Genomic DNA, 72,089 nt, shown 5'->3' on the forward strand with positions numbered 1-72,089 from the left:
GTATACTTTGTTATGCTAACAGACCATATCTGGAAGTACAAACATGCTTGCTGCTTTCCCACAGTGCAGATGTGTACACAAGCGCAGGCATATTACCTCTATTGTAGGAGAGTTAATTAGAACGCTTTAGTTCAGAAGCAGTCTCAGCAGTTTGAAGTTGAAAGGAAAACAACACGGCACCAGATTGTATAGAGATCAATGTGTTTTAGTCATGGGTAAACTCATGACTAAAACGCACAACAAAAGCAATAAGGATCACTACTGCAGACTGCATTCTCAAGATAATATACTATAGTCTGAGACAATGTGACAGTGTCAGATATGACAAGCCATCCAATAAGTGACTGACGTATGTAAACGTGCCATACTCCCGTCAGGGAGGCAGGTAGCCTAGCGGTTAATATCATTGGGCCAGTAACTGAGGTGTCGCTGGTTTGAATCCCTGAAAAATCTGGCACATAACCCTAATTGCTCCTGTAAGTCTCTCTGGATAAGTGTCTGCTAAATGTAACAATACAATTTTGATAGGCTCCTGTTGAAGAATACAAGGTATAAATGTGTAATCCTACTTTGACCTGAATATATGAATGACTGACACGGGGCCTCTCTACTGTATACTGTATGTCACCTCCTCTCATGCTTGTTGTCAGCTCAATGAACACCTTGTCTGGCCTCAGCCTGCCATTTCCTGACGTGCTGTTCATTCTAATCATCTAGCCTACACCTCTTCCTCTCTTAAAGGAGGAGAGGAGGTGACACATGAGGATCAGTCAGGGAGGCAAGGAAGTGAATCCAGATCTACACCAGATGGATCCTGACAGGGGCATCACTGTGCCATCTGCAGAGTCTACAGTATATCTCCATGATGTGACCTGTTTGTGCCGGAGGCAAGGCAGCACAAGCAACAACAGAAAAGGTACTGAAAGGGGAATTTTTCCTTTCAGGAGAATCCTTTACAATACCAAATACGGAAAGGCTACAATTGAAGCTGACCCCTTTAGATGGGTTATAAGTGAGGCTGACACAGGGTTAAATGGGTTTCGGTCACTGGAAATGGCCAGTACAATTGCTGTTTTTGTCCCAGATGTGGAATTCTACCATTTTAATCTATGAAAGAAATATTAGGCCACCAATGTAAAATGATCAGATATTTTCTTTGTAATACACTGTTTTGTGATGTTATGAAGAGGGACAAATTGTTCATTTCTGAGTCCATTCACTGAATTCAAATAAAACTGTGTGATAGAATGGCATTATGGGTTCTTGCTAGCTTTCCAATTGGCAGTACCTTACAATGTCGCAAGGGAATGTTAGAGCATCAGCCATCTGCCATTGAAGTAAGTGTGCCTTCGAGGTTGTGCCTGAAGCCTGCAGAGTACTGACACTTTGCCTCAGTAGCAGCATACCGTGTGGAAGTCTGGTGCCAGAGTCAATGCTGTCTGTACAGTGGAGCTCAGTGCCATAAACCATCACCGTGCCCTATAATGAGGGAAATGGACAGGGGAAATGGACACCTCATTAGTCCACGTCCTGCATCATTAATTTGAGCTTTTTGCCAGACTGAGATGAATATCACGAATTAGCGTCACTAAAGCGTTGCTGTTATTCTCCATCACTGTGTAAACCGGACCCTAATTGAATCTAAAGGGGACTTCTAGGGCCCATTTAATTGCGGGGAGATGTTAAGAGAGTTATCATCAAGCAGGTCTACATTAGTTTTTTTTTTATGGTAGTCTTTCTTCAAAAGAGGGATTAAGCTGAGGCTTACTGTGCCACTGCTTTTACAGTCAAGCGATTTCAGCGCAGGGTGATGAATGACTAGACTGATTTCAATGGCGAGAGGGACCATCACACATGATCAGAATTTATGGGTCTGCATTTTAAATGAGATGTTTTTTCTTCATTTCATTGAGCACACTGCTCCTGTGATTTAAACTCTTGACACATTTCCTGGCATAGAGGATGTTCAATTGAACATGTCAATAGGCTTTTGAATGTTGGAGTGCTGAAACATAGTCAAATGAATTGTTGAAAATAAGTAGCTCTAAAATGTCAATAATGAGACATGTCACCCAAAAAACATGTTTAGATTTATACTGTGTTAAGTTTTATTTTAAACATTGACATTTTTGTCATTTAGCAGACACTCTTATCCAGAGCAATTAGGGTTAAGGACCTTGCTCAAAGGCTTGGGGATTCGAACCAGCAACCGTTTGGTTATTGGCCCAATGCTCTTAAATGCTAGGCTACCTGCCGCCCAAGAAACCAAGCAACCACAACCAAGCAACAACATTTTTACTTGGAAATGACAGAGCATAATAAAAGTGAACCAAACACCACATTCTGTTTATGGTTAAGAGAAAAATGAGTAATTTCCTTGAGTTATAATGTGCTGTAAATGTCAAAACCATTATAGCCATTTTACAGTACATTTTCTACAAATAAATAGCAGGTTCCACGTCCCAGGCATGATCGATGGTTTCTCTGTTTAATGCCACACACCAGTGTGAAAAGTATTGAGTACCTGTGTGGGTGTCAGGAAAGACAAAGCTTTCACAGCAAAGACCAAGTGAAACCTTGGCACCAATTGTTCATGAAAGCGGGCGAGTTCATATGGAGCAGACAATCATCTCCATTTCTTTCAAAAACCAATCAGGAAGGCAGGAACAACCTGCCTTTTGTGTTATAAAAGCTAATGCTTGATTAGCTTTGACACAAATAGCAAGTTTCTATCCAGGTTGGGTTTGGTTTAATATCAGTTTGTGTAGAATGGTTTCTGGCAACATTCAGGACTCTTCTTTCTGACTCCACTGTCATGGAGTGAAGTCTTAAAGTGAATTCTTCGAAGCTTTGGTTTGTGAGATCCTTTCCTCAGGGGTAGTAGAGCAAACTGCAACTACATGTTGTTATCTAACTTTTATAGGTGCCTTGTCTTAGATTGCAAGGATCAATATAAGGACATGGCTCCATTTCTGAATATTTTATCAAGAGGCGGGTTGTACAATTCTAATCTGATGCTTATCAATTTCATACAAAGATGTCTGATTATCTAATGCTATATGAGTGTATACACAGCAGAAGTCTCACACACATTACATTCCACTTACCACAGACAGAAATCTCAAGAGGCGCTCCTCTTCCTTAAAGCACCGGGTTGTTTCCATGGTGATAGAGCTGTCCCATGAAATCATGGCTGGGTGAAGAAGACAGGTCAATGGTGCCTGTGGCATTTCAACAAGCACCCAGCATCAGTCTCACACACCTGTGCTGCTTGGAGGATGAGTAGGTCACCCAATTGGACAATGACTTGAAGAGGGTTCGCTTTGCATATAGCTCTCTAATGCTAGACCAAGTCCTGCAAAGGCCAATAAATTGAGTTGAACTCCTTCATGTAACATATCAGTGGGAAAATGTGTATGTCATATTTGAAATGCAAAAGCTGTCTTTTGTGCAATGGCATGACAGTATGTTGACCTTGGGTGTCTTTCGTGTGCCACCCAAAAGTACACAGAAAGCCTCTGTGAGGTTTGGTGCAAAGTTAGACAATGCGTTATATCTTTTTTTCTCTCTAACCTAAAAATGCTACAATAAAATGGGTGATATATGATTCTCATCTCTCACTTTTTTGTGTGTCAGTATGCTGCAGGGAAGCCATATTTTTCTCCCTAGCTGTGGTCATTCCAGCTTGGTCAGGTATATTTTCACTGCACTCATCTCCCCTGCCGCAGAGAGTTTCCTTTCATTTGACCTCTCTGACTCCTCTTTTACCCCACTGTTGCCATAACAACTGTTATGCCCCGCCTGAGAAGGAGCCAGACGCAGCATCTCCAGACAGAAGTTCCCAGCGAAAGACACACATAATTTTTATGACTTCTTCTCTTATGGGGATATTCTGGCTTGAGCCCAAGCCAGATGAGGAGTCTAAATTGGAATAAGGGTGTAGCTCAATGTGTCCCCGGGTATAGAGATAATGTGGATGTGATTGATCCTGGCAGTCTTACAAGTCTGCACATATCAAGGTGATGGATTGGCAGCTCTCTGTCATGAGCTTTCCAAACACCATCACATTGGCCATGTAAACTGACCTCTGTTTAATCGAGTAGCTTGATAGTTCAATTGAGTATAACTGGTTTTGTTTTGTATGTGGTGTGAATAGTGCTGACAGTTACTGTGCAGCGGGGTCATGTCACATCCTCTTTGATGTGTCAAGGTAATTGGTTTTCTCCAAATACTTAAGTGGAAAACAAAAAAAATGAGTTTGAAGCATCATAACACCATGTTACCCGGTATTGAAAGATAAAAGTCAGTCAGAATATGTTTTTGCCAATCTCATATTCAAACACTCACTAAGCACATATGCAATATGAAGGTGATTTGACTTCATGAGTAGGGTTGAAAAGATACTGGTAATTTACCAAAGTTACCGGAATCTTCAGTAATTTTGGTAATTAACAGAAAATCTATGGAAACGTTGGTAATTTATACTTGAATAACTTTTAAAACATGTTTTCAAATATAGTTTAAAAAAAATTATATCAGTGTCCATTTTTCCCATATGTTTCTAGTCGATAGACCATATAGTTCAAGAGGAAATAACCTAATTAATGAAAAAATAGCATCTAATCAAAAATTGTATTATTATCAATTACCTCTGCAACTCTCCCAACTATTGACATAACCCAGAAATGTTCCATACGCACAAAAAGCTTATTTGTTTCAAATGTTGTGCACAAATGTATCTACATCCCTGTTAGAGAGCATTTCTCCTTTGTCAAATCATCCATCCACCTGACAGGTGTGGCATATCAAGGAGCTGATTAAACAGCATGATCATTACACAGGTACACCTTGTGCTGGGGACAATAAAAAGGTCACTCTAAAATGTGCTGTTTTGTCAACACAACACAATGCCACAGATGTCTCAAGTTTTGAGGGAGTTTGCAATTGGCATGCTGACTGCAGGATTGTCCACCAGAGTTGGTGCCATTGAATATAATGCTAATTTCTCTACCATAAGCCGCCTCCAACAGGCTTTTAGAGAATTTGGCAGTACATCCAACTGGCCTCACATCCATAGACCACGCATACCACGCCAGCCCAGGACCTCCACATCGGGCTTATTCACCTGCGGGATCGTCTTAGAGCAGCCACCCGGACAGCTGATGAAATTGTGGGTTTGCACAACTGAAGTGTTTCTGCACAAACTGTCTAAGGGAAGCTCATCTGCATGCTTGTTTGGCATCGTAAACGACTTCAGTGGGCAAATATTCACCTTTGATGGCCGCTGGCATACTGGAGAAGTGTGCTCTTTAAGGATGAATTGCGGGTTCAAGTGTACAGGGCAGGGCAGATGGCAGTTTGCTGATGTGAACAGAGTGCCCGATGGTCGGGTTACGGTATGGGCAGGCATAAGCTACAGATAAAAAACACAATTGCATTTTATTGATGGCAATTTGAATGCACAGAGATACCGTGATGAGATCCTAAGGCCTATTGTTATGCCGTTAATCCGCTGCCATCACATCGTTTCAGAAAGATAATGCGCAGCCCCATGTTGCAAGGATCTGTACACAATTTCTGGAAGCTGAAAATGTCCTAGTTTTTCCATGGCCTGCATACACACCAGACATGTCACCCATTGAGCATGTTTGGGATGCTCTGGATCGACGTGTACGACAGCGTGCATCAACCTCGCAGAGCCATTCATGAGGAGTGGGACAACATTTCACAGGCCACAATCAACAGCCTGATCGACTCTATGCGAAGGAGATGTGCCGTGCTGCATGAGGCAAATGGTAGTCACACCAGATACTGACTGGTTTTCTGATCAATGCACCTACCTTTTTTTTAAGGTATCTGTGACCAACAGATGCATATCTGTATTCCCAATTGACTGATTTCCTTATATGAACTGTAAATCAGGAAAATTATTGAAATTGTTGCATATTGCGTTTATATTTTTGTTCAGTGCATTTCACACATGATAAGGCCAAAGAGAGGGCCAGAGATAATTACAGGCACCTATGATAATCTTAAATACCCAAATGGGTAACTGGATGTGTTGTGATGGATGACATAAAATCCTTGAAATATACCAAAATTCTGGTAGTCTACTGGTAATCTTCCAGTAATATACCCTTCCTTTGCAAATTGCGTCAATATTTATCAGCAATTACATAACAAGGCAGGATTTCCATGATATTCTGATGAATGTTTCATTCAATTCAACGTTCTTACAATATGATGTATTTCAAAAGCAGCTATTTTGATTTGTAGACCAATGCCACATACTGCACGTTGGAGTTTTGTTAGATGTTTGCCACTGCAGAAAGCATCACGTGGTCATTGGTCAGGATGCTGTTTCAAAGGATTGCATCATACGCTTTGTTCATCAATACTTCATTGTAGTACATACCTCACCAAACACACCGCTGAGATGGCCCACCAAGAAACCAATGGTGGTTGTCTCTCTGGATAATGCATTACATAACAATGACTTCGATGGGAGATATGCATCATATGATACCTTTCTCCAACAGTGCACTGAAAGGGCCAATCTGGAGTTGCTGCATACATTTTTGGTATGTTAAATGAATTATATATAACCATTGATTCTTGAGGAATACCCCACCAGAATACTCCAAAGTCAATGTAAAGCAAACACTTTATAGCTTCAAGACATGGTTAAAACCATCATTTTAATCTCATGGATGGTCAGTCCTTACAGCCATAAGCTCTGTGTAGCAATTTGAGAGTGGCTCTATTTCTCAAGCCCCATCCCTCAGCTGTTAACCAAAACAAGTAGCGGGGTGCCCACTTTGTTATTGTTTGCGATCCGGATTGGCCCTTTAAACTCAAAATCAATCTTATCTATACTACCCTTGAGCTACCCATTTTCTTACATAACGTGCTATGTGCCGTTGAAAATGATATACAGCCGATAAGAGGAATGACTCCCTTTTTCTCTAACTTTGATTGCTTGCTGTAATCGTGATTTATTTCACCACAACTTTGTCCTAAGTTAACCACTTGTATTTGTGTTTGCCATTTGATCCTGTTAAAATAGAGACTGTATATAGCAGCTCCAAAATACCGTTTTAATGCACTTATACAAAGGCTGAGGAAAGGCAGTGGAGCTATCACCATGCTTTTCCTATTATAAAGCAGTGCCTGTGTACGTAACCTCCGCATTGGGATTGATTGTGTTTCTAGCTCCCCAGCGGTTCCTGCATGCTAATTGTCACGTCAAGACGGTTACAAAATCCACCATTTCACCAAGTCATGGTTCACTTCAGATTCCCTCCTCTGTACAATGTGGGCACCCATAGCAACAGATCAGAGAAGGCAGTGACAGGTCAAGAGAGCCCCCTGCAGGCAAAAGGGAGAATGAGCACACATGTTTCTGAGTGAAATCAGAATCTGACCATGGAGCTGAAGCCTTTACTCCTGATAGGCTAATACTGTAGAGATATGCATTGTCAAACTGAAATGGTTGAGATGGGAAAGCCATACCTTTGCTTATGAGAGGCTGGGTGTGTATTTGATAGTATGATTGTACATAAGTTAATTGAGCTATTTGAATGTTACAGATTGTCTCTTCAATACATGTAGAAACTCTACATGTAATTAAAATTAATAAAACAGTGTGTTTAGGGGTGATGTAATTCCTATCATGTATAATCCATGCAAATACTATCTTCAAATTTTGGATAACACAGTGTGGGTATATGGAGCAGGTTAATCAATTGGCAAATATACTGTAAGCTAGAAGAAATGTATTGGGTGCATCAACGGTCCCCCAGAGATATGTTCACTTGTAGTTCATATTGACCAGGGCAGATGTAGAATCATACAGTTTAGTATACCATACATTTTAACAAGGTTATTGATTGATATTGTCACAATACACAACAACTCCATAATATTTTGTTGAATCACATTGATTGTGAGATCAAGTTGGTATGGGAATACAATGTCTCCTTAAAAATGTCCACCTGTTGTAAGCTATTCATGTGACTTGTTTGCATTTGAAAACAAAATGCACAAAATATACAGTTGAAGTCAGAAGTTTACATACACTTAGGTTGGAGTCATTAAAACTCATATTTCATCCACTCCACACATTTCTTGTTAACAAACTATAGTTTTGGCAAGTCAGTTAGGACATCTACTTTGTGCATGACGCAAGTCATTTTTTCAACAATTGTTGACAGACAGATTATTTCACTTATAATTCACTGTATCACAATTCCAGTGGGTCAGAAGTTTACGAACAACTAAGTTGACTGTACCTTTAAACAGCTTGGGAAATTCCAGAAAATGATGTCATGGCTTTAGAAGCTTCTGACATGATTTGAGTCAATTGGAGGTGTACCTGTGGATGTATTTCAAGGCCTACCTTCAAACTCAGTGGCTCTTTGCTTGACATCAAGGAAAAATCAAAAGATATCAGCCAAGACCACAGAAAAAAAATTATAGACCTCCACAAATCTCGTTCGTCCTTGGGAGCAATTTCCAAACGCCCGAAGGTACCACGTTCATCTGTACAAACAATAGTACACAAGTATAAACACCATGGGACCCCGCAGCCGTCAGGAAGGAGACGTACTTTGGTGCAAAAAGTTAAATCAATCCCAGAACAACAGCAAAGGACCTTGTGAATATGCTGGAGGAAACAGATACAAAAGTATCTATATCCACAGTAAAACAAGTCCTATATCGACATAACCTGAAAGGCCGCTCAGCAAGGAAGAAGCCACTGCTCCAAAACCGCCTTAAATAAGCCAGGCTACAGTTTGCAACTGCACATGGTGACAAAGATCGTACTTTTTGGAGAAATGTCCTCTGGTCTGATGAAACAAAATAGAACTGCATGGCCATAATGACCATCGATATGTTTTGATGAAAAAGGGGGAGGCTTGCAAGCCGAAGAACACCATCCCAACCGTGAAGCACAGGGGTGGCAGCATCATGTTGTGGGGGTTCTTTGCTGCAGGAGGGACTGGTGCACTTCACAAAATGACATTATGAGGAGGAAAATTATGTGGATATATTAAAGCAACACCTCAAGACATCAGTCAGGAAGTTAAAGCTTGGTCGCAAATGGGTCTTACAAATGGACAATGACCCCAAGCATACTTTGCAAGCAAAGTTGTGGCAAAATGGCTTAAGGACAACAAAGTCAAGGCATTGGAGTAGCCATCACAAAGCCCTGACCTCAATTCTAAAGAACATTTGTGAGCAGAACTGAAAAAGCATGTGTGAGCAAGGAGGCCTACAAACCTGACTCAGTTACACCAGCTCTGTCAGGAGGAATGGGCCAAAATTCACTCAACTTATTGTTAAAAGTTAAACCATTTAAAGGCAGTACTACCAAATACTAATTGAGTGTATGTAAACATCTGACCCACTGGGAATGTGATGAAAGAAATAAAAGCTGAAATAAATCTCTCTCCACTCTTATTCTGGCATTTCACATTCTTAAAATAAAGTGGTGATCCTAACTGACTTAAGACAGGTCATTTTTAATAGGATTAAATGTCAGGAATTGTGAAAAGCTGAGTTTAAATGTATTTGGCTAAGGTGTATGCAAACTTCTGACTTCAACTGTATAAATGAAAATGCTAAAACTTGGCAAGAAGTCAAAGAGCCACTAACACACTTTTAAAGATATACACTACCGTTCAAAAGATTGGGGTCACTTAGAAATGTCCTTGTTTTCAAAGATTTTTTTGTCCATTAAAAGAACATGGCAGCTTCATTAAATAGTACCCGCAAAACACCAGTCTCAACGTCAACGTGAAGAGGCGACTCCGGGATGCTGGCCTTTGAGGCAGAGTTCCAATGTCCAGTGTCTTTTGCCCATATTCATCTTTTCTTTTTATTGGCCAGTCTGAGATATGGCTTTTTCTTTGCAACTCTGCCTAGAAGGCCAGCATCCCGGAGTCGCCTCTTCGCTGTTGACGTTGAGATTGGTGTTTTGGTACTATTTAATGAAGCTGCCAGTTGAGGACTTGTGAGGCGTCTGTTTCTCAAACTAGACACTCTAATGTACTTGTCCTCTTGCTCAGTTGTGCACCGGGCCTCCCAGTCCTCTTTCTATTTTGGTTAGAGACAGTTTGCGCTGTTCTGTGAAGGGAGTAGTACACAGCATTGTACAAGATCTTCAGTCTTTTGCCAATTTCTCGCATAGAATAGCCTTTATTTCTCAGAACAAGAATAGACTGATGAGTTTCAGAAAAACGTCTTTGTTTCTTACCATTTTGAGCCTGTAATCAAACCCACAAATGCTGATGCTCCAGATACTCAACTAGTCTAAAGAAGGCCCATTTTATTGATTCTTTAATATGAACAGAAGTTTTCAGCTGTGCTAACATAACACTTTTGCAATTTTCTAATGATTAATTAGCCTTTGAAAATGAGAAACTTGGATTAGCTAACACAACGTGCCATTGGAACACAGGAGTGATGGTTGCTGATAATGGGCCTCTGTATGCCTATGTATATATTCCATCAAATATCTGTTGTTTTATAGTCATTTACAACATTAACAATGTCTACACTGTATTTCTGATCAATTTTATGTTATTTTAAATGGACAAAAATGTGCTTTTCTTTTAAAAACAAGGACAAGTGACCATAGTGACCCCAAACTTTTGAATGGTAGTGTACAATCATCTATCGTGCATTAAAAACCTCATTCATTTTCGTTGCATATTTATTTTCTCATTCATTGTTTTAAAAAAAGAATCTATTTACCAGTGTGATGACATTGGTGCGACGGTAGATCATGGAGGAACTGTGCTAGGGGCCACACTGCTCGTTAGCAGTCCTCCTATCTGATTCTCATGAACTTTTCTTTCTCCTGCAAAGTGCCAGTAATGGAATTTAAATGAGTTTCCCAGCTGAATGAATTTACCAGCGATGAATGCATACTTCTGAAGGCAACGTTTGCAGATGGAGGCTGGGAACTAGAGTTGTAAAGGGAGTGTATATTATCGGTTTACTTTCAATGTTTACCAGTAAACTTAAAGAATTTTGGTATCTTTCGAGGATTTTATGTAATCTAGCACAGACACCTAGCGACTCTTTTGGGTACTTTAGAGTATCACAGGTGTCTGTAATTATCTCTGACCCTCTCACGTGTAAAATGTATGAAATATTTAAATAAGATTTATTTATTTTTATATATGGAATGACAAAGCTGTAAAACATTATCCTAAATATAAACCATCAACTTAGTGAATACCATTGGTGTTAATATGAGGCTTTCAATATGACATTTTCTTTATATATTTTTTACACCTTTATTTACTTGACTTATGTCAATATGTATTTGTTGTCAATGTTTTGGCATGAAACTTGTTGCAGTTGAGAAAAAAGTAAATAGTTGGACGAGTTGCAGAGGCAATTGAAAATAATGCCATTGTTGATTAGATGCTTTTTTTCATTAATTTGTTTATTTCCTCTTGAACCATGTGGTTTACACTACCAGTCATAAGTTTTAGAACACCTACTCATTCAAGGGTTTTTCTTTATTTTTACTATATTCTACTTTGCAAAATAGTGAAGACATCAAAACTATGGAACACATATGGAAAAATACATTTTAGATTTAAGATTCTTCTAAGTTTGCCTCGATGACAGCTTTGCACACTCTTGGTATTATCTCAACCAGCTTCATGAGGTAGTCACCTGGAATGCATTTCAATTAACAGGTGTGCCTTCTTAAAAGTTAATTTGTGGAATTAACTTCCTTCTTAATGCGTTTGAGCCAATCAGTTGTGTTGTGACAAGGTAGGGAGGGAAGATAGCCCTATTTGGTAAAAGACCAAGTCCATATTATGGCAAGAACAGCTCAAATTAGCAAACAGAAACGACAGTCCATCATTATTTTAAGAGATGAAGGTCGGTCAATACAGAACATTTCAAGAAAGTGTATTCAAGGGCAGTAGCAAAAACCATCAAGTGCTATGATGAAACTGGCTCTCATGAGGACCGCCACAGGAATGGAAGTCCCAGAGTTACCTCTGCTGCTGAGGATATGTTCATCCGAAATTGCAGCCCAAATAATTGCTTCACAGAGTTCAAGTGATAGACACATCTCAACATCAACTGTTCAGAGGCTTGATTCACTTCATGGTGAAATTTCTGCAAATAAACTACTACTAAAGGACACCAATAAGAAGAAGAGACTTGCTTGGGCCAAGAAACACAAACAATGGACATTAGACCCGTGGAAATTTGTCTCCAAATTTGAGATTTTTGGTTCCAACCGCCGTGTCTTTTTGAGACGTGGTGTGGGTGAACATTTGATCTCTGCACGTGTATTTCTCACCGTAAAGCATGGACGAGGTGGTGTTATGGTGTGGGGGTGCTTTGCTGGTGACACTGTCTGTGATTTATTTAGAATTGAAGGCACACTTAACCAGCATGGCTACCACAGCATTCTGCAGCGATACGACATCCCATCTGGTTTTGGGCTTAGAGGGACTATTATTTGTTTTTCAACAGGACAATGAACCAACACACCTCAAGGCTGTGTAAGGGCTGATACACCAAGAAGGAGAATGAATGCTGCATCTATTGACCTGGCCTCCACATTCCCCTGACCTCAACCAAATTGAGATGGTTTGGGATGAGTCGAGCCGCAGAGTGAAGGAACAGATATACAAAATGAATACTATATATGAATACATGTTTTAAAAGTTATTCAAGTATTAATTACCAAAGTCATGATAGATTGCCATAGATTTTCTGTTAATTACCTAAATTACTGGATTCTGGTAACTTTGGCAAATTACCCATATCTTTGCTACCCTACTGAGAACACATTGCAGGCATGATGCAACATGTGAACAAGAGTATGTGGAGAAGGGAAATTAAATTGGGCAGCTCAAAGAGCGATGGCATGTTTTTCATCTCACAGATATCACCAGAAACCAGTTGATCAAATGTGTCAAAGGCAGTTAGTTGCACGCTGCATAAATTCTCCATACCTACTGTTCATATGTTCATGTTTGATATAATTTGTAATGCAATGCATGATAAGTGTGGGCGAATGTATGGGTGTATGGTAAATATACACTCAGTTGACAGTTTATTAGGTACACCCTTCTAGTACCAAACCCCCCCTTTGCCTCTAGAACAGCCTGAATTATTCGGACATGGAAACATAGCTCAATTGGTATCAAGGGACCTAACGTGTGCCAGGAAGACATTCCCCACACCATTACACCACCGCCACCAGCCTGTACCGTTGACACCAGTGGGCCATGGACTCATGCTGCTTATGACAAATCCTGACTCTGCCATCAGCTTGACGCAACAATAACTGGGATTCCTGTTTGTGGCCCGCCTGTTAGCTTGCATGATTCTTGCCATTCTCCTTTGAACTTGCCATTCTCCTTCTTCCACAGCACTGCTGCTGACTGGATGTTTTTTGAGATACTGGATCTGCTGCACCTGGTACTGACAATCACATGTATCACAATGTACATTCTATATTTGACTCACAGTGTCCAGTGGGCCCCCATAGTGGTCTACAGCCGACAGACATACTGAATTCTGTATCATGATGGAGTTACGAGTCTATGGATTGGGGGTACTGGGATTGTGTTCTTGCTTTCATTGGGAAAATACACAGAAGGAGATCATACTTTCTGTAATAGGTGGGGTTGGTACCGGGTAGCTCTCACTCGGGAAGCCAACGTCCATTAGACCAAGAGGGAACCCCCGTGGGCAGAGCAATTGGTCTCTGGCAGAGCTATCAAGCGTGGCATTTCCATGCATGGTTGACAAGGATAGTGTGCAAATGTCAAAGCTATTTGAAGCTTTGCCAGAGAATGGATATAATAAGGAAGGACATGAGGATCAGAGAGAGCAAAGCAAAGAAGACCAGTCGACATCTAGCATTCGTGAAGCACTCCTGTCCCGTTTCCTAAGGCCAAGAATCGTATAGATGTATGGTAATTGTTATGACTATTAATGCGTGGGGATGAAGTCATTAATATACCTATTATAAACTTACACATATTGTAATTTCCTTTGTTTAGAATTAAACAGTCAAATATTGCTTTATGGGCCATGGCCATTATCATTCAAATAATATATTTGAATGTATATCTATAGGTCTGTAGTAAGACTCAAAACTCAAAGTCATCTGGAAAGTTCCACACAATTCTGACTTTCATTCACATATGATCTGATAATGTGTCGGGTATATAGTCAGGTAGGGTAAACAGCACTAGTGTTATTGGTTTCTACAGAGGGTCAGTCTGTGTGTTGACTTCAATGTAGTGAGACCCACACAGACACGGTAAGACTGAGTTGTACTTTCTTTTGAGGGCAAATGTCTAATCCAATGCTAATAAGTAGATATGGAGGTAATGTTTTGTAAAACTAGCTGATTATACTCCATAGAAAGGTCATTGGAAAGTGCTGTCTGGTTTTATTCATTAACCAAATATTGACATTTTATTTGTACTTCTGTTCAAGACTAAGGCAAAAACAACAAGCAGGTTGATTTGTGTGGGAGGGTGTGTTAACTTTCATTCCAGTAAAAATCTGTCATTATATAACTGGTAGTATTTGAGGCAATTATTGTTGCACAAACTCATGCTCTAAGTTATCGATACAACCAAAGGTTAATTTATGGAGCAGCCAAGTTCTTCAGTTTACTGACATGATTGAATAGAACTTTTGGCTAACCCTGAATGTGCTCATTGAACTGCTGTACAACACAAAATATTTATTGAAAAGCTGTCTTAAATGTTGACTTCAATGTAGTGAGACCCACACAGACACGGTAAGACTGAGTTGTACTTTCTTTTGAGGGCAAATGTCTAATCCAATGTTAATACGTAGATATGGAGGTAATGTTTTGTTAAACTAGCTGATAGGTTATACTCCATAGAAAGGTCATTGGAAAGTGCTGTCTGGTTTTATTCATTAACCAAATATTGACATTTTATTTGTACTTCTGTTCCAAGACTAAGGCAAAAACAACAAGCAGGTTGATTTGTGTGGGAGGGTGTGTTAACTTTCATTACAGTAAAAGTCTGTCATTATATACAGTGGGGCAAAAAAGTATTTAGTCAGCCACCAATTGTGCAAGTTCTCCCACTTAAAAAGATGAGAGAGGTCTGTAATTTTCATCATAGGTACACTTCAACTATGACAGACAAAATGAGAAAAAAAATCCAGAAAATCACATTGTAGGATTTTTAATGAACTTATTTGCAAATGGTGGAAAATAAGTATTTGGTCAATAACAAAAGTTTCTCAATCCTTTGTTATATACCCTTTGTTGGCAATGACAGAGGTCAAACGTTTTCTGTCAAAAGTCTTCATAAGGTTTTCACACAATGTTGCTGGTATTTTGTCCCATTCCTCCATGCAGATCTCCTCTAGAGCAGTGATGTTTTGGGGCTGTTGCTGGGAAACACGGACTTTCAACTCCCTCCAAAGATTTTCTATGGGGTTGAGATCTGGAGCCTGGCTAGGCCGCTCCAGGACCTTGAAATGCTTCTTACGAAGCCACTCCTTCGTTGCCCGGGCAGTGTGTTTGGGATCATTGTCATGCTGAAAGACCGAGCCACGTTTCATCTTCAATGCCCTTGCTGATGGAAGGAGGTTTTCACTCAAAATCTCACAATACATGGCCTCATTCATTATTTCCTTTACACGGATCAGTCGTCCTGGTCCCTTTGCAGAAAAACAGCCCCAAAGCATGATGTTTCCACCCCCATGCTTCACAGTAGGTATGGTGTTCTTTGGATGCAACTCAGCATTCTTTGTCCTCCAAACAAGACGAGTTGAGTTTTTACCAAAAATTTATATTTTGGTTTCATCTGACCATATGACATTCTCCCAATCTTCTTCTGGATCATCCAAATGCTCTCTAGCAAACTTCAGACGGGCCTGGACATGTACTGGCTTAAGTAGGGAGACACATCTGGCACTGCAGGATTTGAGTCCCTGGCGGCGTAGTGTGTTACTGATGGTAGGCTTTGTTACTTTGGTCCCAGCTCTCTGCAGGTCATTCACTAGGTCTTCTGTTCCAAGACCGTGTGGTTCTGGGATTTTTGCTTAAATGTTTATGATTCTGTTCATTCCTCTCATTACATTTTGGTCATTTACTCTGTATGACTTTGGCCAGTGTCGGAAAGTCCTGCATTTAACACATTATTGTCGAATAACTAATGAAACATCTCTAAAACAACTTCAATACATAACCATCTATAACAAATCCCTATGAAATTACAAAATTCTTGGGGGCGGAAAAAAATTCAGCCAGTATTTTATTGACACTGCAGAATAATAACCAACCGTTACTGATAATTGGAGTTTAGATCGGTTGCAGTGATCATGAATCAAATTTATATTGTCATACCGTACTAATATTATACCATATGAATGTTATAACCTGTTTTATTCCCTCAGAATTGACAAAGTATTGGAACCATAGACAAAAGGATGGACAAGGTAAGTGGAAAGTTAGTAAATGTATCGGACATTTAGTGATTTGGGGATACAGCTAATAACAGTTTCTATTGATTGCCATGTCTACCTCTACATTGGTCAAACAAAAAGGTGCCCTGTTGGATGATGCCTAGGCATATGGACTGTCCAAGGCATTGATCAAGGTGGCACCTCCGGGCCATCGTAGGTCTGTTCTCCCAGTGCCCCTGCCACACTGAAACTCTACTGAAGAAGATCAAGAGTAAGTTTAACACTTAGGTTGAGCTCACGTGACTTTAGTTTTTTTGTTTGTTCTAAAAATCTAATTGTGTTGCTCTTTCTACATTCGCAGTTTACATGAACAGAGAGGCAGAGTGGAGAGACCAGAAGCACAAGCTGAAGAGACCTCCTCCAGCGTGGATTAGCTACTTGGCCCTCCTCCTCTGCATCATCTTCTTCTGTCCCGTGTGGAGGGAGGAAGAGGAGCGCTTCAGTGCCAGTACATTTACTAACTTTGCAGGCAGTGATAAACTCTGGGCTGGGTTGGCGATCCGCCTCTTCAAGGGCATCCAGGATGACTTTGGGGAACTTCCCCTGGGTGTCTATAGAGCCACCCATCATCCCTACTCAAAGAAAGTCACGAGCAAAGGTGATGAGGTCAATTGGAAAGCCATAAGGCTGCTCTGCCTCCCGCTCTGGGTTGTAGTCCGAGCCACTGTAATGTTCAGCATTGGCACATGTACCCTGCTCTACTTATATGGCTTTGAGCTCCAAACAAATGGCACACGCATTTGGGTCACTGTGCTGGAATCGATGGCCATAGCAACACTGGGGCCTCCCCCAGTCTTCGCCCTGAGGACTATTCTGCGGACATCCAAGCACCTGCTCTACACCATGGGCGGCAGCATCCAGCACCAGATGAACAGCTCGGCCGTCAGCGACCAGATGGGCTTCATGAACAAAGTGAGGAAGGAGGTGGGCGTCATGGTGGACTTCACCCACTTCATGGAGGTGTTCGAGGGGAGGAGGATCCGTGTGGTGCTGGAGATCACCCACCTGGACCGCTGCAGCCCAGACAGGGTGGTCCGCACCCTGGAGGCCATGAACGTTCTGCTGGCGGGGGAGAATGTCACGTTTGTCTCCATCCTAGCTGTGGACCCCAGAGTGGTGGTGGGCTGTGTGGAGAGCACCATGTGGATCTGTGGGCTGACATCCAGCGGGTACAACTTTGTAAACAAGATGGTCACCCTGCCCTTCTCAGTGCCTGAGATGTCCCCAGACTCCAAATGCAGAACTTTTAAAACCCTCGCTGACAGCTATCTAGAGCCTGACTGGGAATGTTTTAAGAGAGGAAAACATAGAGCTGGGAATGTCTCTGCATTTGAAAAAGGCAGGCTTGATGACAGCCTTGTGCCCTTCATTGGAAAGGGCAAAAGTGAGACTGAGCTACTAGAAAATGGCATCCATTGGGAAATCTGGGCCAAGAAAATCAAGGTGCTAACAAATGAGGCATTTATACACACCATATATACCAAATACAGCCCTCATGTTTATCTTATGGGAAACCATGTGCATATGAGAAGGATAATAAACTCTGTAAGGATGACAGTCATCATCATGGATGCTATGGATTACAGGGGCTTCTCCAAAGCTAAAGACCTTGCTGCCTGGGTGGTGATGGCCAACCCTGCCGCCTGGGCTGGATCCTGCAATGCTCAGAGGACCACCAGCAGAGGGCTGACAATGATGGCGCTGATGGTGACATCAACCAGGCCAAGACCTTATGGGAGGTGTTCAGTGAGACCAGTCTGGAGCTCCACATGCTCAGAGATCGTCTGGAGACCGTTCTAGAGCAGGATGGAGACCCCGAGCTGTTTGAGAGGTTCCTTAAGGTGGACCTCCAGTTTACTCTGAAGGATGTTGAGAAACAGAACCAAGTCAAATGCAATCTGCGGATTGGAAAAGCTATCAGTATGAGCACAGAGGACACCTGCAAAGAGGTTAGTTCAAAATAAGAATCTTTATGCTGATTGAATTATTTTATGATAGACGCTAGTATTTCATGGAGGTCAGTATACAGTGTCATGTATACATACTTATGGTATTTACACAACTCATGTGGATAAGTCCATTAGTGCCTTAAAATAATTGCGGAACGTTACACTTTTGTATCACAGATTAGTCACAACAGAATCCAATGGCCCCGTAAGACGGTTTCACTCAGTTCGCTGCTACAGAGAATCAACTCGATGAAGTGTCTCTGGTTTATGGGCAAAGCAGTGAGAGCAGACATGCACTTGTTAAAACAGGGAAAATGCCAAGTCAGTGACCTTGAAATAAGCCGTTTCAGGAGGGTAGTATGCTAATAGCCCTCAGCTCATAAGCATTGCATTCATAGCAGCAGCACTGAAGAGGGGTAGTCCCATGCACGCCATCGCCAATGATGGAACTTCCCACACACCAGAATATTTTCCCATGAACCACCGTTGGCCCATTAGAACAAGTAAATGACGACCAACAATGTCTAATGACACCATTTAACAATATATGTCAATGTGTCTCAATGTCATGTCTGCATTGTTCTCTAGATGGAGAAGCTGAACATTCCAGTGAAATATCAGCAGCTGCTGACAGAGAATCAAGGAGCGTCTCTGGTGTACGGGCGCAGCAGTGAGATCAGACATGCCCTTTAGATGACCTTGGGACAATGGATCACTTTCAGCTCAACCTCACGCGACATGACAGTGACTCTGCAAAAGCACTGACTGATCAAACCCTCTGGATTAAAAAATGATCTTTCATTTTATAACACTTTCTATATCTTTGGGAAGACTACACTGTATAGGGATGGAATGCATCTTAAAAGTTTTGAAACGGTTCTTTCAATGTTCCCTGAAGTAGAAGCCTATTGACTGACTTGTGAATACAGCAATGCACAATGAATGTCCTAGGATTCATTTTATGCATACATGAGGATTCTGTAGCTTCTTCAACTCTAGGCCTAGACAAAATTGACCACAGCAGTCCCATCACTTGCAGTGTTTTGCTTACACCACAAAAGTGGGCGCTTCGGGAAAATACATTGCTTAACGAGACGTTGTGAATGTGACCAGCTAAATACTTTCTGCTATGATCAAGATCAATAAGCATCCTTTGCGATGACCAACTACAATGAATAAGCCATCGGAATGTAAATCAGAACAACATGGAGCAGCAATATTATAACAGCATGCATCATTTATTCACCTAATGCAAGTGCCTTTTACAAATAACAATACTCCAGCCCGTTGTTTAGCCTACATAAGACATATGAAAGCATTGAACAAGGAACATCATAAGGAAGATCATTGGCCGGGAATCGGGGTAGTGGGAGAGGAAGGGATGGCAATATCGGGGAGAAGGTAACAGCTGGTGATAATGTCCATTTTCTCTGAGACAGACTTGAGGTCCTCCAGAATGAGTCGGATACTGTGGGAGGCGTTGATGATGCCGTTCTGGGAGACGGTCAGGTGGGTCGTGGCCATGCGGATCTCCTTTGTGGCATTACCATACACCTGTTTGATGGTCTGGGACACATCCGTGCACAGACGTGCATTGCTCTCCTGTAATTTCTGCTGGAGTAAAGTGTTGTAGTAGAGCCCACTGTGTTCAGGCTGAGAAACAACCCTCTCCTCTACCACGGACTGAATCTCAGAGTTGTCTCTGATCACAAGCAAGGGAGTTAAGTCCTTCCGTAATATTTGTGGGGTTTCAGAGCTTGCAGCAGTGACACATTTCCGTGCTTTCTCAACCTCCCCCTCGCTGTCAGTCTCAGATGCTTCCCCTGGTACCTTTTGCCCTCCGGCTGTTGAATGTGGAGAGAGGGAGGTGATGTATACCTCATCATCTGAGTCGGTCTCTGACGCCTCGCCTTGCACCACTATCTGGTATTTGTCACTTGCCATTACACCACACCACCTAAATACACAAGAGAACAGTGAAAGCATACAGTAGGAAGTAGAAACTGCTCCCCATCTTACGGGGAGGCATAGTTTCAATGTTACAGGGAGGCATGTTCTGATGTTTAATGGAACTGTAATGATGATTCCTGTCTGCCCATCGGAATGTGCCTCCCCCCACATTTGAGCGCTAGCCCAAATAAAAAAAATTTAAAGCACGAAATGATACGCAACGAAATGCATTCCCCACCCCTGTTGAATAACATTATGTTATAGAGTTGAACTCAATTTAACTAATTGACATGTTATGTAAATCAATCTACGTAAAATAAATTCACAAAATTGAATATAGATAGCTAGCCTGCTATTATTCGAAAAATGTATGTAAAACATATTCTCATACCTCCACAGTCCTGTAAAAAAGGAATCACGTGAGCACGCGGAAGTAGCCGGAAATCACTCACTGACGAGGGTTGGCCCACACTAAGTACTGCACAAATTCACAAATTTACAACCAGATGTCTGTTAAATCCGTTCGAATTTAACATTTAGATGATATTTAGATCTGAGAATTTGCGCAGCTCCTCACACAGACTCACCCTCTTGAGTATGCGGTAAGATTTTAGACCAATCACAGTAGAGATCGGAGGACATGTGACATTGGGAACGTCGATCATAAACAGTCATTGGCCGTGTTCGAGAGCATCAAATTCGTGATGTATCATGGGTAAATAGTGACTGACTGACGGATCTACAAATAATAATGAGTGGTTATTTATGAGGCACGGTGATTTGTAGATCAATCAGTCGGCAGTTTCCTCCACAGTCGGCTGCAATTTCGAACAAGACCATTGATGTCAACAAACCCCATGTGATCGTGCGACGCGAGCAAGCTTCCTCGACGCAGCGTAAAATATATCGAGATGAAGGTATGAAGTGCAATCTGTAGCAGTAACAGTAAGCGCTATTTTATGGTTATTAACTTAGAACAATGGTTTGTGTATGAAAAAAATGTTGGCCGCAGAGTTCTGTAGGAAATTACATTTTTCATCGTCAGCATTCGCCGGTGATGGCCACTGTAACCACCCAGCTGAGTCCACGGCCACTGTCAGCAATTGGCACACACTGCACCTGTCAACTAGCCAGTGATAGCTAGTTAGGTTGTCAGTGGTCAGACTGTTGATGACCACTTAGTTAGTTTTAAATGAATCTCTGTATGGTGTGGTTGTCAGTAATATCCAGGATCAATTTTATTTCAAGTAATTCACTGTTGTACGAAAAGGGAAGACTATTATTGCATATGTATTTATTTTTTGGGGTAGAGGAAAGCGCTATACAGTACTCCTGTTTGGCTGCATAAATTCACATTGTAAGCGTACTACTGAGCTCATGTCTCATCTGAGTGGAGTTGACGTGGGAAAGTCGTGATTTGCTGTTGGGTGAACTTCAAAGGGACTGGAGAAGAAACTGTCATTGTAATCTTGTGTGAATGTTGTAATGAACATCTCTGGAGTGGTTTATGTCACAATTTATTCCTTTCATTTATATCCAGTATCTATTTTGGATGCTGTCGTGACTTATTTAATTCTCCCATAGTGAGGTTGTCCTATACCTTTGATTAAAAACACCAATGTTCCCTTCTTGAATACAACTTTATTATAATGCAACGTGGATGCTGCTCTTTGATGCATATTGCTACAAAATGTAATTTGAGTAGAATGTCTTAATATTTATTTCAGGGTCATTTTATCATAATCATTCGACTACCCCCTCAGTCTACCTCTAATGTATAGAAATTACATTAGCCTATGGTGTAGTACTTCAACCTCTCTCCATGTGTTCTTGTTTACTTCCAACCAGGAGGAGCCCAAGGGGCTGCTACCAGCACAGGTACACCCAGTGAGAAGAGGCAGAGACCATGGACCTGAGTGAGAGGAGGCCCAACAAGTGGTGGACAGAGTCGGACACCTTTGCCATGCTGGCCCTCATTGAGCAGCTGGACCTGGTGCATGAGCTGGATAAGAAGCGCCAGCGCAACGACTCGCACTTCCGCCGCCTGCGCTACAGCCTGGCCAAGCGGGACATCCACTTCACTGTCAACCAGATACGCAACCGCTGGAAGAGCCTAAAGCACAAGTACCGCAAGATCAAGACGGCAGGATACCGTAGCCCCGCTGCACGCCTGTCCGCCATCGAGTCGTTCCGTTACTTCCGTATGCTGGACCGCATGCTGGCCAGGAGGGCCCGGGTGGGGGTCCCAGAGCAAGGCACTGCAGATGGACACAATATGGTGGTGTTGACCCACTCGGACCTGGAGGATCATACTGATGGTACTACTTTCTGGCTTTAGGATTTTTATACCTTTTAATATTTTCCATTGAAGAATTGTAAAGAAGTGTTTGCTTTGCATTGGCCTGCGCTGCTCACTCTTCTCTCTCTCTCTCTTCCCAGGTGATGTTGCCCAGCCTGACTCTGTGGCCCCTTGGCAGGAGAGCCTGGCTCCAGCTCTAGAGGGAGAAGGAGACAAGACTAACGCCATCCCAGAAGAGGCCAACATCAGCACTTCGGGCTGGGCCCTGAAGTCAGAAGAGATTATGACTTTGGGTCTATCTGGAGAGTATCTTTACCCAGTGAAGAGTGAGCCACATTCAGTACCCTCTTTACATGATGGGGAGGAAGCTAGTGACCCCACTAGCTGCAGTCCAGAAGAACAAACTGGTGAGTGCTTTTATAACTGATGAGTTTAGAGTGGCTACATGACCACCTATATTCTATGTCAATAATGTGATCTTTGTAACTAATATCATGTCATGAATATGTTGGAATTTTACTTTGTATTCATCAATTGTTTAGAGCTTTGGATAATAGATATTACAGCAGTAACCTAAAACAAATGCAAGTTGTCCTGCTGTTCATTTCTCTACAGGCACTTGTGAGGACACCAGCACCCTGATCCTCCAGCAGCTCACCATCCTGAACCATCAGCTAGGGGAACAGCTCGCTGAGCAAAGGGCCTTCCACTGCAGTATGCTGGGTATGATGGACCGACAGATAGAGGTCCTGGAGCAGCTCTCTAACTTCTCCACAGACCGCCAGGTCAAGACCGAACCCGACGACAGTGACACTCCTATCAGCCAGCAGGTCCACAACTCCCTGGTGCGCATCCTTAGAGGAGTGGAACAGGTCCAAACCCAGGGACACCAGCCGTGCTCATGCAAGGCCTCCCCCTCACAGCCTACATCTCCCTCCTGGACGGTCTCTCTGTTGGAGATCCACAAAGGATCACCCTCCAGGGATGGAAACTCAACTAGTGACACATCCAACCCTCAGCCCTCAGACCATGGGCGGCCTGAACCTCAAGGACCATCCCCCTCAGAGCAGCTTTCCCCTTCCCAACAGAAGGGTGATCTGCTTAACGGACTCTCAAACAAGTGCCAGCACAAGTGAGTGTTCTTGTAGCTTCATAGTGGAATGTACAGTAGTGGAACGTACAGTGCTCTGACAGAGGAGAGCATACACTCTTAGAAAAAAAGGGTTCCAAAAGGGTTCTTCAGCTGTCCCCATAGGAGAACCCTTTTAGATTCCAGGTAGCACCCTTTTAGGTTCCAGGTAGAACCCTTTTAGGTTCCAGGTAGAACTCTGTGAAAAGGGTTCTTCAAAGGGTTATCCAATGGGGACAGCCAAAGAACCCTTTTAGGTTGTAGATATAACCTTTTTTTGGGGAGAAGAAAAATAATGGGTGCTTACATTTATGAATGAGGGACTTGTCCTTTTGAGAATGTCTTAGAATAAAAAAACATTTTTATTTTTTTACAACTTCCCTCTTTTGTTTAATTTTGTCATGTCCAAATGTTTTAATGTGCAGAAGTAAATCATCTGATGTTTTAATCAAGATCATTTTGACAAACCGTAGCGCAGAGGTTTATTTAATCTAGTCAAGAAGAGAAATTCCAACTTACCAGTTATCATCCACTGAGACATGCTAGAATCCCCAAATGATGTTGAAATGTATGTTTCCGTACTAGGAAAAAGCACACTTTCATGAGGATGTAATGGTGTTTGATTAACTCATGCAAATGTATGTGGAAGCTGGGAAAGCAAAAGCTTCATCCAAATGTATCCTCTTCCCTAAATGTTCCCTTTCCTAAGCATATAGGATATTTTGTGTAACTACATTTCTACTATGAAAACTTGTTTAGAAAAGGGCCTTTGTCGAACTCGATTTGCACAGCTGTTTGCATAGTACTGGATACACACGGCTGCTTTAATTTAGGCCTGTTTTACTTTGCTTTAGCTTTGCTGAAGATGAGAGGTACTGTAGTGTGTAAGTGCAATATGGTAATGAAGTCTACATTTGCAATCTCACAAGAGACTCATTCATCCAACATGTTTATTTAGATTTTGAGATCGCTTCATTTGTGTCCTGGAATTGTATTACCACATATTGGCAGTACTGCAATTAGGCATGTTTTGCTTGTAATGTGTTACCTGGCTGCAATTTAAGTCGGACCATGTATTCAAACTCTCAATTTACTTAAAAATAGGGTATCATCAAGATACTGTAGACTCGCACACAGAGAATATTGTTTTGTATTTTTCTCAAATATTTACAAAACTGGAAATGCTGTATTAATACTGTATGCTTATAATATAACTTAAAGGTCCAATGCAGCTGTTTTTATCTCAAGATTAAATCATTTCTGGGTAACAATTTAGTACCTTACTGTGATTGTTTTAAATTAAAATGGTCAAAAGAAACAGCAATAGCTTCTTAGCAAAGGGCAATTTCTTAAGCAATCATTTTTGCTTTGAATGTCTGGGAGTGTTCTGAGTGGGGAGGGGAAAACTGAAAATTAGATGTTATTGGCAGAGAGGTTTGCAATTCAGTACGCTTTTACAATCTGGAACATTCAATTGAATGAAAACGATGCTGTACTGAACGACCAGTCGAAAAACGGGGAGGGGTTGGGGTACGCTGTCAACATGGCCACTGCCCATTAAATACGTCACTCATTGCTTCAAGCCACACCTCACCACACCCACCAAATGGGAACAAATGGTCAAAGTCTGTTCAAGAATGTTTTAGGGAAATGTGTCGTTCAGTACAAGCCGTTCCGCAAATTAGCAAACGTTCAAGTGAACTGAACGCACCTTTGGTCTATGAACTCATTTCAGTGGTGGAAAAAGTACCCAATAAAAGTAAAGATACCTTAACTGAAAATGACTCAAGTGAAAGTCACTCAGTAAAATACTACTTGAGTAAAAGTCTAAAAGTATTTGGTTTTAAAGTACTTAAGCATCAAAGTAAATGTAATTGCTAAAATATCAAGAAAAAGTTGAAATATTTTCAAATTCCTTATATTATGCAAACCAGACGGCACCATTATCATAATTTTTTTTAATTTACAGATAGCCAGGGGCACATTCCAACCCTCAGACTTTTTACAAACGAAGCATTTGCGTTTAGTGAGTCCGCCAGATCAGAGACACTAGCGGTGACCAGGGATGTTCTCTTGATAAGTGTGTTTATTGGACCATGATGGTGTCCTGCTAAGCATTCAAAATGTCGTTTTGTGTGTCTGGGAAAATGGATGGTGTAAAAAGCAGTGAAGTAAAAGTTGTCAAAAATATAAATCGTAAAGTACAGATACCTCAAACTACTTAAGTAGTACTTTAAACTATTTTTTACTTCAGAACTTTACACCACTGACTAATTTATCGCGTGGTGATGTCACCATTGAAGGCCAAAACTCCATCCCACCAAAACAGGCTGAAATTTCAGGCGTCCTTTTCAAAGAGCTACTACACTAAAAGGTCATTATCATAATTTTCTCAATTTCACATTATTATGCCAACCTCATAGTGTGGAAATATACGGTGTATTCGTAAAGTATTCAGACCCCTTCCCCTTTTCCACATTTTGTTATGTTACGGCCTTATTTTAAAATTGATCAAATGAATTGTTTTCCTCATCGATCTACACACAATACCACATTATGACAAAGCGAAAACAGGTTTTTAGAAATGTTTTGCAAATGTATTACCAAAAAATAACAGATACCTTATTCACATAAGAATTCACACCCTTTGTTATGAGACTTGAAATTGAGCTCAGGTGCTTCCTGTTTTCATTGATCATCCTTGTGATATTTCTACAACTTGATTGGAGTCCACCTGTGGTAAACGCAATTGTTTGGAAAGGCACACACCTGTCTATATCAGGTCCCATAGTTGTCAGAGCAAAAACCAAGCCATGAGGTTGAAGGAATTGTCCATAGAATCCCAGAGACAGGATTGTGTCGAGGCACAGATCTGGGGAAGAGTACCAAAAAATGTCTGCAGCATTGAAGGTCCCCAAGAACACAGTGGCCTCCATCATTCTGAAATGGAAGAAGTTTGGAACAACCAAGACTCTTCCTAGAGCTGGCCGCCCGGCCAAATTGAGCAATCGGGGGAGAAGGGCCTTGGTCAGGGAGTTGGCCAAGAACCCGATGGTCACTCTGACAGAGCTCCAGAGTGCCTCTGGATATGGGAGAACCTTCCAGAAGGACAACCATCTCTGTAGCACTCCACCAATCAGGTCTTTATGGTAGAGTGGACAGACGGAATCCACTCATCAGTAAAATGCACATGACAGCCCTCTTGGAGTTTGCCCCAAGGCACCTGAAGCTTCTCAGACCATGAGAAACAAGTTTCTCTGGTTTGATGAAACCAAGATTGAACTCTTTGGCCTGAATGCCAAACGTCATGTCTGGAGGAAACCTGGCACCATCCTGATGGTGAAGCATGGTGGTGGCAGCATCATGCTGTGGGGATGTGTTTCAGAGGCAGGGACTGGGAGACTAGTAAGGATCAAGGGAAAGATGAACGAAGCAAAGTACAGAGAGATCCTTAATGAAAACCTGCTTCAGAGCGCTGAGGACCTTAGGCTGGGGTGAAGGTTCACCATCCAACAGGACAACACCCTAAGCACACAGCCAAGACAATGCAGGAGTGGCTTCGGGACAAGTCTCTGAATGTCTTTGAACGCGATCAAACATCTCTGGAGAGATCTGAAAAATAGCTGTGCAGCAACGCTCCACATCTAACCTGACAGACCTTGAGAGGATCTGCAGAGAAGATTGGGAGAAACTCTCCAAATACAGGTGTGCCATGCTTGTAGTGTCATACCCAAGAAGACGCAAGGCTGTAAATCACTGCCAAAAGTGAGTAAAGGGTCTGAATACTTATGTGAATGTGATATTTCTGTTTTTTATTTGTAGTAAATTTGCTAAAATATCTAAACCTGTTTTTACTTGGTCAATATGTGGTGTTGTGTGTAGATTAATGACGAAAAAAATGATTTTATCAATTTTAGAATAAGGCTGTAACGTTACAATATGTGGAAAAAGTCAAGGGGTCTGAATACAATGCATAAGACACAGGTAAATCACATGTCTGACCTCACTGGGAATTTAAGACAATTTTCCACCTCTCTCCAAAAGTAATTTTAATACATGACTTCCAGCTTCAATCACAATTTGTATTAAGTCCATTTTTGATATTGAGTTATGTAGTGTAACGTATTTGATGCACCTTGACATTAAACCTAGTCCAAATGAGTACAACACAAAGAGGCATACTTATGATAAGAGTCTTCATTATGGACTGAAACGTCTGTGAACATGTCATTGATACTATTGTAAAGAAGAAGAATAAAGGAGAAGAAGGAGGATCTGGAGAGGAAGAAATAGACTGATAAAAAGCGAGCATTGGAGATGATGTGTCGAGAGAAACCAGACTTTGTAAAAGACCGAGAGAATGAGAGGAACCTGCAGAGTTGCTACCAGGGGAGTAGTACAACTGTTCAACGCTGTGAGGAAGCACCAGAAAACGGTGGATGAGAAGGTGAAGGAGGCGGGCGTTCTCAGAGAGGAAGAAGGCCAAGCTCCTCTCCTCTTGTCTCCAAGAAAGACTTCATCAACGTGCTGCGGGGCACAGAGGGGGGCAGCGAGGTCGTCACCAAGACAGAGAGACAGACGACTGGCAGGGAGGCAGAAGAGAAGCCAGCTTGGAGCGTGCTGAGAGACGACTTCATGACGGGAGCCTCCATGAAGGACTGGGACAAGGAGAGCAACAAGGAGGGGGAAGAGGAGGAGGCACCAGGGGGTCCAGAGGAGTACAACAGCGAGTCGGACTGAGCAGACAGGCCCATCTGTAGGCAGCCCTACCAGGCCCAAAGACCCCTCTTTTGAATTTTCTACATGGAACCAGGAGCTGAAGAAAGACTGTGGTCAAGGTCCTGTTCTGGCGCACAATCATTTGTGTCAGGATCCCTAGTTTGTTTAATGCTGGTGCTCTCTGACTTGTAAATGTCCCACTGAACATTTTTCTGTCCAAACTCTGTTGTGTATATATACCTTTTTTTTGTTGCATGTCCCTCAATAAAAAGCCAGTTCATAAAAAAAATCAAAAAAATAAACTATTGCATTTTTAAAAGTGAAGAATTGAACATGCAATGTAATGGAAGGACTGTTTTTAAAAATATATTAATTGCAAATCTCATTCGCAGCTTTAGCCATTTTGGAATTAGAAATGCATGTTGCCATGTCCAACGTGGGCCTACTTCAAAAGGAAAATATGATGCACATTTACTTCAAATGCACATTTTTTTTGCAGGAAAATTATTTGTGCGCCCTTTTTCAGACTTCCAAGATATCCAAACTGTTTTGTAGTATACTCTAATAATGCTAAGCAATACCAGAGGCCTGAATATATTTTTTTATCATAGCATTGAAGTGGTAACAAAAGGTAGCCTAAAACGAGAAGATATTCAACAAAACATAAATTGTTTATTTTTACGTTTTGTGAAAATGTGAATTAGAGAGTGAAACATTTGCGTTAGAGAATTAAACCTGAGATTATGTGACACTTAAAATATGAATTTGAGAATTTCACATGAATTTGGAAGGGTGTGAGCTGGATGAAGAAAATAACTGTTTGCATTGTTGTCCTAGCTGGTGACTATATTAATAAATTAAGAGTTTCTGACCATTTTTTCTTCTGAATTTAATACTAAATAAAAAAATGTTTAGCCTTTTCACTTGTTATCAGTCATCCAAACCAACTATTTGTGTCCTTCGACACGCCTAAGCAAAGTTGTGCCTCCTTCGCAGTTTCCGTAATCAGGAAGTAACGCTTTGTTTACATCGTGGGCAAGTTAGGGGAAAATACCTCAAACCAGAGCTGTACAGTAGGTATTCTGTTGGATTTATATGCGTTACCAATATATGATCATGTTGATTGCACATGGATAGCAAATTATTTTGTAACTTAGAAGAAAGCATTGCCCGCAGTATCAAGCACTAATTTAGCTAACGTTAGCTACAGTAGCTGGATGTTGTCGCCCAATGTACCAGGATCATTTAGCTAGCATGTTGTGTTCGTTTGTCAGTCAGCTAGAGAACCTTGTCTGGGTTTTTGTATTAAGAGTAACATCATCCTCAAGAGGGGAAATGGACAAGGTAACGTTAGGTTAAGCTCGTAACGTCACACATGACATCCACATCAACAATTGTTTGAAAGATTGGTCATCATCAAACGGTGTGTTTGTTGTATCCATTATTGTCACATTGAACTATTTATGTTTTCTTTCCACAGGATAGGGCCTCGTGTGTTCACTCTGGAAGGCATGGGCTTCAGAGTAGGACACGGGCTTAGAGAAAGGTAGGACAACAGTTTTCACTATTGCATATGCCCAGTTGCACTGTATTTCAGTTTGACCTAAGTTCCACCTTTAAGTACTTTAGCATGAGTTTACCTGACTGAACTGTTGTTACCTAAATGGCATGCTCAATATACAGCACCAGTCAAAAGTTGGAACACACCTAGTCATTCCAGGGTTTTTCTTTATTTTTTCTGTTTTCTACCTTGCAGAATAATAGTGAAGACATCAAAACTATGAATTAACACATATGGAATCATGTAGTAACCAAAAAAGTGATTTTCATATTTATCCCATGTCGTTTCATTGGCTCTTTGTTGACTGTATATGCTAAAGCAACAACACATAGTTGTGGGCAAAATAACATTTCTTTAGCCACTAGAGGGTAGTCTCTGCAAAATACTCTTCTGACAGCAAGCAGGTGAATTGTGTCAGTGCATTTTCCTTTGAACAGAGAGCCCAGTTGAACATTATAGCAGTGATATCCAGCTCTCAAGTTGACTCTGTTATTATCTTGGGATATGATCTGTCTGCCCTACCCTGCATCAAAAGCAATACATTTAAGACCTGGATTGAAGATGTTGTTTGTACACAATAATACTTTAAAGGGGCACTCTGCAGTTGCTACATTTTTGTACTTGTGAATGATATGTACCTATTGATTATTTAAGAATATAATTTATAAATGCCTCAGCCTTAGTTCAACTGTTGTACCCCTTACAGAACCCAAAATATAAGATTATTTTACCCCAATGTTTGTAAATAAAGTAAACGTAAACAAACAGTATATTTGGTATGGTCTGTCCTTGCATCCATAGCTTTAGAGTGGTTTTCAGAGTGGCTCCATTTCTCCAGCCCATCCCTCAGCTTTTTACCAAAACGGGCTGAGAGTAAACTTTGTTATTATTACAACTACTGATTGCCGCTTTAAAACACTATTTGATCTAGTTTGGTACTTCCTGAAAACAGGAAGTTACCTCATCTCTTACTGTTCCATGAGAATGTTTTATGGATTGAAATGCATAATTCTGTTCTGTTTACGATCAGTGCCTCAGGCTCTAGAAAGGCTCTGTGTTCAGCTTTCAACATTTCAAAGGGAGAGCCACCTACAGCCAAAACCTCTGTTTTGTATGAAATTGTGCTTACATTTTTTTAGGCAAGTCAGTATAGAAAAAATGATTTACAATGACGTCCTACCCCGGCCAAACCCTAACCCAGACGACGCTAGGCCAATTGTACGCTGCTATATGGGACGTCCAATCACGGCCGGTTGTGATACAGCCTGGAATCAAACCAGAATCTGTAGTGGCGCCTCTAGCACTGAGATGCAGTGCCTTAGAACACTGCGCCACTCGGGAGCCCCAGCAGGACATGATTGATCTATTTGGCACAAAACTTTGTGATGGTCAAAATGGCATATTGTTAAATACAGAGCAACAGAATTAGCCTAGGTTAGATAAATCCTCTTCTAGTTTTTTACTTGTCCGGGGACTTTTAAGAGGAAGGAGGATGTATGTAGGCTATGTGACTGGAGTGTGTCCCAGATATCCATTCCCTTGTGATCTTGGCTTCATTCGTTTTGACATCAAGCAGAATATTTTACAGTACAAAGCCATTAAATATTCAACATGGAAACCTCTCCCTACCTCTGATGATAGGTTTTATACCCTTTTCAAAGACCCTGTCCTCTTCCTGATTTTGACATATCAGTCAAGTCAGGTTTATTAGTGCTCTCTTAAAACCAGCTTTATTAGACTGACACATCTGTTATGTAATTCTCTGTAAGATTTTGGCTTTGGTTCACGTTACTTGGAAATGTCTTGCCTTGCCCTTTTTAAGGAAAGGCATTCTTAGGATAAAAGGATTTGTCAGTACCTCCAAAACCAAAACTTGTAATGCTCCCCTCAACATAGCCAAAGGTCGATCATTCCTTCACCTTAACGCGTCTTAAATTGCCGTATCCAAGCACATAGTCCACCGCGCCACACCGGCGCCTTCGCTTAAACGCCTTTTTTTCCCCTTTGATGAAAAGAAACAAATACAGAATGCTTTGGCTTTAAACTAAGATACACAAAGGAGAACGTAGGGCAAGACTACCCGGGGTGAGCCATTCACCGGCTCTCTTTGTGGAGAACTTACTTACTTTGCCACAGGGAGAAGTAAATAAATGCTCTGAGCCAGATCTCCAGCTGTCTCACTTCTCCTTTCTAAAGCCATAAAAAAAAAAGAGGCTGGAGCGAGGCGGTGTCTACTCCTCCATTCTAAAGCAGAGAATTAACTATGGCCAACTTCAAACGCCCCGTCTGGTCTGAATGTATGTTCAAGTCAACATCCGCCACAGTTCCACCTCTTCATTTCTTGTCCTTCCATTCCTTTATTTTCCTTCTGATGCAGTTTTCTGTTGTTTTTTTTTGGGGGGGGGGGGGTTTAATTTTCTTCCTGTGTTGTGTACTGTTTCTGTTTTATATTTCTACCATATAGAGTTGGTTGTAGTGAATGTATGTCTGATAATTTTTTTCCCAGGAAAACGGTTCAAAGACCTATGCAATTTTTACTACCATGGTTGTTGTACAATGCGTACCTGTACTTTAATAGCTGTTATGGTCTTTAATTGTATGTTTTTTCCCCCCTCCAAATAAAGATAATTTTTTGAACTCTTCAATATATTCATCATGCCCACTGTGAAAGAAGTGGCACACTGTCTTGTGATGTAGAAGTTAGACTGATTCAACATGCAGAAAGCTAGGAGGCTGGCAGTGAGCCGAGTGTAATACACAGTGACCCTCCATTGTCCATATGGCATTGTAATATTTTCAGAATTAACTTCTGTAATGTTTGCAACACTGATACCGAACTCTTTTTTTCTGACCATGAAAGGGAGTCCTGGGAGAAGTGAAAGGAAAACATTTTTAAAAAAAAGGGAAGATTATATGAATTACTAAAAAAAAAACATTACATTTACCAAAGTCAGTGGGACAGAGATGATCTGGCTGACAGCATAAGGATCCTCTTCTCCAAACTCCAGTAAAATGGTCTCTGTCTCCAGAGCTTGATTGTGCTGGAGCAGTGAGCTTGTGGAGAAGAGTGGGCAGGGAGCCAGCTGCTGCCCTGCATAGCGCTGCATGGCGTTCCCAGGCCTTCCCTGCATCACAATGTAATCAATAAAGTTACAAGAGGGGACTCTTTGGTTGTCCCACCACCCCTCCTGCACCCCCCCCCAGACCCAGCCCGTGGAAAACACTCTCCTCATCATTCTCCTTTTCTCCTTCCTTTCTCCTCCCCCTCCTTCATCAGTAACCTCTTCTCACACACACACACACACACACACACACTCATTTATCGTTCGAATTTGGATGATTTAATCTAAGTATGGGAACCAGAGCCCTGAAAACCGTCTGCAGCTGGGGAGTGAATGAGTGAACAACGTACTTCTGACACAAAAGCAGCCCCCCTTCCTACACCCACTGCCCCATAGCTGCAGGCTTTACTGATTTGTGCTGCTGTCACAAGTTCTCTCAAGATTCCACTCTTTGCTCAAGGCAGAAAGAGAGATGCAGAGAATACTTTTTTTTGTTGATGCTCATAGCTATGTTATTACACATCTCTCTGAATTCAGTGTATTTGTGTCGAATGATATTTCTTAGATTTTCTCTTCCAGTCACTATACTGACAGTAAAACAAGATGAGTTGCATCTTGATTAAATTAATCAACTGTAAATATTGAACAAATTCTCATATCAAAATGTTGAAAGCTACATCAGAGAGGCTAATTTTGCAAGAGTAGTTTACGGTATGCAGAAAGATTTCTGTTCTTCAAACAGCCTAACTGTGTTATCCTGTTTGCAGTGTAGAGGGCTATATAACCCCCATCATTGCTCCAGGTTTACCTCAAACTGTTTGACATTTGCGCTCTCCAAATTACTTTCCACCCATTGTTTCTCCAATAAATCATCCAGAAGGTTGGAATGAGGGAATGGGTGGTGGGTGAGTATGGGGTCCATATCTCCAGGAAAATAACAATAACTTTTAATTTACCACTCTTTCCTCAAAGGGGAAGATATGACCATTTCTTTGTGGGTGAGAGGAAATCTGGCTACAATACCAGGACGTCTGGGGAACTTTTTTCTCTTTTGCCGTTAGTGAAAGGATTACTTTTTTTTTTTGTACGAGCTTGTGGCTAATCACTTCCCCCAGATAAAGCCCCTCTCTTGATTAATAGACAGGCAGAGACCAAAGGAGGTTATCAAGGGGATAGGAAGGCAGGTCTTGGAGGAGGGGGGGGGGGTTACCTGAGAAAAGCTTCGGAAAAGATTGTGTGGGCTGGGGTTAGTGTGGCAGTTCACTAATCAAAGGGTTCTGTTGCCGTTACAAAAACCTGCCCAGCCAAAGCCTGTGTTGTCAGACATCACTTCAGGCTATTCAAATGGGTAGATTGGTCTCTAGATTATTTGGGAATTACATTGCTAAATTCAGTTAAAACAGTATTAACCAATCCCAACACTGATTTCCCCCCCACAACAAATCTTTATCACCTGATGCATTTTGGGCCAACCAGTCACATGTAGGCTACTAAACCGACTCAAGCTAATGGGATTGTTTTGCCTTTACACAAGCTGAAAAGCTAATCGTGCCACTGCTAGGAATTGACAGAAAAGAGTTGTTTAGAATCACTTTGCTTTCCTGTAGTCTTCGTTGTCATGAGCCACACGGGTTTGTTTACGTTGAACTGGGGTGGGGTCGCGTTAGAATCCCCCTGATTAAAGAGCACCTTTCTTTCAAATAAACCTTATAAGCGCCACTTTCTCAACTCCCGGACTGCAGTCACACACACACACACCCTCCCTGACCTGACTCCGGTGCCAAGGTAATGCAGGCAGACCTTGTGGGTTTTGGGTTTCACAGAGCTCAGGGCTAACTTCATGGATTGTTTGGACAAATCAGACACTTTCCTTTGTCACACTTGTTTTCGTCCTTCATGAAGACAATGCCCCAAATGCCAATGGCTAAGAAAGCTAGGTCCAATTGGTATTTCATTAGAATGCCCATTTGGAACCTTCACAATTAGTTTAGCCTGCATATATGCTGTGCTGTTGGGGAGGGATGTCTCAAAGCATTTGCAATGGTGACTTTTGAGGTTTGCCATTACTGGCTTCGAGGAGGCTATGTCGTTAACTGTTCGTGACACAGGCTGATAACAAAACAAACGGTCTACCTCACCTTTCCCCACCACAACCTAATGAATTGTCTAATCCTTGGGACCAAATCTATTTACTATACCTACATTACTTGATATAACATTTGTTAAAGCTCTTAGTGGTTGAGAGTAAATTAACAGCTACCTGGACTTTCTGCTTTTCATCCCCTACCTACTTGTCAACATGAATTGAATGTGAGATTGTGTTGTACGTGTCCATAGCACTTTAATCAATCACCTCACCAAACCTACATGTACATATTACCTCAATCAATCGCCCCAACTACCTCGTACCCCAGTACACTGACTCGGTACCGGTACTCCTTGTATATGGGGCGGCAGGTAGCCTAGTGGTAAGATCGTTGGACTAGTAACCGAAAGGTTGCAAGATCAGATCCCTAGCTGACAAGGTAAAAATCTGGCCTTCTGCCCCTGAACAAGGCAGTTTAACCCACTGTTCCTAGGCTTTCATTGAAAATAAGAATTTGTTCTTAACTGACTTGCCTGGTTAACTGCGTCGCTGGGAAAGGTCTCGTAAGTAAGCATTTCATGGGAAAGTCTACACTTGCTGTATTCGGCACATGTGAAAAATACAATTTGATTTGAAGTACTGTTAGTGTAATAGAATGTACAGGATGTATAGTATACTATGTCTGGCCTCAGTGTGTCTGCAGGTTAAACATTCTATAGTGTCTTGTTAAATTCTCATTCTATTTGTTTCCTAACTTGCCAGCTCTGACCTACAGTATATTGATTTTCCACAGGCCATAGCCACCATGGTTCACTGCGACAGGCCCTCCCCTCACCAGAGTACTCACTGGGTCATGAGGGCTATGGGGGCACATGCTGCCCTTGGGATCAAACCTTTAGGCGGACAAATTAAAAAGGAGAGATTGGGTGGTTCTGCCCTCTCACCTTCCAAACCAGCTCATCATGACAGAAATGCAGGTGTGTGGGCTTGCTCAACCATTAAAATCAACAGTTTGATTTAAATCACGAGAATAAATATTTGTGTATAACCACCAAATGTCATTTTTTTCTCTCTCTGCCTAATACAAAGTTATCGCACGGCTGTATGCATTTCATTTGCTTCAACATTGTCATTTGTGTTTTGTTTGCAGAGCAGCACAACAGACACCTTCCCTGTCTCTTCTCATCTCAGAACTGACACAGTCCTCAGTAGAAAGCCACATCCCCTAAACCCATAGAAGAGTTACTCTTGCTTATCCTTCAATGTTTACCTAATGAAATGTCGTGTCAGTGGTAATCCGGGCATTTGTGGCCAGTCGACCCCCATCGAGTCCTTCACAGCTGTCTCACCCTATGTCATCACTGCTGGGATCCAATGGGCTACCCCCCCAAAAATAATGACCCCTTTGTCCAACCCCTTTACCTCCTCCTCTACCCCAACCCTCCCACCTCCACCCATTTGGCCTCTCCCCGGTCACAGAGCATTTGTTTGCCTGTCTTTGGCTCTAATGGATGCCTTTTTGCCTTCCATCTCTCTCCATGACTGGCCTTGTACCTTTGCCCCTTTGTGCGGGACCACCACAGCACTTTTTGTGTTTAATTGAATCAACAGGATTGCTGTTTCAAGGAACGGAATGGCAGGGTGGGGGAAGTCCAAGGGTGGGGAAGAGGCCACCTGTGCGGTACCTGCTGAGCATGCCTGATGGGTGTCAGGGCCTCTGCGTTGGGCTAAATTAAGCCTGTGTGTATTTTGCTAACTCTAATGGGACCCAGATGGATAGAGGAGGCTGACTGTTTTTCTAGTGTAGGGTGAGCAAGGAGAAAGATCCACTGGTGAACTCATTACCATGACGCGAGTGAGTTTTCCCCCCCCACTTCTGGCCACACTGATTAATCCTGGGTTATGAAGGTAAACATAGAAAATATGTGACCGAATTACGATCTGTATTTGTCATTAGGAGTAATTGAGGGATAGAATACAATCGAACAATCTGTTTTTGAGTGTTAATGGAAAGTTTGAACAACTATTGACTTTCCTTTGTGAAAGCAATATTACAACCCTTCAGTAGCAACACTTCACATTATGCTTTGGGAAATTAAGCATATCATGACATGCTCACCAACATGAAATTTGTTCAACAATACGTGCTGCTCCTATAAAAATATTTTTCCCATAGGGTCGGCCTTGCTTGGCTTTAACAGTGAGGGGATACGGAACCAAACAACAATTTCAACAACAGTAGGCCAACAAAGCAACCTAAACAAACATCGACTCAAACAGACACGGCTGAGAGACCATAAAACCATGATTTTCATGAAGGCCTGGCAGAAACCTGGATGTTGGGAAATGGTTAGCCAGCTAGCGGCCTGTTGATGCCTAATCATCTCAACATGTTCTGACCCAGAGCCCATCTGCCTTACCTCTGCCTGGGGGGTGGCTGGAGGTTTGGGTGGAGCGCACACCTCCCCCTCCACCACCTCCCTCCTCCCCATCCACCTCTCTCTCCATACCCTCAGGATTCACAAATCAGCCCAGTAACCAGATTATTTGTCAAGTGGCCCTTAAGGAGGAACAAACAACAGAGCCTATAAAGAGAGGGTGAGGTGTGGGACTGTTTTAGATTTTGGAGTTGTTCAAATGGTGACCTACATAGTGCTGGGGGTAGAGCAACACAGGATTGTGGGGGAGGGGGATCTGTCTCTTTTTCTAAGCATCCCCTCAGCCATACATTTTGTATATAGGCTTTTTAAAATTTATTGTTATTACGGGAAAGTAATGCTAACGGAATACAAAACTGTGGTGCTCTGCGGAAAAGTGCTGAAATAATAACAAGGAAATTCCCTCGGTCTGAGATACAGATAAAGAAATATAACTCACTCTGTCTCTCTCACTAATTACTATAACAAATGGTCAAACGTCTTTATGAAAGAACAGTTTGTGTTCTCTCATGGCAGTGTGACATCTGATTCCTGCCCCAGCCCCCATGTGATTGTACCGATAACAGGGAACTCTGAAATGTCATATCACTCTAACCTGGTTTTCTCCCCCATCCATTTCCACTCTGAACCAGCCAAGCCATTTTGCTCCCCCGTGGAAGGACATTATATTCCAAAACAATACCAAGCACTAAGAGGTCGTTTTAGAAAAGCTTTACAATTGGGAGCGATGGGTGATGGGAAACGCACAAAAATTGTGTCCCTGCCGTTTAATATTAACTTGAATATCTATATCTCATACATTCCATCGGTACATTCGGCATTCTTTCCGGTTGACTGGCAGTAATAGTATTCCATTTCAAGACTCATACTAATACCTTATCACAACGGAAATTGATTAACATTTTATGGTCAACAAATCTTTGTAAACTATCTAATCCATATTGATTATATTCCTACAAAAAAAAGAGAGAAAAAATCCAAGATGCCCAACTAGTTACTTTTACAAAAAATACAAAAAATGGCATTTCATTTGATACAACCCCATTTCCTTCAGAGGTGAATACAGGTAACTGCCAAAACAAAAGACAAACAAACATAAAGTGTCTTAATAGAGCTTTAGGCCACCGTGGGTCTCCAGAACAGCTTCAATGCACCTTGGCATAGATTCTACAAGTGTCTGGAACTCTACTGGGGGGGATGTGACACCATTCTCCAACAGAAAATTACATCACTTGTTATTTTGTTGATGGTGGTGGAAAACGGTGTCTCAGGCGCCGCTCCAGAATCTCCCATAGGTGTCCAATTGGGTTGAGATCTGGTGACTAAACTGACACACACACACACACCCTTTAACCCCACTATGCTTCTTTGAGACCCCTCTTTCAAAGTCTCTGACATTTTTTCTTCTAGCCATGGAAGCCAAAATAATGGGCAACTGGGCATTTTTATGCATGACCCTAAGCATGATGGGATGTTAATTGCACCTCTCTAATTCAGAGGGGTTGGGTTAAATGCGGAAGACACATTTCGGTTGAATGCATATCAGTTGTGCAACTGACTAGGTACCAGGTACCCCTTTTCCCTAATTGACTCGGGAACCACACCTGTGTGGAAGCACCTGATTTCAATATACTATGCATCCCTCATTTACTCGAAGTGGTTTCTTTTATTTTGACAGTTCCTTGTACATTTAGAGTCATTAACAACTTTTTTTCTATACCATTTCTTTACAATTCTATACCATCTATTTCCCTCATTGAGCATGAGCCTCAGCACGGTACTGTAGCTGGATGATTTCCTTTAGAAGAGGAGCCCCTCTACAGAGCAGTGGTGGTGGAGGTGGACTCTTTGTTCACGTGACGGATAATCACAATCACTGTGCTCAGGCATGCACAGCCAGTCGCTCCTCAGCCGGCAGGCCAGCCCTAATTAGAGCAAGCCCTAAAGTTTGTTATGATTGGACGGCCGTGGTGAAAGGGAAGGAGCGGGAGACTGAAAGAGAGGGGGAGGGGAGGGGAGGAGGAGGGGGCTTGTTCACTGCGAGCAGATGTTCAGCAGCGTCCAAATAACTCCCGGGGCCTTCAGAAAATCCCTCACCGGCATAGCTGTGCAGCACCCTCGAGCCTCGTTCAATGGGGTTTTGTACAGCAGGACGTGTTTAAAAAAAAAAACATTTCTCTCCCTCCCTCCCTCCACCCCTTCCTCCCCTCTCCCATCTCCCATTATGCACCCACATTTCCATGCTTTTGAATGGCCATTAAAGAGTGGCCATAAAGGGGGCCAGCAGGGGCAGCCTTTGAAAGCGTATCTGCCTGATGTGAGGTAAGATAGGGCCCCCGGCAGGGAGCGGGACAGAGGGGACGGCGTGTGGAACACAAGGGCCTTCCTGTGGGTTCAGCGCTGGAAAATAGAAAACAGGCCCTCTGAGAAATGAAGAAAAGCACTGTCTCCCATCTCGTATCCAAAGATTAAAAGAAAAGATTTTTCCACTCTCACTCTACCTCCATTCTCCCATGAGTAAGGGGTTTGTGGCTAGGTTGTTGCAGCTGGTGTATGTCAACATATTAAAGCCAAGGCTCAAATGATATACTGACTCCTCACGAGTAAATGAAAATGTCCACAAAAATCAAGAGGTCAGGCCAGTATTGTCACTAAATGATTTTCAGTGATCTAAAAAGCATCACTTGATTAAAACGTTGCTCTAAAAGCTCTGAAATCATACTCTATTAGATATGTATACATTTTCCTGCCATTACTGCAGATTGTGTGTTTGTTCCAATGAATTGTGGGAAAGTGTTTCATGCCCTTTCTGGTCCTTTTGCTATACCAGGCCTTTAACAACCGAGCTGACCCCTTGGATCGAGTTGCCAAGTACATGCCATTTGGACCCCTCACCATGACCTGCCATTCCCTAATGCTCTTTCAAAAACTCCACTTTTGTGAAGAGAGCATGCTGAGTAGTTTAAGGCCCAAATGCCTCATGTGGTTTTGCAATTATATCTGGCTAAACAAATCCAGTGAGAAGGACCATCAGAAATCAATCTTCCTCCATCCTCCCTTGTGCTTTATCTCATTGCCTGCACTGGATGGTACATCCTCTAACAACAAACCAGAGTGATTCTTGATAACTCATCCATAACCCCTGGGCAAACTTTGGAGTATTGCCAAACGTTCATTATCTTGTATATGGTTGTGGTTTTCTGGAGACCCGATCTGTCGGTCGAGCCGTTTGTTTGTGTCGGGGTAACCAGACTCCTCTCTGCTCCAGGGCTGTGGCTGATTAAAGTACACCCCCCACCGCCTACCCACCCACCCATATCCCCTCAGCCAGTTCAGAGTCATACACTCTCATGCTCACAAACATAGACACAAACACACACCAACACCTTGGCAAGAGAGGTTGTGGTGGGGAGGGTTTTTACCTGTCATTCTGTCCTGACAGAGTGAATACCTCCCCTCGGGATGAGAGGTTGTTTTGGCTTGTCTTAAGTAGAGGTGTATCACCTGCTATTGGCATCCCCTCAGGATCTCTCTGGCAGTTAACACTATCCACGGTTAACGCTGCGCACTACTCTATTACAGAAGAATATAGGTCTTTAGACACACCACTAACATTACAATCCATAAAATACTACAGTTGGTTATCATCAAATCTTTGGCATAGCCATTTACAGTATTTTTACCCAATCCGACATAGAAACCACTGTTCACTCACAGCATTATGCTACAGTATTTCAACTATCGCTTTGGCTACCTGAGCACAAGCTGGCTCTCCGGTGTTCAGGCACAGATGTATGGTATCAGTGTGTGTGACACGTAATAACACGCAGTGGGGTTCATCACCTGCAAATGAAATCACAACAGATTTGCATTGGAGACACACACACACACACACACACACACACACACCACCATCACTCAGGAGAAGAGTTTTGGGACTGGGCTCTTCAGTGCCTCCTGATACTCTTCCCCCTAAACAATCACACCATACCCCTCCCCCAGTCCCTTCCAGTCAAACCACTCCCCTTCACATCTTCAATGGGGGAGGAAGGCATTGTTAGCCCAAAAACATCTTACTCATTATGCACTAAAGCCCTATTAACCAAGCTGACCTAAAAGAGGCAAGGATGCATATACACCTCTTCTCCCGGCCTTCTCTTCCTAGCCACACAAAACTCACCCACTCCCCCTGCTTTTGGACAACATTGCATCAAACATAGAAGCCCTTAATGCTCCGCTTAAACTCACAGATTGATGTTTACCACACTCTAATGGTCTTTAGACCAGATGGTTTGGAGGTCTTGTCTGTGAGGTGTTTGCATTTGTCATGGTCCACATAATCTATTCTACAGCTAGCACAGTGGTCAGGGCTGTTCCCTTAAGCCATATGTTTTTCGGTCCTCTTTTAATGGAAACCAGAGTCATGGGTTATTTCACTGTGATTATAGAACAGCAACTTCATTTTTGAACGGTTAAAATATTGCAGAATCACAATTTTCTTCCGTTTCCTATTCTTTGCGTTTGGCTCCAGAATTTGAAAACAGTCGTTCTTCTTCGTCTTACTAGGGCACATCACAGTAGACATTGATAACGTACCAAAAATCTTTAATAACACTTTAATAAAGCATTACATTAAATTATTGTAATGAGGCTTAATTTCTTAATTGTTGTGACATTCATTTTTGGTTTCCTTTCAAGTTATTTTTACAATTGATACTGAGGGGGGGGGGGGGGGGGGTGGATAGAGGAGCCTGTTTTGAACTCTGCTATAGTTTCCTTCATCTCACAAAGAGGACCTTTGATTAAAATGTGCTGCTGTTTCAAGAGGGCACAAACCATTGAGCTTTGGGCATAACCAAAACAAAGCTTTTCTTTCGGTATTGTCCTGTGCTCAAGTTATGTTACTGAAAGACCTTAAGTGCATGGACATAAGACCTAAGTCAGCTTGTTCACAAGTGCCCTTGTGTCTCCAAAAGCCCCTTTGGCCTAACTTAACCCTCTGTCTACCCCCTATTTCTCCTCCTCAGTCAGTTCTCCTTTCCCTCAACAAGGTGCGATGCTCAGTATAGCAAAAGGGGACCATAATGTGAACTAACAAGTTGTCACTGACTACATACTAAGAGAGATTGGGACAATGGGATAAGACTGCAATTAATAGGATCCTGCAACAGTTTCTTAGTGTTGAACATCCAAGATCGCATACTATGTGTCTGCCAAACATCCCCAGGACCATCTCCACTCACGCTGCGTCTGGTAGGTTTTTAGTCTGCCATCCCTGACCGCGCTACCTCTAAACCAACGTCCCCAATGCTGGCTGCACCCAATGTGTGACTACGTCACCCCTGCCTGCCTTCCGTCACCTCCAGGCATCATAGGCTTTAATCTCTGGCCTGGGGGTGAAAACATTCAACACCTTCCACCTCTGAAATCAAAGGCCTTTCTCCAGGAGGCCTGTCGTCTCTGTATGTTTGTGCTCCAGTGGCTGATGCTACTGGTGGGCTCTGCCTGGTCTAGCCAACACTCGTTTAGCTGACCAGGACCATAACTCCCCCATGATCATGACATCAAGGTACTTCAAGATCCTCCTCCATATGGACACACACTCACAACGGGTTTGATGTTTTAATTTGATGAGCCTTGAGGATGAAACTATATATTGATGTGTAGTATGAGATTTCCATAAGTTAATCATGTGGGCTACAGACTCCACAAGTGAGAAGGTTTGTGACTATAGCATGGGCTCCTGAGTGGCGCAGGGGTCTAAGGCACTGCATCTCAGTGCAAGAGGCGTTACTAAAGTCCCTGGTTTGAATCCAGGCTGTATCACATCCGGCCGTGATTGGGAGTTTCATAGGGCGGTGCACAATTGGCCCACAATTGGCCCAGCGTTGGCGGGGTAGGCTGTCATTTTAAATAAGAATTTGTTCTTAACTGACTTGCCTAGTTAAACAATGGTTTAAAAAGCATTGCCATGCTGGCCAATGTGGCCATGTTATGGACACAATTTAGTGTTGGATTCATTACATGTGTTCTTGGATGGTATGCAGAATGGTGATATTTTACATGAGGTTCTGTTGCTCATTGCAATGCACTGACATTGGTTGGAATTTCTACATTGCTATTGCATCCTATCATCTGCTCATTGATATTTATGTGAGGAGAAAAGCGCACCAACTTCATCATCTTGTCCAATTCGACCGTGAATAATTATGTGCTTGTGGCTTCTGGCTTCATCAAACTGCAACATATATCTGGCGTCTTTTGAGAAACGTATTCACTCAAAATGCAAAAATGGATTGTACGGGAGAAATGTTATGTTGTCCAATATTGATGTTCATCAAAATGTTATTTGTTGTTGTGATGTGCTGTTTTGCCTGACTGGTATGCATCCAACTACTCGGCTGCACGGTGGGCCATACGGATGGATGAGAGTTGGTGCGGGGGTGTGGCTATCGTATACAGTGTAGCGTTAAAACCACACGTGGACCAACACACGATTTGCAGTTCGTACAGGAAACTTTGAAAAGTTTGACAACTGGAGCTAACATACTTCCCCGTGTGTCTAAGATGGAACCCCATCTCAAGAAAATGCCATACGCGCTTAATACATTTCTTGATTTGGAAGAGGTTATGTGCAAGGTAATTTTGACGATTTTTATACCATTAAAAATAGCTACTTAGTTAGCAAGTCTATGTTGCACAAATCAACGGATGCCTTTTAAATTCTCAAAATCATGCATTCTATATCCATAGTTTTGCTATATACCTAATTCGTTCAACTTGCCAACCAGTCGATTTTGAATGAATACCGGTAGTGAGTGAATTTGCAATGCTGCATTTTGGAACTGCAAAATGGAGCCATTTGTTTTCATTTTGCAAGTTCAGTCCTCAGCTAGTGGTGTGGTACCTTTTGGGTTCGTGATATCATGTCAGCTAGCTATGTTAGACGCAAATTGTCTGCCATATTTCCTAACATAAAAATCTATGCATATAGTCGTGCAACTGCTAGTGACGCTGAGAAATTGCATCTAGTCATTAATTGACGTGCGTTAAGAACTTGTTTCACTAGAAATGACTCAAACTATTGTTGGTTAACACTAGCTCGATTGCTCTTACAATTGAAGCTTTCAGTGCACAAGCTAAACGTGGAGTGCCGATTTTATCCATGTGTAGATTAACCAACGTGCATTTCAAAGAGTTTTTGTGCGCGCTTCAAAATGGTATTAGCTAGCTATAGTAACGATATTCTGCTAACTTGCTAACTGAACCCAAGCAACTAGCTAGAGGTAATAGCAAAACTGAGAAGTTGCATTAGCGAAAGTCACCCACAGTAGCCTTTCTTGCACATTTAACAATTGGCCATTTGCGAAGTAAATCTTACAGCACCTAACTAGATGGTCGACTGAGTTGAACTATGCTGTTTCTTTGGGCATTTGAAAGTATAATCCTTGCAAAGTTTAACATGCTCATGTTAGGCCTTTGGACAGAATAGAACAGTCTCAGTTGATTGCCTGTGCTAAGTTTCCCTTGGTTTTTGCTATTTCCTGTCATTGTTTTTATGTAGAAGTGGGTCCTCCAGATGAAGTTAACATGAGATGCTGTTCTTGGCTTGTTGTCTAAAGAAAACTAGTCATCCTTTTTGTTTTGAAAATGTAGATGTATGTATAAGTTGTTGGTTTTTTTTCTCCCCTTTTTTTTTACTGTCTATTCAGCAGCTTCTGAGCCTGGACCTCCGGGACGCATCCAAGCAGTCAACATTCCCAGTGAGACCTGTTGGTTACAATAAGCCCTGGACCCCATGTTCCCTCTCTGCATCTAGCTCTGCCCTCTCTACTCACACCACAGAAAGTGCAACCATGACCTCCAGCCACTGGGGGCAGAACACAGAGGCCTCACTCCCATCAAGATTGAAGATGTCATTCTGGGCTGAGCGCTCGGTCAGCATGGTGGAGCCCAGCATGAGCACCCTGGGCTGGGCCTCTACAGAGCCTAAACAGCCCCCAGCCTCCCCTACTGGTGGCCCTGTCTCTGGGTCTCCCACCTCCTCACGCTATAAGACTGAACTCTGCCGCACCTTTGCTGAGAGTGGCATCTGTAAGTACGGGGGGAAGTGCCAGTTTGCCCACGGCTTTGATGAGATGCGTGACCTCAACAGACACCCCAGGTACAAGACGGAGCCTTGTCGCACCTTCCACACCATTGGCTTCTGTCCTTACGGCATCCGCTGCCACTTTGTTCATAACAATGAGGACGACCTGGGCCCTGGTCCTGCCAGACCTGGGCCTGGTCCTCAAACCCCCCGAACCAGACGACCCCCTCTACTTAGGCAGAGCTTCAGCTTCGGAGGCTTCCCCTCCGCCCCTCCACAGCCCCTGGAGCACTCCCTCCCCCACCCCTTCCTCCTTGTGCCTTCAGTCTCCCCTCCCACCTCAGCTGACATAACCGACCTGCTCTCCCACGCCTTCTCTGAGGTGGGCTGTGTCTTTGAGCCGGCCCATGAACTCCAGTCTCAGTTTCTTCCCTCTCCTGACTCAGGCTGTTCCCTCTGTGGGCTGTCCCCTGTGCCTTCCCAGAACCCCTGTATCTTATCAGAGGGCTGCAGCCTGCAGCAGAGCCAGAGTCCCCCCTGTGGGCCTGCTCTCAGGGCCAGGAGCCTCTCCTATACCTCCCTGTCTGACCACGAGGGTGGGTGTGGCAGCTCAGCCAGCAGCCTCAGTGGGTCTGACTCCTCTGGTCCAGATGGGTCTGGTCGGCGGCTGCCTATCTTCAGCCAGCTCTCAGTGCCTGACGAGGGCTTCAGCAGCGAGTTCTGCAGCGGCACTAGCTTTTTCCTCTAGGTAGGACTTGCGTCTTTTTTTTTTTTAAGAACCATGACTGCATACTATTGTGTACCTAATGTATTTTTACGGGCAGATGCTTGACGCAGAAATGTGCTTCAGTTAAGCTCAAGCAAAATTAAGCTGTACAAGTTGACAACAAGGCAAGGTGCCAGAGTTGCATTGCACTGACTATTTTGGAGAGAGAAAAATAGTGTAATCAATGTTATTGCCCCTGGAAGTCCTCCATTCCTGCCACCTGCAGTTGTAAGAAGTGAACTAGTCATGTAAATGACTAGCAATTCATGAATCTTAGAATGTTAAAGAAAAAAAAAAGCCAAAGACAAGGACACAATGCATCTCTGCCAAGTTAGATTTACCCCTATGAATGTTGGTTGACTATTGTGACATTTGTTTCTTTATTGTACATTGTTCTTCTGACTGGGCTTAAGAAATGGACCTTTCCAAAAACCCACTTTTTTTTTTAAATGACCTCAGTGCCTGTAAACTTTTACAGTAAATTTTTTATGTTGTTGGAAACTGCAATTTTCATTGTTAGTTGCAGGGGCCTTGGATTTCTTCTTTATTTTAGATCTAAGCTTAAATTGGTTTCCTAACTTTACTTAGCAAGGTGGCTTGTGAGAATGAATAATTGTTTTCTCACTTGTTTCTGTAATCTCTGCAAATGTTTGAAGTTGTATGAAGACGTTCTGAAGACGCACCGAGAGTGTATGTCCCTTGTGTGATAGACTCTGCACGTAATCCCCTGATGAGCAGAAAAATACATGTGCACGGCAAAGTGATATGATTCAACTGGGTTGCCGTTGGAATCCGATTCTATTGAGTTGGACCTAAACGGCACCTGGTTCAGTAGATTGAATCGTAGTGTCTTTCTAGATGTCCTTGGGGAGATCTAATGGTAGATGGTTTGTATCTGAGATGTTTTGGTAGTTGGTTCTGAGAGTGGGTGCTTTTTTTTTTGCATTCCATTGTATTTAAATACCTTTTTGACCAACATGTTTCAAGCTTGTTTAGTGATAATGGAGAATCTTTAGTAAAGTAAGTTTAATTTATTTTTAATGTATTTATAGAACTTTTTGAGTTAAGTTTAATATATTTTTTGTTGTACTGGAAATAAACTTTTTTTAAAACATTGTTTAATCTTACAATTAATGTATTTCCTCTGCCTTCAAGGTGGTTGGGGGAATCTGCCCACAATGGTGGCTTCTGTGAAATGCAGCACTACATTTACAAAGACTGAATTTGTCATGGAGCCGTTGTTGTTTTTGCATAATATCGACCAAATTCCCAAATGAACATCAGCCTCTTCAAATTCTGCTGAGTCACACCAAATAACTTGTGTATAGCACACTGAGAAACTTTTAGTTTGTTTCCCGACAGCATCCTGTCGCGCTAACCTAGTTATAACTCAGCTACACTGATTTTCTTTGGAACTTTTGTTTCAATGTAAAGCAGCTCAATAGAAACACGACCCACAGATTTATCTGTTGGCTACTGTAACGGGACTACTCTTCTATAGTTAGTCCTTTTGTTATTCAGAGTGTGTGGGGAGTTCTGTGTGTGTGTATAGGGTGGGGGGTGGCCAAGTGGATCAGATTTCATATGGAGATAAGATGGCTTTTGTTTCATCCCTAATCTTTACACCCCTCTGCTCACTCCCTGCATAGCAACAAAACTGAATGCCTTCAGATGACAGCTGACGCCTGGCCAAACAACTGCTGTGCCGTTTGCGGGGCTGCTATTTTTAAAGATGACGACAAAAGCTAATAGTTGCTCAATGTGAAACGGAGTGACACACAATCTCTTTACTTGAGTTACTCTAGGAGCAGTTAGGCTTCCATCTCCCTTGAGACAATGACCATGTCGAATGATATCCAATAAGTGTTCCCCATCTTTAATAGGTTGATCAGTTGCCTTCTATCTCCAGTGAGCTTCATGGGTCATCGCAATGACAAAAAAGAATCGGAGCACAATAAAAAAGATTTAAAAGTCAACCCACAGCACCGTTAGTGGTTCGCGGTTCAGTAATGAGAAACTGATAGTTCATCATTCCCTTGTCAGCGTGACAATGGGATGGGGTGCCTTCCATTGAGGAAGGCGTGGCAGGGAATGGGTTGTCTCCATTGTTGGACGGGGGAATTCTCCCACGTCGAGCCCAGTGAGTTTATACAAAGACGGCGCATTCTCACACAGCCGCGGATCATCTGGTGGACGGAGCAGATGGCTACGTTCACGGGTAACCACGGGTCAAACATATGCTCCTGGATAGAAAGGAATATATTTTGGAGGGAGGAGAGGTTAATGTGTCCATGCCTCTCAGCACTAGGAAGGGCGAGGGGGAAAAGGTCTAAACATGAATTAATACAGAAAGTTTTCCAGTGGCTCACCCCGAAAGGCCTGGTGTATCCTTGTGGATGCTGGTGTTTTTTGTTGTTGTTGTTGCTGGGAAAAGTTATTTTCTGTTAATGATACTTTAATTGTGGTGTTTCATTGCGAGAAAAGCCTCCTGGTCACAATGGCTTGTAACGTTACTTGGCACCCTATTGACGTGCTCAGAAAGTCAGCTGAAACGTCTGTATATTTCCAAGCCATGGAAGCGCTTCACCTGTTATATTTTTACTCAAGGCTATTTTCCACTGTTCTCAGCATGTCTGTGTTATTTTTAGTGCTGCATTGATATTGATTACTACATTGAGTTCGGAGCTTGCAAGAAAGGCATTTCACTGTACTTTTTAAAAATGTATTGTATTCTTCTTTGCTCATAAAATAGCAGTAAGGATGTTCGCCACCAGAGGTCAGTAAAAGGCTTGTTTAGTCTGATCTACACTGCTACTGATTCTGCTGTGCCTTGGGCCTAAAAGAGAAAATCAACTGCATCTAGGGGTCAGCATTTACATGTTCACCAATGCAAAGCATACACTTACTGTTGTGTGTGTGTATATATAATTGATATATGATAATTTGCTTAGGGCTGGTCGTAGTTCAGTGAACTTTACATGCCCACATGGGTATGTTTTTGATTTATGGGGATTTTTGCATATGGATAGTATTTCTGTTATCTCTTGATCTGTTTATGGCACATTCTGAAATTATTTAAATATCTAAAAGGTAACTATTTTAGTAAAGCATGTTGAAAGAATATATAATGTTGAAATTACTCACAACCCAACACTTTTGTACGTGCTCTAGAGTCGCACAGTTCCCCTTTATAACAGTACATATGCTCCACCAATGGAATTCACCTATGGGTAAAGCACGACTGGTACTAAAGCAACACCCGGGCTCTGACTTTTAGCCATATATGTATTTTTTGCTACTTCCTGTCACTTCCCATCACATGATTGGTCAGTATGGTGGCGGTTAATGATCCTCTGAGACCTGTCCAGTTGGTGCCAGCCTGGCGCTCACAGACCCCATTGCCTTAGTTTCACTTCCTCTTCCTGCTCTGTTCACTTCCCCTCACAGACACGCACCACAGGCTCACAAAAGAGGAAGTGGCCTAGGTCATCGCCATAGCTCAGCCAAAGATGGTGGATAAATGAAGATAGTTCACTCAGGCCGTATCCTTGCAAAAAAAATTCAGTTCCTGTCTTCTTAAAGGGTGTCTCTCCCATAGACACCAACGCGATAGCAGCTGGGTCTGGTCTACTTAGTTCATTGACTTCCATTGAAACAGAAAAAATTAGGGAGTGGGATATCTCGCTTTGTCTTCCGTCTCTGGCTCAGCTTTTTGCAATGTCTTGGTTTTATAGACCACGAGGATATACAGGCTTCGCAGCGAAATGCTGTTTTAGACCATCAGTCAACACACTGTAGTCATGGCTGGAGGTTAGAGTCGTCTATCTCTTTATGAGTTGTCCTTTTATGTTATTCCTGTATTCCCAACCAAATACCAGAGGCACCTCCCAAGTTAGTTTGTGTACCGGGTGTCAATAAGTGTGGCCTTTTTCTGCACCTTGAAAATAATGTTAACAGGGTAGGAACCAAAGTTAGGTCAGTGTTTCCCCTGGGACCCTAATTAGTGGTAAACAAATCATGCCTTAGACCACTTCAGGTGAGAGCTTTCAACTGAATGTCAAATGTAGAGTATGTGTTGTTGATGTACAAGTCCATTATTTGAATGAGGGCAACCATTTTAGAGAGTAAATATTTGGGGTGTGGTCAATTGTACTGAGAAGGTATGGGTTGAATTTGGTTATCAGTGTTTGACAAATTCACAAATGTTTATTTAAAATGTATGCCAATGCAGTCTTTGGAGAGACTCAGATGGGGGTCCCAGCAGTGGTTTGAATCCAACTTCTCAATATCAAATCATTTTTTGGTAACAATTAAATACCTTACTGTGATTGGTTTCAATTAAAGTGGTAAAAAAAATATATGCTTCTTAGCAAAGAGCAATTTCTCAAGCAAGAATTTTGCCAGGACTGTCTAGGAGTGTCTGAGTGGGGAGGGGAAACTGAAAACTAGGTGTTATTGACAGAGGTTTGAAACTTTCTTTCTTATTGGTCTAATGACTAATTTACATCCTGGTGATGTCACCAGGCAGGCCAAAACTCCACCCCATCAAAACAGGAAGAAATTATATTTTACAATTTCGCAGTATTATTCCAACCTCATGGTGTGGAAATATATTTAAAACACAGGAAATCACATTTTTGACTGCGCTGGGCATTTAAAGGGAAACTCCACTCAAAAAACATATTTTCGTACTCTTGATACAGTCCTAACATCTTTTGCTGTCAAGTTTTCACGATATTGGACTTTCAAGAAGCAAAGTGTCAATGACCACATCACCATGTCATGTATTTAAATTGCTATATTATTTACTGTTTATGTTTCAAATGGAGTGGCTAACTGAGTTCTCTCTTCTTTCATCAGAACTTGTCACTGTTTTTGGTAACCCAAAGGAAACCTGGTGAAGAACTGTGGAGATGAGATGAAGGGCAGTGGCCTGTCATGGAAAAACCTCCCCCCAAAAATCTAAATATCAGCAGCAGTGGCGCTTTCTTGTGAAAGCCTTATGTTCCGTATAGGAACGAAGAGGATTAAGGATCTCTACAGATCGGTGTCCCGTCCGCAGGACGGTTGAGCTAACGTAAGCTAATGTGATTAGCATGAGGTTATAAGAAACAAACAAAAATCCCAGTACATAGACATATCTGATGTTTGTAGAAAGCTTAAATTCTTGTTAATCTAACTGCACTGTCCAATTTACAGTAGCTATTACAGTGAAATAATACCATGCTATTGTTTGAGGAGAGAGCACAATTATGAACGTGAAAATGTATGAATAAACCAATTAGGCACATTTGAGCAGCCTTGATACAACATTTTGAATAGATACAGTGCCTTGCGAAAGTATTCGGCCCCCTTGAACTTTGCGACCTTTTGCCACATTTCAGGCTTCAAACATAAAGATATAAAACTGTATTTTTTTGTGAAGAATCAGCAACAAGTGGGACACAATCATGAAGTGGAACGACATTTATTGGATATTTCAAACTTTTTTAACAAGTCAAAAACTGAAAAATTGGGCGTGCAAAATTATTATCCAGTTCACTGGATCACTCTAAAACTTTGCACATACAGTGCTGCCATCTAGAGGCCAAAGTCTAAATTGCGCCTGGGCTAGAATAATTCATTATGCCCATTCTCTTGCATTTCAAAGATGATGGTACAAAAAAATAAGTTTTTTTTCTTTGTATTATCTTTTACCAGATCTAATGTGTTTTATTCTCCAACATTTGTTTCACATTTCCACAAACGTCAAAGTGTTTTCTTTCAAATGGTATCAAGAATATGCATATCCTTGCTTCAGGGCCTGAGCTACAGGCAATTAGATTTGGCTATGTCATTTCAAGCGAAAACATATATTTTTTTAAAGGGGGCGGATCCTTAAGAGGTAAGTATGTTTCTCGTAATGTTCTCGGGCCTGCAAAAAAATGGAATGTTGAATCTTTCATTGCAAATCCATATTGCTGAATGATTCCCAAGACTAAGATTGTTACAATGAGTGTGTTCACTGTAAACCAAAAAGAGAGAGCACAAATACTTAAGGAATATAATTTCCAAGGAATATCTTGTCAGTATTCTCAGTTATCTGGTTGACATGGTCGTTTATCAATATCAGATGAAGGATCTGGACAACGGGCCTGTTGATACAGAGAGAAAACGGAAATGTTTTTTTCCACCGGACTCGACGATGCTCCACTTGAATAGATAAGTGAGTGAAGCTTCCTGGGTGACGCAAACCTTTTTTTTTTGCAAACATTTGCAGTTCTGAGAATTTCATGGGACGAATGGGGGTACATGTTGTTGTCAGCAATTACCACTGGGGATACATTAAGTCGTAGTGAATTGAGATCAACCAAATAATGCATTTTTGAGTTAACTTTCCATGTTGTGTTAGTCACGCTCATGTCACTCTCCAATTATTTTACACAGCCACTTTAGCCAGTGTGTGCAAGCACCGCCGGAAATGGCAGCAAACTCACAGCGAGTGAATTAGATTGACTGACTTATTTTGAAACCCAACGGAAGTTCATTCACACGTTCATAGTATAGTGTACCTACTTTATACTTTGAAAACCACAAATATTTAGCTTTTCAGAGTTTCCTCACATCAGATGTACACGTACAGTAGTGTGCAATACATTGAGAACGCCTTAATATTGAGTTGCTTCCCCCTTTTGCCCTCAGAACAGCCTCAATTCGTCGGGCCATGGACTCTACAAGGTATCAAGTGTTCCAGAGGGACACTGGTCCATGATGACTCCAATGCTTCCCACAGTTGTATCAAGTTGGCGGGATGTCCTTTGGGTGGTGAACCATTCCTGATACACACGGGAAACTGTTCGAGCGTGGAAAACCCAGCAGCGTTGCAGTTCTTGACACAACCCGGTGTACCTGGCACCTCCTCATACCCTGTTCAAAGGAACTTAAATCTTTTGTCTTGCACATTCCCCCTCTGAATGGCCCACATACACAATCCATGTCTCAATTGTGTCAAGGCCTCAAAATCCTTCGTTAACCCGTCTCCTCCTCTTCATCTACGCTGATTAAAGTGGATCATAGCTTTCACCTGGATTCACCTGGTCAGTCGATGTCAAGGAAAGAGCAGGTGTTCCTAATGTTTTGCACACTCAGTGTAGCATTCTATTATTGAATGATGTGTATAGCCAAAGGGGGTAGATAGGGTTCAGTGGCTAACCTCTGCTTCAGAGGAGGGTGTTTACTGTAAGATGCAGATTAGGGATAACCAGAACCCTCAGATCCATTCAACGGGGCCGGGAATGGTGTGTGAGCCATTCGTCTTGGGTAACAAATTCATGATTTGAAATATCCTCACATTATGGTCAACCTTTTCAACCCATGACCTGTGCTGTACTTGAAAACATTCCCCGAATTTACAGGAGTTGACTTTCACCTTGCCCACGTAGTTTGACCTAAGAGATGCAGCTAGGGATAGGCATGTGTGTGTGTGTGTGCAGTGGCGGTACATATTCTTGCATGAAAGTGTGTGTGTGAGGAGATTACGAGAGCGGGGGCTCACAGGGCAGCTCTGTTCTGAATGGCCACCTTTGTGGTTCTCTCATGCTAGCTCCATTTCCCACAGGCCTCTTAGAGTTTTACATCTCTCTGGTGACGGTGGGGTTGGCGCGGGAGCAGTGGCGAAAGCTCAGCTTTTCTTTCTGTTTTTGTGTCTCTGATTCTTCTTACTACATGTGTGGATTTGTCCCATTGCTGCAGGCACTCTGACAAGAGAAAAAAAAAAAAAACATTTTTGTTTCCTAAATGCTTCTAAAAACACGTGTGGGTTTTTGCAACACACGTTGTTGTCAGTTAGATTTATCCCTGAGTCAGTTCGAACTCTTCCACACTGCTTTTTCCCAGTTGTGTAAGATATGTCTGTACACAGTAACCTGGATGTATGTGAGGATTTTGTCAACATGCCCTTTTGTAAAAGGGCAAAATTTCATATTTGGGAGGATGGTACATTTTGTACCACATTGTTTATGTATGAAAAGAGGATAAACAGTTTTGTGAACCTTATCCTCTAGTTTAATTTGTTAGCGTTTACTATAGAGGTGGCCAATGTATTTTGTAAAGCAAGTGGCTGATAGCACAAACTCTGGAAGTTTCCCCACTGGGCACAGACGTCAGTTCAACATCTAGCTTTGATTTGAATTTGGTTGAGTTGTCAACTAATGTGAATTCAACGTGAAATCAACCAAACATTTCACCCTGTCATTGGATTTAGGATAAAAGTTAGGTGGAAAAAAAATAGGAAATTCCTTGTTGTCCACGTTAATCCGGCGTCATCACAATACATTTTTTTATTTAAATGATATGGAAACAACATTGATTCAACCAGTTTTTACCCAGTGGGTTGTTTGGTTAGAATGTGGGTGTTCATTCAAAAAAAGAAAAGTTAACTCCAATGATAATAAAAGGTAGGGTGGTTCAAGCCTGAGAACATCTGTGAAATCTTGAAGACATTGCCCAGATATTAGACGTGTGCTTAAACTCTTTTCAAATGTTTCATCCTAGTTTACGCACTGCAGCAAATATTTTTATGAATCGTCCAAACTCCTTTATCGGGCAATGTTTGTTACCTTGGAGAAATAAAGTGGCAGCGGTTGGATGTGTGGAATGGTGAATGTGAGTGTTTTCAGATGTGTGTGTGGACAAATGTGGCTTTAATATTTCAACGTGAAGCCCTTATTTAGAGATGGCAGACCTTTAACATGGGCTCCTGGACTTACGGTCCTTACATGGCAATCGGAATGACTTGGACGATGATACATTTATGAACTAATAGATACCAAATGTATATCCATTTGGCAGCAACCTTTCAAAGTCATGACAGTATGTGATGATGTATTGTTTCAAAAACAATTGTATCTTTGAGACTTCTCCAGCACAGCGAAACCACCTAGTTCATTGCGAAGCTGGCCTGGGTTGTGTAAGCCAGTGATGTAAGTCGAACACTGCCTAGCAAAGGCAATAATGCTTGGCTGGGCAGACGTATTGTTTGGACAGGAGTGTGTCGCTGTATAAACTGAAACATGTCAAAGAGTAATTTAGCACTGAGCGCTCCTGCTGATCCGACTCCTTAGTAGCGGTCTGGGTCATGAGGTTTAGTGAGAAAACAGTGATTTTCGAAACAGGAGGGGCACTATCGGTGAAGCTCAGTTGTCTACTGCTGCCATTGCAAACCTGACAGCAAGTCATGGTTTTAGCTAACCCTCCTCTAAAATAACAGACCTACAGTGCCTTCGGAAAGTATTCAGACCCCTTTACTTTTTTCCCCCACATTTTGTTACGTTACAGCCTTGTTTTAAAATGGATGATATATATATATTTTTTAATCCAGCCATACACCATAATGACAAAGCGAAAACATGTTAAAAAAAATATACAAATAAATGCTATGGGACTTGAAATTAAGCTCAGGTGCATCCTGTTTCCATTGATCATCCTTGAGATTCAATTGATTGGACGTGATTTGGAAAGACACACACCTGTCTATATAAGGTCTCACAGTTGACAGTGCATGTCAGAGCAAAAACCAAGCCATGAGATTGAAAGAATTGTCCGTAGAGCTCAGAGACAGGATTGTGTCGAGGCACTGATGTGGTGATGGGTACCAAAATAATATCTGCAGCATTGAATGTCCCCCAAGAACACAGTGGCCTCCAACATTCTTAAATGGAAGAAGTTTGGAACCACCAATACTTTTCCTACAGCCGGCCGCCTGGCCAAACTGAGAAATTGAGGGAGAAGGGCCTTGGTCAGGGAGGTCACCAAGAATCTATTGGTAACTCTGACAGAGCTCTAGAGTTCCTCTGTGGAGATTGGAGAACCTTCCAGAAGGACAACCTTCTCCGCAGCACTCCACCAATCAGGCCTTTATACAGTAGAGTGGCCAGACGGAAGCCACTCCCCAGTAAAAGGCACATGACAGCCCTCTTGGAGTTTGCCAAAAAGGCACGTAAAAGACTCTCAGACAATGTGAAACAATTCTCTGGTCTGATGAAACCAAGTATGAACTCTTTGGTCTGAATGCCAAGCGTCACGTCTGGAGGAAACCTGGCACCATCCCTACGGGTGAAGCATGGTGATGTTTTTTCAGCGGCGGGGACTGGGAGACTAGTCAGGATCGAGGCAAAGGTGAACAGAGAAAAGTACAGAGAGATCCTTGATGAACCTGCTCCAGAGTGCTCAAGGCCTCAGACTGGGTCGAAGGTTCACCTTCCAGCAGGACAACGACCTAAAGTACACAGCCAAGACAATGCAGGAGTGGCCTTTGAATGTCTCTGAGTGGCCCAACCAGTGCCTGGACTCGAATCCGATTGAACATCTTTGGAGAGACCTGAAAATAGCTCTGCAGCAACACTCCCCATCCAACCTGACAGAGCTTGATAGGATCTGCAGAGAAGAATGGTAGAAACTCTCCAAATACATGTGTGCAAAGCCTGTAGCGTCATACCCAAGAAGACTCAATGCTGTAATCGCTGCCAAAGGTGCTTCAACCAAGTACTGAGTACATTTACAAACAATCTAAAAAACAGTTTTTGCTTTGTAATTATGGGGGTATTGTGTGTAGTTTGATGAGGAACAAAAACAATTGAATTTCTTTTATGTGTAAAAAGTCAAGGGGTCTGAATACTTTCTGAATGCTCTGTATATCACAGGTTGTGACAGCGCTTGTGCGTGCGCAACCAGTCTATTATTTGCTTTGTAATGTGTTCAATGGGTGTATGCAATGCTGGGTATCCAGGCAACTGTACAAAATATTGAGCGTGATTATGGATATTGATATACTATCATGTCGGTTGACATCTTTCTCTGTTTTCTTTTCCTCCGAAAGAGGATTTACCATCTTTGTCTCGAGTCCCTCACTAAGTATTGCCATTAACCATGTATTCTCATGTATTATTGAACCAGAATGGACAATTACCATGGAACATCTTTGTAGAGGGAACAGCCTTCAGACCTGTGATCATTGTTTCCCCGTAGCTAATATAGGACTGTCTGCCCCATGGGACAAACATCTTAATTTAACAAGATCTTTAGTAACTCTTGAAAAAAGGGAGCCAATAGCTAATTCAATTAGTATTGAGGGATGTCGTCGTGTCGTGGCAAATTTGCCGTGTGACACGCAAGTAGGCCAAGACTTAAACTGAGTAATTATGTGTTCGCTAACGATAGACATTTCATAAATATCACAATCACAGTGCAAGAGGTACAAAACAGGAGTGCTGAATAACAAGCTGGAAGCTTAACTTGACTGTCCCACATTTTGAACAATAACCTACACTACACAAAACAGCCAGTGATTATCTTTAATAGTTTAGGATGTGTACGGTCTATACTAACAATGGTTTTGTCCTGGTGATTTCTGCATTGAGAACCGAGATACCCAAGTCTATTAATTCCAGGTAAATCCCCCTAACACTCCAACCCCTGTGTGTGTGTGTCGGGAACATTGTTTTTGGGCTACACTGTTTCCTGTAATCACTTCCTTCAAAAGGTTCCCCTCTCACTGCTAGCTAACAGTTCTCTGGCCTCTAAAGTAACCTTGTGCCCATCGGAACACCACTTTGTCCGATGAATATCTGAATCAGAGATGGATAGTCTCATTGACAGTTGGTGCGATTGAGGGGTTTTGAGCAATATCTTGTCCTCAGGCTTGAGCTCAGGTTACCGTAAGCAGCTTAGTAAAGAATATATTCCCACTTAACCGTTTGAGTGATTACCCGAGGGGTTATCGTAAAATCATATTTTGTCAGAACAAAGAAGTTGCTACAAGAACGCGCTGCAACATCATCTCGTGTAGAGGTGACTCATTTGTGAAAAGTGCGTGGCACATCTGTTTCTGTTAGTTTCTATAGAATTACAAACCATATTGTGAAATGGGTAAACCATCCATCGAAGCAAGCCCATCCTTTGCCCCTTTTCACTCCTTCCTCTGATTATTTTCCTTGTTCCTGCTGGTTCAAAAGGAGGAGCTTGTCTCCCCAGCAGACCAAAGCATGTCTGTTCCCCTGCTGCACCCTACAGCTCTCCCTCCGTCACCCCCGGGCTGTAGAATGCGTCATTCAGCTTCACACCCAACACAACTCCCATCCTCACCCCCTGCCAGCTCTACTAGACTGCACTTGATTCCCAGAATGGGTATGAGACTGAGAATATGAAAACCCCCAAAAAACATGAGGATGCATGTATTGTGGTGTAACAGTGTTATTACACTGAGTGTACAAAACATTAGGAACACCTGCTCTTTCCGTGACAGACTGACCAGATGAATCCAGGCGAAAGCTAGGATCCATTATCGATGTCATTAGTTAAATCCACTTCAATCAGTGTAGATGAAGAGGATGAAACAGGTTAAAGAAGGATTTTTAAACCTTGAGACACTTGGATTGTGTATGTGTGTCATTCAGGGGGTGAACGGTCAGGACAAAACATTTCAGTGCCTTTGAACAGGTTATGGTAGTAGGTGCCAGGCGCACATGTTTGTGTCAAGAACTGCAGCGCTCCTGGGTTTTCCACGCTCAAAAGTTTAACGTGTTTATCAAAAAAATTGTCCACCACCCCAAAGGACATCCAGCCAACTTGACGCAGCTGTGGGAAGCAGTGGAGTCAACATGGGCCAGCATCCCTGTGTAAATGCTTTTCGACACCTTGTAGAGTCCAGTGAATTCCCCGACTTATTGAGGCTGTTCTGGGGGCAAAAGTGGGTGCAACTCAATACTAGGAAGGCGTTCTTAGTTGTTTGTCCTCTTTTCTTAAGGTTCCAGACTGGCATCTTGACTGGATGAGGGCAACAACAAAAAAAATCATATCTGTTCACAAACGAGCATCATTGGTCATGTCAGTCTTCTCCCTGGCAATAATAGATTTTTCTCATATCTATTGCCCTATGTGTTGCCCAGTCATGTCCTCCAGTAATTACCATATAAAATGAAACTCTTTCACAAAAACAGCTCAATCGTTGTCCCCTGTACTCAGGTCGGCCCACATCAGCAGAGTAACCAAACTCTTCCGTGGACACACAACGGGTAGTATCAGTTCGACTCGCAATGTCTGGGAGAGGTTGACGTACTGCCAGAACCAATGTTGACGCTAAAAGTGTATCTTGTACTTATCAACACTTGGCAACCCTCACGGTCTCCATGTAAACTTGTTTTACTTTCCTAAGGCTAATGTGGAAGATTGTATCTGTCTGCCTGAATGGCTGCAGGGCAATAGCATTCCAAAATGTGTTACCGTTGTCTTTCTGTTATTTTAACAGGTTGAAACATCGAAACCGTTTCTTTGCAGACACTTTTTTGCCTGAAACTATTTCCCAATATTTATTTTATTTTACATAACCTTTAGTTAACGAGGAAAGTCAGTTTAGAACAAATTCAATGACGGCCTACCCCGACCAAACCCTAACGACGCTGGGCCAACCATGCGCCGCCCTATGGGACTCCCAATCACGTCCGTTTGTGATACAGCCCAGGATCGAACCAGGGTCTTTAGTGACGCCACTAGCACTAAGATGCAGACATCTGCGCCACCCGGTGGCCCAAGATTTAATGCCTTGAACCGAGAATCTCGGGCAAAAAGCGCTAACTCAAAGAGGAAATCCCATAAAGTTGTCAGAGACTCCAGTCACCCAAGTCATACACTGTTTTCTCGGCTACCGCACGGCAAGTGGTACTGGAGCGCCAAGTCTAGGACCAAAAGGCTCCTCAACAGCTTCTACCCCCAAGCCATAAGACTGCTGAACATTTCATTAAATGGCCACTGGACTATTTACATTAACCCCCCCCCCCATTGGTTTTGTACACTGATGCTACTCTCTGTTTATTATCTATGCATAGTCACTTCACCCCTAACTACATGTACAAATGACCTCAACTAACCTGTCCCCCTGCACACTGACTAGGTACCGGTACCCAATGTATATAGCCTCGTTATTGTGTTACTTTGTATTATTTTACATTTTTTACTTTAGTTTATTTGGTCAATATTTTCTTAACTCTTCATGAACTGCACTGTTGGTTAAGGGCTTTGCAATTAAGCATTTCACGGTAAGGTCTACACTTATTGTATTCATCGCATGTGACAAATAAAGTTTGATTTGATTTGAAGTAAAAAGCCCAGACTTGATTATTACATTATACTGAGAATGAGCTATATCTTAGTTCAACATTTACGACAAAAACCACAGCTTATTGAGCAAATCATAAACAGCGCGTCAGCATGAGTATCAGTTCCCCTTTCATGGTCGTCAGTAACTACCAGCCGTAGGTTAATCAAGTCTGAAGTTGTCAACAAACACTCACTATGCTCTGAGGGCTGCATATTTTGGACCCTAGTCCAGTCTGACCGGCAGCTCTGCCAATAAGGTAATATGTAGACCTTCATCGACTATGAATGGTCCTAATAGGCTTTTCAGTAGACTCTATCATAAAGCCCAACTGAGGGAGAAAAGTGGGGGTTACGTTGTGAGTGCACAGGTGTCCCATTCCCCAGGAGGATAAGAGTTGCTGGGAGTTGGTGCTCACCTTTTGATGTGGCCGCTGATACTCTGAGACTAGGCTCGGCAAATAATGAGCCTTGAAGATGGCAATTTAGTCTCAGCCACTTTCAAAACACACAAGGGCAGTTATTCTTCCACGCAACAGTTCCAATGTTTCCACTGGGTCCTTGACAATCTGTTTAATCAACCAGAGAAATGTAAAATGATACATTCTTGAAGTCCAGAGAGATGTTAAGAAATGGTGGATGGAGAGGAAGTTTACTGGAAACAGATGTCTAACGTTGAGTTTTGACATTCCCGGGTATGTTTCCATTGTTCTTCCATCCTTTTTTTTTCATGATGGATTATTTTCACTGAGAGAGGAAATCATTTTTTGCTGTCCTCTGCAGTCGAGTTACCACAGTATGCCTGGGGAGGTCTGCCAGTAATATACCATTCAAAGCGCACTATACATACCACCCTAACAGAATTCACACACCTGTTCAAATACCCAGCCTGTCCAACAAAAGGAGAATTGTCCGCTATCAGTGGTGGAAAAAGTACCCAATTGTCATACTTGAGTAAAAGTGTAGATACCTTAATAGAACGTTTACTCAAGTAAAAGTGGAAGTCACCCAGTAAAATACTACTTGAGTAAAAAGTCTAAAAGTATTTGGTTCTAAATATACTTCAGTATCAAAAGTAAAAGTATAAATCATTTCAAATTACTTATATTAATTTAAGCAAAGCAGACTGGAACCGTTTTCTTGTTTTAAAAATGTACGGATAGCCAGGGGCACACCTCAACACTCAGACATCATTTACAGATAGCCAGGGGCACACCTCAACACTCAGACATCATTTACAAAAGATGCATTTGTGTTTAGTAAGTCAGCCAGATCAGAGGCAGTAGGGATGACCAGAAGATGTTCTCTGTTTAGTAAGTCAGCCAGATCAGAGGCAGTAGGGATGACCAGAAGATGTTCTCTTGATAAGTGTGTGAATAGGACAATTTTCCTGTCCTGTAAAGCATTCAAAATGTAACAAGTACTTTTGGATGTCATGGAAAATGTAGGGAGTAAAAGTATGTCATTTTCTTTAGGAATATAGTGAAGTAAAAGTGTCCCAAAAATGTAAATAGTAAGGGAAGTACAGATCCCCCCCACCCCCAAAAAATAACTGATTAAGTAGTACGCACTTTAAAGTGTTTTTACTCAAGTACTTTACACCACTCTCCGCTACCATGTAATTGCAATGTCATGTGCTGTATTTCCAAACACTAACCAGTGCTTATTTTAGACCTAACAAAAACACAGAATTGTAATGACCTATTTGAAGTATGACCATCTGTGCTATGCTAAGACAGTTCCTCTCTTGTATGCAAAACTGCATTCTCAGCTATACCTATAAAGTAAATGCATGACTGTCATTGCTGCTTTTGGATCTCAATCTAGTGCACATTTTTTTGAAGGGGGGGGGGCGCTATATGTATTTTGGGGGGAATCGTCACGAACAAGAATTAATGGTTGCCAGTTTCGTTAAATTGACATGACAATAAAAACATCATAAAGCTGCAATGAAAGCTTCAGACGCACATTACTATTGAGTCTATGCCATCTGATTGTCAAGCTTCATCAGAGATCCATTCCCACCCACAGGATTCCCATAGTCCATAATAAGGTAAACCTATTTGCTGTTGTTATGCGTGACTCTCATTGTGCAACCAACACCTGCAAACGTGCATGGCTTTGTCAAGGCATTTCTTAACTGTGTAGAGTCAAATTCCCTCAGGACACCATTGTGTACGTGCTATTTCAGTGGATGCTTATTGTGCGAGTGGAAAGAACTCTGGGACAATACTTGAAGGGTTCCCGGTGCAAGATATCTTAAGAGGTCAAGTTGAAAATGGAGCCAGAAATGTGATTTTATTGTGTTTGCCTTTTTTGATTATGCACGTCGTAATGACCACCCAGGGCTAGGGTTTCACAAAGGAACATCAAACAGGAACGTCGGTCTGAACTTCTGCGGGTTTTAAACACACGGTTTGTGAAAGATGTCTTTTTTTTTTAAACTGGAGATGTGAAACAGGCTGACAGGGTATTTATTTTGCAGAAGAGAGTGACACAAGGTATGCCGTGTGCAGATCATCAGCCAATGGCAGGGTTCAAAAGGAGATGGCCTCACTATGTGAGAGCATTGCTTTGGGGTTGATGTCTGTTTCCCTTTTTTGAGTCCATTTAGACCATTGTTTCACTTCATTTTACATGCTCAATAGTAAAAGCACAAGACAAAGAAACATAGCTTGGGAGATGGTATGTCACAGTGGTGAATTATTAAAATATATTTTTACTCCCGTAAGATACGTATATATTTTTCTAGGGTTAACCATCATTTGATTTCCGGTGACCAAGGGCGTCCTCCAAAGAGCACTACTTATTTCCACCCTAGAAAGCTAAAGTGTCTTTTATTGAAAGGCATGCCAGAGACTGTGAGGACAAAAATGGCAAACTTCTAAACTGGTTTAGAGTCATCGCATTGAATGTAGCTGCAGAGCAGAGAATGAGCTGTTTTAGTTTTGCTTGTACTAAAGTGAGTAGAGTAGAGGGAAATAACTGTCCTCTGACGTCAACGCCCATGAGTGGAAGTGATCTCCTTTTATAGCCACGTTTTCGCTCTCTCTGCATTCCGTACAGGAGCAGTGGAGAGGGCCGTGACGCACACATAGGGAGAAAGAGAGAAGTTGGCACATGCCGGTCCGTGAGGGAAGAAAAATCCCCCCTCCCAAAGCTTTTACTTTCACTCGACAGGCTCAATCAACTCAAAGCTTCTTATCTTTGAGGAAATGTAAGACACGTTTTACTTTAGAATGGACTGAGGTCACACTAAGACTTGGCAAGGAAGACGCCTTCGGACTACTACTGAATCTGTTCAGCATTGTCAAAACGTGACGCATTGCACTTACACCGTGAAGAAGATTTAGTATTTAGTAGAAAGCACAGAATGGTAAATACATATTCTGTTTTCTTCTGATTTAACATTTCCTTCCCCCCTTGGCACAGAATGACGCCAAATCACATGCCCCAGTATTATATTGTTAGGGATATGTCAACATTTTTTGAAGGGGAGGGTTGTCCAAAATAAGGGAGGGTTGTCAAACTTTTTTCATTTTTTTGCTTTGGGGAGGGTTGTGTGTTTTTTTTTTATTTGGCACAGGGGAGGGTAGTGTGTTTTTTCCCTGGTTTACATTCACTCATCTGCTGGTATTTTCCCCATAAACAATGGCTTGACTTACCTTTGATGTTACCCTAATACATTTCGAAAAGATTGCGAAGGTTTGGTGTGGCTATTATCACGTTTTCGTTACTGTAGGCCTTTGATATGAAGGAAGCGCTCCAACTTACTCCAACAGCTGGAGTTGAGTTGAGGAAGACTGTTACTCCAATAATCGAACAATATAATCTTTATTAAAAAAAATATGTTCTGGTCATCTATATCTGCATAGCAGATGCTTCTCTTCCTTTTATATAGACTATATATTTATTAAAATATGAATATCACACAGTGGACACCTAAGGCTATAGGCCTATGCATGCAGTACCTTGATGCAATTAGTGCTCAAATATCTGACAGCTGAACTGAGAGGTGGACAATTATTGTTTAAAGAAAGTTGCCTGAAAAGCAATAAAAGAAATTGGCTATAAAGTTTTGTATAACCTACACCTCGAAACACGAGGAATGGCATTTTTCTGTTGATTTATTCCTGCTCACAGATACAACTGAAGAAATGTAGAATTTACATAAATAAGAATGGCAAAACACTAATTAAAACACACAAAATGTGATATACAGCGCATTCAGACACCTTCCCGTTTTCCACATTTTGTTACGTTACAGCCTTTTTTCCTACAAAATATTTACTAATTATAAAACCAAAAACCAACTGAAACCCCTTATTTACATAAGTATTCAGACCCTTTGCTGTGAGACTCGAAATTAAGGTTTCCTTTGATCATTTTTGAGATGGTCCTATAATTTGAATGGAGTCCACCTGTGGTAAATTCAATTTATTGGACATGATTTGGAGAGGCACACACCTGTCTATAAAAGTCCCACAGTTGACAGTGCATGTCAGAGCAAAACCCAAGCCATGAGGTCAAAGGAATTGTCCAAAAGGCACTTAAAGGATACTCAGACCATGAGAAACAAGATTCTCTGGTCTGATGAAACAAAGAATGAACTCTTTGGCCTGAATGCCAAACATCACGTCTGGAAGAAACCGGGCACCATCCCTACGGGGAAGCATGGTGGGGGCAGCATCATGCTGTGGGGATGTTTTTCAGTGGTAGGGACTGGGAGACTAGTCAGGATCGAGGGACAGATGAACAGAGCAAAGTACAGAGAGATCCTTGATGAAAACCTGCTCCAGAGTGCTCCGGACCTCAGACTGAGGAGAAGGTTCACCTACCAACAACTGCAGAGAAGAATGGGAGAAACTCCCCAAATACAGGTATACCAAGCTTGTAGCATCATACGCAAGAAGGATGGAGGCTGTAATTAAATCAAATCAAATTGTATTTGTCACATACGCTGAGTACAAGTACCGTGAAATTCTTACTTTCAAGCCCTAAACCAACAATGCAGTTCAAGAAATAGAGTAATGAAAATATTTACTAAATAAACTGAAGTAAAAAATAAATGAACAACAACGAGGCTATATACAAGGGTTACCGGTACCGAGTCATTGACCGGAGGTACAGGTTAGTCGAGGTAATTTGTACATGTAGCTATGGGTAAAGTGACTATGTATATATAACAAACAGCGAGTGGGGGGGGGGTCAATGTAAATAGTCTGGGTGGCCATTTGATTAATTGTTCAGCAGTCTTATGGCTTGGGGGTTGAAGCTGTTATAGGGAGCCTTTTGGACCTAGATTTGACGCTCCGGTACTGCTTGCCGTGCGGTAGCATAGAGAGCAGTCTGTGGCTTGGGTGACTGGAGTCTTTGACAGTCGCCAAGTATATAGGTCCTGGATGGCAGGAAGCTTGGCCCCAGTGATGTACTGGGCCGTACGCACTCCCTTCTGTAACGCCTTACGGGTCGGATGCCAAGCTGTTGCTCTACAGAGGGTAGTGCCAAAGGCCTGAATACATTCCGAATGGACTTTAAATAGAATACAGAAACATTACAGGATATTTTTCATGGTGGAAATTGAAATGTTAAAATGTGATTGTAAAAAATGAAATGTTTGCGAAAACCATTTAAGAGCTAGAGTTATTATACAGTGTCACACCCTGACCTTAGAGAGCCTGTTTATTTCTCTATTTGGTTAGGTCAGGGTGTGATTTGGGAGGGCATTCTCGTTTTCTATTTCTTTGTTGGCCGGGTATTGTTCCCAATCAGAGGCAGCTAGCTGTCTATCGTTGTCTCTGATTGGGAATCATACTTAGGCAGCCTATTAGTTGCTGTATTAGCCCTGCAGAACTTTATGTTCGTTGATCTTTTGTTGTTTTTTGGTGTTCATCTAAAATAAAGAAAGATGTACACTTTCCACGCCGCGCTTTGGTCTCATTCCGACGACGGACGTAACATACAGTCTGACAGCAGCGGGTAGATTGGCATTTTTGCAGGCAGTTCGTACGGGCAGTTATACAGGACAGGTCGTGGGTGTTTCTCAGGAGCCTGGTGGTGCAGTTACCTCTTTTTGGAGGGTTGCAGGTCGCTCAGTGGATGGTCATGGGTGTGCATGTCCTTCAATGGGCGCACCGCAGACTGCTCTCGCCTGCTCTGCAGTGGCGGGGGCCGTAGTTGGGCTGCTCCACCTCTGGGGATGAGCCTCAAGGCCCTCTTCTGTGCCCTGTCTAGTCGGGCCTGCTGCTTTTTACTGCATCCACCCTTTTATCATTTGTTACAGGCTGTTTTTAAGGACATGTAAATGGGGCTCATTTGGCCAACATCCCTCTTTTATTGATTTGCGATGGCTGCGCCAGGCCGCATCTGAATGCATATGGACGTCTGTAAAATGTCTCAAATGTCTGGTCAATTAAAATCTTCCCTGTCATGTTTTCCGGCACCAATGGCATATGGGTTTTTATTAAGATTTTTGAATATTTGCATGAAAATCTGTCTCCAATTGGATGGGAACCTAGCTATAGGCACCCTAAATACTCTGGCAAGTGCGTATGCCTGCACATCATGGTTCACCAACAGCCCCAAACATCTAAAGAATAAGCTACCAGCCAAACAAGCTTGGAAGAATTATACCTAAACTCCCCCCTCACACTCATCTCGAGATTGAGAATTTTTTGTCACCTCGATCTCTGTAATGTGTCTGTATCTCTGTAATGTGTCTGTATCTCTGTAATGTGTCTTGTATCTCTGTAATGTGTCTGTATCTCTGTAATGTGTCTGTATCTCTGTAATGTGTCTTGTATCTCTGTAATGTGTCTGTATCTCTGTAATGTGTCTGTATCTCTGTAATGTGTCTGTATCTCTGTAATGTGTCTTGTATCTCTGTAATGTGTCTGTATCTCTGTAATGTGTCTGTATCTCTGTAATGTGTCTGTATCTCTGTAATGTGTCTGTATCTCTGTAATGTGTCTTGTATCTCTGTAATGTGTCTGTATCTCTGTAATGTGTCTGTATCTCTGTAATGTGTCTGTATCTCTGTAATGTGTCTGTATCTCTGTAATGTGTCTGTATCTCTGTAATGTGTCTGTATCTCTGTAATGTGTCTGTATCTCTGTAATGTGTCTGTATCTCTGTAATGTGTCTTGTATCTATGTAATTGTTTATGTGTTCATGCGAAACATAGGGACCACAATGTAAGGGATCTCGTCCTCCTCTGAGGAGAAGCGAGAAGGATCGGAGGACCAAAACGCAGCGTGGTAAGTGTCCATACTGTTTATTTTAAAACATAAACTGAACACTACGAAATACAAAACAATAAACGTGAAATGAACGAAACAGTCCCGTGTGGCGACAAACACTGACACGGAAGACAAACACCCACATCCCAAAACTGAAACCCAGGCTACCTAAGTATGATTCTCAATCAGGGACAACAACTGACAGCTGTGTCTGATTGAGAACCATACTAGGCCGAACTCAAAAACCAACATAGAAAAACAAACAGACTGCTCACCCCAACTCACGCCCTGACCATACTAAACCAAAGACAAAAGCAAAGGAACTAAGGTCAGAACGTGACACACAATGAAAATAAGTCCCTGAATTTATTGCGCAATCTCGGTCACTGAAGAAAATCTTTATGTATTTGTTTTTACTGACAAATAAAATCAATCAATCAATCAATTCAAACTGTGCAATTTATGAACGGAAAGAGACGTCTGTCACAAAAGGCCAAAAAGTTGAATGACATTCGGAGATTGCCAAGCCAAGCCTTCGATACTGGGTAAGCCTACAAGGTAGGGAGGGATGTCACGAACGTCGTATGAAGGGGACCAGAGCGCAGCGTGGTATGAATGCATTCTTTTCTTCAATGGCGAAAAACACGACGTAAACTGAACAAGCTAACAAAGCAACAAACGAACATGACTGCTAATGAAACATAGTGCTAACATGCATCTAGACATAGACAAACTAGACACACAACATAGAATGCCCACCCAGCTCACGTCCTGACCAATACTAAAACAAGGAAAACACAAAAGAACTATGGTCAGAACGTGACAAGGGATGTGTTTTCTGTTTGTCAAAATTGACATAGTCTTTTTTTATTGTGGTGTTGAAAATGCAAAGCATGATTTTGAAGTGCCCGAAGGCGGTATTCTTTGTTTATTGGTTATGTTGGTGCATTGGCATGGAAACCTGTTTGTGGAAAATTCCTTTAATATATTTTACACAATTATAAATATGGCATCAAAATGTTGAAAGTCTGATTTCCCCCCTAGCTGATCATTGTCTGCCAGCTGGCTCTGATCATAGTGTAATGAGACAGGCAGGGAGAGTGAGCTCATCGGTGGTGGTCGGGGAACCTTCTGGCCCATACCCCTGCATGGTATCAACAGTGCCACAATGGCATGTTGAAGTGGCAAAGTCGATATCCATATTTATAAACACAGGGTTGCTACAGTTGTTGTTTTTGGTGGTAAACACAATTTTTATTTAATTCTATGATGCGGGAGGGTGTTAAATTTATTTTACAGACAAAAGGAGGGTCATGCAGATTTTTTTTGATTTTTTTTTACATTGGCGACCCCCCCCCCCCCCCCCAATAGCCTGTATCCCATGGCCTGACTTCCCGCATAACACCCAGTGAATGAAGTCAACACACCACAAAGTCCAAAGTCTTCAATGGAGCTCCCTCAGATTAACTTGATTCATAAAGCCAAACACATTTAAAGCCCATTTCCTAACTCTCTGATTCTTTAGTCAATTTCCCCCATTGTTCAGGTATTTGTTTAGCTTAAACACTTGGCTCAAAGATGTGCCAACTGCCTATACACACACCTGCCAAAATACACGTTCATATAAAGTACCTTTGATTTGACTTGGGTGAAGTTTTATAGACAGCCCTGAATGATTATAATAGCATAGGGAGTGCACCGTTCAACCTTGAACGTGCCTGACTCCAAATACAAAACTGTAGCAGTGCTTAATAAATGTGACTGTTGCAATAACTTCTCCATAGCTCATATTGCTGTGCCCACATGCTCCACATTAGATAGGTAGGAATTCTCCCTCTGTGTTGTTCTTGGCCGGAGGAGTCTTGATAGGATTTGACACTGACTTGCATCGGCAGAATAGAAACCAGACTTGTTTCCATGACGCTGAGCACGCCTGTTTCAAGAGGCTTTTGCAATTAATCTTGTCTTGCCTCAGTAACTTGTGCAAATAGACCAGTTCTACCTTTGAACTGCTGCTCTAGCAACCACCTCTCAGCAAACGTTGATAGAGAAGTGGTTCAAACTGACTGCTTTCAAACGGTTCACATTGCGGTGCTCCGGAATGAACTTTCCTAGTGTTTGTAAAGAAAGTTTGCCTGTCCGTGTTTGTTACTGTACGTAGAAGGATGTCTTTTAGGGATGTCTTTTTTTTTTAATGGAAAAACAGTAGATACCTTGTTCAAAACATTGCTTTTAGTCATACTTTAGCCATACGTGTTTTTCGATGCCCTGTCTGCCAAACAAAACAAGGTCCACACTAGCAAATGTATTATTCAAATCATTTTTTGGTTTTGTAAGGCTTTCCTAATAGTAGACTGTCTATTAGGCCTACTATTTCCTGTTTGCTTGTGGGGGTGGGTCTTGATGGTCCACAATGACGCTGATGGAGTAATGTATTTTGTTTATATTTGATCTCTTTCTAGTGGTTAAACATTGATGTTGGGAGGGGTTTTGGCCTCTGATTATAGATCTGCTTGTCTGCACTAAGACAACCTTGCCAGGGCACAGGTAAAACCCACTCTGCCCGAGGAAACTTTATGCTTAAAATAAGACTTTTCTGATCCCATTGTCCTTCCTCTGTCCACATAACGAGGTTCTGTAAGAACAGTTATTCTTTTGGGTTTAGGCCACAAGGCAAAGTGAGTTATTGCAGACCCCTAGAGGTCTCTAAAGGCATTGCAAGAAGGAATGGGGGTTAGGATCAGTTTGCCATGCTAATAAATCATTATACTGTCAGTCCAGAATAGATAGCCCCAGAGCTTGCCAGCTTGTAGTCCATAAAAATTGAAATGAGTCACGACTGGTTCGTTCAGCCATTCCTATGGGGAAAGAATAGGGTTTTGTCATAAACCCCGAAAATGAGGTCTGAGGTAAACACAGGTTTAGGATCCCATCTTCTAAGTTTGTTCTATCAGATAATATCAGTCAGTTAACATGGCCTTTATAAATTATGAAGCCTCTATGTGCTTTAGATGCTTGTTTTGAATACAGAAATGCTTCAAAGTTCCCCAAAAGTTAAGTTCGCTGATGAAGATTATCTCATAGAACAAAATGTAATAAATCTCCTAGGCCTGTGTTAACTACAGACGTTATTTTTGGCGTTTATCCCCCCCCAAAACATTAATTTCCCCATAGGCTTTGGCCAATGAGCCATGTTGGAGTTAGTGCCTACAAAAAGACAGCATTAGTAACGCTCACTATAATACTACTTTATCAGTTATTCTGGATACAAAAAAAAAAATATCTGTACTAAGGTATAACTGTTGAGACTTGGAATCAGATCGGAGTAGAGCATTTGGGATTAATTTGTGACTCACCATGTGACCATTTCTACAGAACTGGGTCCATTACACAAGGTGTGATGGAGTTTATCATAGACAGTAAATATATCCTCCTTGGCAGGAATCTACAAAACATATATAAACTAGCATAATGCTCACATTAACAATTGATCAAAATGCCAACTAAAGATAGGGATTTCACTATCCATTGCAAAAGATAAAAGGCAAAAGTAAACTAAAGAAACACACTATATGCGGCATTACACTGTTGCGGTCCAAACCGCAATGCATGGTCCACCAGCTGTCTATGTTTGCAGTGTGAGGCCATGCCAAACCTAGAGAAAACACACTGCCCGTTTTGTGCTCTGTGTTGGTCATTTGATTTTACTGGACGGCCTCTGTTGTTATGGCAACGCATCCTGTGTCTGTACTGACTTAAAGGACAAGAGAAACTAAATGGACTGTGAATTGATTTCTTTATTGATGTGACTGATGGCCTGCAATCACAGTTCCCCTATGGTAGGTGTTTTTGTGTAACGGCATGGTCTTTCTAGGGGTGTTGTGAGGGGGTCCTCTGGTCTTGCATTCTAAGGTCTTGGTTAATGTAATGGCAAGATCATCTGTATTGACAGAAAGATGTTCTATTCTTCAGATCAAACTTGAACTTCCTCCTTGTCAACTGACACCTCAACTACCCATCTTGAGGAAGAACAGAAGAGGAAAGGAGAAGTGGGAAAGGCAACAAATGAATAGATGGTGTGAATTTGTCATATCCTTTACCTCACTTGTAGCTGTCACAATTAGATACGCTGCGGTTTCAACAACGCTGTTTATCTCGTGCATC

General features: G+C 42.1%; 3 protein-coding genes and 2 pseudogenes across 13 annotated transcripts; 4 read left to right on the top strand and 1 right to left on the bottom strand.

Moving 5' to 3' along the window:
* The first annotated feature begins 15,990 nt into the window (after window positions 1-15,990).
* On the top strand, window positions 15,991-19,579 carry LOC109909353 (NTPase KAP family P-loop domain-containing protein 1-like; annotated as a pseudogene).
* A 99-nt stretch (window positions 19,580-19,678) lies between these two features.
* On the bottom strand, window positions 19,679-20,992 carry LOC109908899 (biogenesis of lysosome-related organelles complex 1 subunit 3). Its single transcript, XM_020507679.2, has 2 exons — window positions 20,803-20,992; window positions 19,679-20,418 (listed from the first exon to the last, which is right to left on the bottom strand). Exon 2 carries the CDS (start codon window positions 20,403-20,405, stop codon window positions 19,806-19,808), a length of 600 nt encoding a protein of 199 aa, XP_020363268.1. The 5' UTR covers window positions 20,406-20,418; window positions 20,803-20,992; the 3' UTR covers window positions 19,679-19,805.
* Window positions 20,993-21,064: 72 nt separating this feature from the next.
* Window positions 21,065-25,110, top strand: LOC109908898 (uncharacterized). Of its 2 annotated transcripts, none has more exons than XM_020507677.2 (4): window positions 21,065-21,356; window positions 22,260-22,729; window positions 22,851-23,117; window positions 23,326-25,110. In XM_020507677.2, the coding sequence occupies exons 2-4, from the start codon at window positions 22,318-22,320 to the stop codon at window positions 23,844-23,846; spliced, it is 1,200 nt and encodes a 399-aa protein (XP_020363266.1). In that variant the 5' UTR covers window positions 21,065-21,356; window positions 22,260-22,317; the 3' UTR covers window positions 23,847-25,110. The 2 variants fall into 2 exon arrangements, with proteins under 2 accessions (XP_020363266.1, XP_020363265.1); XM_020507676.2 differs by having other exon boundaries at window positions 21,065-21,328.
* Window positions 25,111-25,326: 216 nt separating this feature from the next.
* LOC109909352 (RRP15-like protein pseudogene) lies at window positions 25,327-28,905 on the top strand (annotated as a pseudogene).
* A 617-nt stretch (window positions 28,906-29,522) lies between these two features.
* zgc:114130 (mRNA decay activator protein ZFP36L1) lies at window positions 29,523-55,862 on the top strand. 10 transcript variants are annotated; one of them, XR_004203994.1, is made up of 4 exons: window positions 29,523-29,635; window positions 30,039-30,104; window positions 36,061-36,244; window positions 36,418-40,290. XR_004203994.1 is itself a non-coding variant. In XM_031796077.1 (4 exons), the coding sequence occupies exon 3, from the start codon at window positions 45,562-45,564 to the stop codon at window positions 46,540-46,542; it is 981 nt and encodes a 326-aa protein (XP_031651937.1). In that variant the 5' UTR covers window positions 29,526-29,631; window positions 30,039-30,104; window positions 45,421-45,561; the 3' UTR covers window positions 51,421-55,862. The 10 variants fall into 10 exon arrangements, 7 of the variants coding, with proteins under 7 accessions (XP_031651937.1, XP_020363264.1, XP_020363263.1 ...); XR_004203993.1 differs by having other exon boundaries at window positions 29,525-29,631; XM_031796077.1 differs by lacking the exons at window positions 36,061-36,244; window positions 36,418-40,290 and adding exons at window positions 45,421-46,542; window positions 51,421-55,862 and having other exon boundaries at window positions 29,526-29,631.
* The last annotated feature ends 16,227 nt before the right edge of the window (window positions 55,863-72,089 follow it).

The sequence above is a fragment of the Oncorhynchus kisutch genome, linkage group LG18 (assembly GCF_002021735.2).
Source record: "Oncorhynchus kisutch isolate 150728-3 linkage group LG18, Okis_V2, whole genome shotgun sequence".
In the NCBI taxonomy this organism is placed as follows: domain Eukaryota; kingdom Metazoa; phylum Chordata; class Actinopteri; order Salmoniformes; family Salmonidae; genus Oncorhynchus; species Oncorhynchus kisutch.

Excerpts from the sequence above, each read along its gene's own strand:
- LOC109908899 (XM_020507679.2), bottom strand. The coding sequence starts at position 20,405 with ATGGCAAGTGACAAATACCAGATAGTGGTGCAAGGCGAGGCGTCAGAG.
- LOC109908898 (XM_020507677.2), top strand. The coding sequence starts at position 22,318 with ATGGACCTGAGTGAGAGGAGGCCCAACAAGTGGTGGACAGAGTCGGAC. Across the intron at positions 22,730-22,850 it reads CCTGGAGGATCATACTGATG|GTGATGTTGCCCAGCCTGAC; the intron begins GTACTACTTTCT and ends CTCTCTTCCCAG. Across the intron at positions 23,118-23,325 it reads CAGTCCAGAAGAACAAACTG|GCACTTGTGAGGACACCAGC; the intron begins GTGAGTGCTTTT and ends ATTTCTCTACAG.
- zgc:114130 (XM_020507667.2), top strand. The coding sequence starts at position 44,273 with ATGGAACCCCATCTCAAGAAAATGCCATACGCGCTTAATACATTTCTT. Across the intron at positions 44,345-45,417 it reads TGGAAGAGGTTATGTGCAAG|CAGCTTCTGAGCCTGGACCT; the intron begins GTAATTTTGACG and ends CTGTCTATTCAG.